The sequence below is a fragment of the Pelobates fuscus genome, chromosome 7 (assembly GCF_036172605.1).
Source record: "Pelobates fuscus isolate aPelFus1 chromosome 7, aPelFus1.pri, whole genome shotgun sequence".
NCBI classification, from domain to species: domain Eukaryota; kingdom Metazoa; phylum Chordata; class Amphibia; order Anura; family Pelobatidae; genus Pelobates; species Pelobates fuscus.
Window position 1 is genome coordinate 66,783,543 of NC_086323.1, and position 72,089 is coordinate 66,855,631.

At 40.4% G+C, this 72,089-nt stretch overlaps 1 protein-coding gene and 1 long non-coding RNA gene across 2 annotated transcripts in view; one reads left to right on the plus strand and one right to left on the minus strand.

The window, feature by feature from the left end:
- Positions 1-14,829: 14,829 nt before the first annotated feature.
- Positions 14,830-55,020, plus strand: LRRC8C (leucine rich repeat containing 8 VRAC subunit C). Its single transcript, XM_063428371.1, has 3 exons — positions 14,830-15,000; positions 48,317-48,458; positions 52,273-55,020. The coding sequence occupies exons 2-3, from the start codon at positions 48,321-48,323 to the stop codon at positions 54,538-54,540; spliced, it is 2,406 nt and encodes an 801-aa protein (XP_063284441.1). The 5' UTR covers positions 14,830-15,000; positions 48,317-48,320; the 3' UTR covers positions 54,541-55,020.
- Positions 55,021-60,110: 5,090 nt separating this feature from the next.
- The window catches only part of LOC134568662 (uncharacterized), a 19,871-nt gene continuing 7,892 nt past the window's right edge, over positions 60,111-72,089 (minus strand). Inside the window, exons 2-3 of the long non-coding RNA XR_010084051.1 lie at positions 61,988-62,094; positions 60,111-60,453 (exon numbers count right to left, since the gene is read on the minus strand). This is a non-coding gene — a long non-coding RNA (uncharacterized LOC134568662). The remainder of the gene's footprint in view (positions 60,454-61,987; positions 62,095-72,089) is intronic.

Here is a 72,089-nt window from a genome sequence, read left to right on the forward strand (position 1 = left end):
AGAAGAGTCAATATCATAGAATTCGATGATGACGAGATGGACAGGGTGTCCCATGTCTCATCGGAACTTGCTGCGGGAGCCCCATCTCATCGTTCTATCGATGATCCCTTCGGCCACAAGGGTCGGGGAGAACAGGCCCCTCCTAAATATGTAGCTTTTAACCCCACTCAAGCTAGTGCTCTGATGAAATCACTCTCGGACCCAGAAAAGCAACCTATGCCCTTCTACCGAGGGATAGTTCAAATTCAAAAGACTTATTCAGCCGCATTTATTGAGCATTTGTGCTATTAAAGCAGGGGATGCGTATTGGCCAAGTATGGCCCGACACCTCAGTACAGATCAGCTCAACAGTGATGTTGATTACCCCTCTGGAGTAACTTTTTGCACCCAATTAAAAGAATGGGCTAAGGACAAACTTGCAGATCAGGCTGCTGGCCTTACTGATGTTATTCAAGATAAAGGAGAATCAGTGGAAAGGTTTCATGCACGACTGTATCAAATGTTTACAGATTTGGGGTTTGATCTTACTGACAAGATTCATTCACAAATGCTGTCAGGTGCGTTTGTCCAAGGTGTTAAGGACTCTATACGCAAGGGAATCATTGCTGCACGCCCTGAATATAAGGTTGTTCCCCTGGACACCCTACTTTTAGTTGCAAGAGGTTTGGAATCCGCCCAGACCCCAAGAAGATCCACTTCAGCGCCTCTCATGGTATCCCGCTCCACCCCAGTCCCAAAAGGTACTAGACCGGAGGAGGGGGGACATTGTTTTAATTGTGGAGCCAAGGGGCACTTTAGAAGTGACTGCCCAGAACCTAAAAAGGAGCCAAGGGAGCCCAGAAAGCCCTCTAAACCTGCCCCAGCTCCCAAAGCCACCAAACAGGTTCCGATAATTGAGGAACCAGATGATTAGGAAATTGGCAAGCCTGTGTCTGCAACCCCTGTCATGGCAGTGTCTACAGGGGACAAGGGGGGGCCACTTGCCACAGTGACTTTGCCTATTGAAGGCCACCCTACCACATTTCTAGTTGACACAGGTGCAGCCCGTAGTGTTCTGCGAGAACAAGACCTGCCAGACCCATCCTTTCTGTCAAATATTGACGTCTCTTGTGTTGGAGTGGATGGCCAGCCAAGACATAGCCCTTTAACAACTCCATTACGAGTTGGCTCTAGCCTGCTTGCTCGCTTTGTGGTATCCTCCACATGCCCAATTAACCTATTAGGTGCTGATGTTCTCTCACGCCTGCAAGCATCCATCACCTTTACCCCGGATGGGCAGGTAGAAATGTCCACACCTCTATCTGAATCAGACACCTCAGCCTTGTGCTCCTTGCCTCTAATGCTGCATTTAGAAAAGCCCCGTGAGAAAGCAGCAGAATTAAGGTCCAATTTCCCAGAGGCATTAAAGATACAGGTGCCCGCCAAGTTATGGTCCTCAGGCCCAGAGGACATAGGTCACCTAAATGTTCCCCCTGTGGTGGTAAAGCTCATTCCAGGAGCTAAATTACCAAGAAAACCACAATATCCATTAAAACCAGCACAGGCCGCTGCCATTTCTACCCACATCAAGGCACTCTTGGAGAAGGGTGCCCTGGTGAAATGTAAATCTGAATGCAACACCCCATTATTCCCTGTGAAAAAGAAAACTCCCAAAGGTGAGCCGGAGAAGTACAGGATGGTTCAGGATCTCCGTGCTGTCAATGAAGCTACCGTCCTGGACACCCCTCTTGTACCAAACCCCCATACTCTGCTCTCTGGAGTCCCACCATCTGCAAAATTTTTCACAGTCATTGACCTAGCAAATGCTTTCTTCAGTGTCCCACTGGACCCATCCTGCCAATACCTGTTTGCTTTCACCCATGAGATGCAACAGTATACCTGGACTGTCATGCCCCAAGGGGCACAAAATTCACCAAGTCAATTTGCAAAGGCCATGGCCACCATCCTTGACCCATGGCAAGCCGAGCACCCAGAAGTTGTTCTGCTTCAGTATGTGGATGATTTGCTGCTCTGTGGAGATGATATGCCCACTACTGAAAAGTGCTCAATTAGCCTGCTTTGTTATTTGGCAGAACAAGGATGCAAGGCTTCGCTCATCAAGCTACAGTTCTGCCAACCCTCAGTCATTTTCCTTGGACATTGCCTATCTCAAGGTTCCAGACATCTTATCCGGGACCGGGTAAGAGCCGTACTGGATATTCCAACTCCAAGAACTTCAAAATCTCTCCATGCCTTCCTAGGCCTCATTTCCTACTGCAGAGCATGGATCCCAGAAGCCTCCCTGCTCATGCAACCCCTCTATGACGCACTTAAGTCTGACCCTTTCTGTTTAACTAATGAAGCACTGGACAATTTCAATGCTCTCAAACGTGCCATTGCTTCTGCTCCTGCCTTGGGCCTACCTGATTACTCCAAACCTTTCAAATTATTTGTCTCTGAAAGACAAGGCCACGCAACAGGAGTTCTCACCCAAACTAATGACTTAAGAGGCCGCCAGAGGCCTATTGGATATTTCTCATGTCAACTGGACATTGTGGCCAGAGGGACTCCTTCCTGTCTCAGGGCTGTCTTTGCTGCAAGAGAACTCATAGAAAGAACCTCAGACCTGGTCCTTGGCCACCCTCTGGTTGTTTTGGCCCCTCATGACATCTCTGCCATCATCAACCAAGTCCAGCTTAAGCACGTGTCTCCAGCCAGACACCTACGTCTCCAGTGCCATCTTCTTCTACCTGACAATATTTCCATCCAAAGATGTCAAGTTCTTAATCCATCCACTCTTCTTCCACTCCCTGAGGGGGGTATCTATTATGGATTTATCACAGATGAAACCTACATTTACCTGCTTTGTGGATGTATCAAGAAAGTCATGCATCCACGTTTGACATTTTATGAAGATGAGAAGCCTCTCTGTGAAGGCCCAGATTACGCCTTCTGTACCATGTGGTACAAACCAGACATTGCTCCCGAACCTTGCTATGAAGATGAGCTTTACCACTGGACTGATGTGAAGCTCACTGCTCAAGATTTCTATTGTGACTCTGAAGGCAATAGCATGGTCTTAATCCAACTACCTCAACAACTTAACTACCTCTACCGCCATTGGGATACTGCTATCCCACATATTCCTGTTACCAAATTGAAGACAAGGTCATGGAATGACCTTGGGCCCATGGCAAAGCTATGGGCCACCATGGATGAAGAACAGCTACAGGAAAATGGTATTGTCAAATACCCAACAACTGACCTTCTGGAAGCATGGCCACGCCACTTCCTAGAAAAGGAATTTCAAGATCTGGTCATAGTGAATGATTATGACCCTGAAACACCTCATGACTGTTTTGAACAGATGAAAATGGAGACAGTGCACCTACCAACTGTGCATGAGAATCCATTACAAGATCCAGATTTTACCCTGTTCGTGGACGGCTCAAGATATGCTGATGAAGAAGGAAGATATCATACAGGATATGCCGTAACCACAACAGACGAAGTTATCAAATCATCATCTTTACCGCCAGCAATGTCTGCGCAAGAAGCTGAATTACAGGCTCTGACTTCAGCATGCAAAATTTCCGAAGGAAAACGTGCCAACATCTATACAGATTCAAGATATGCTCTGGGTGTGGCACATGACTTCGGCCTAATTTGGAAGACAAGAGGATTTCTTACCACCGCCGGTACACCAGTCAAACATAGTACTGCAATTAAGGAGCTAATGGATGCCCTCCTACTCCCTGAAGAAGTGGCCGTTTTGAAGGTAAAGGCCCATGGGAAATTGGATACAGATGAAGCAAAGGGCAACCATTTGGCTGATCAGGCTGCTAAGCTAGCAGCCAGGGATCTGCAGGAAGTGGATGAAGAAGTGTCCGGACAAGAAGAAGAAGAAGAAGAAGTCCCTATTTTTGCTCTGCAAACTCTTCCTACTGATTTGCGAATTTTGCGAGAACAGCAAGCTGCAGTCACTCCTGAAGAAACCCAAAAATGGAAAAATAAAGGAGCTGTCCAAAAGGACGGAGTATATTACAACAACTTCAAATTTTGCCTTCCAAAAAATTTATATCCAGCAGTTGTCCAATGGGCACATGGGCCTGCACACCTGTCAAAAGAATTGATGGCCGCCCTCATACAGAAGTATTATGAAGCACCCGGAATCACAACATTGATCAGCAGCTTCTGTAAGGCCTGTGTTATTTGTGCAAAATGCAATCCAGGAAGACCAATCAAGGTGCCTGCAAAACACCTGGCAAAGCCCATGTACCCCTTCCAGCGAATTCAAATTGACCACATCCAAATGCCCAAGAGTGGGCCCCATGAATATGCACTAGTCATAGTGGACATGTTCTCAGGGTGGCCAGAGGCCTACCCAGTGGCCAATATCACTGCAAAGACAACTGCAAGACGCCTACTTACAGAGATAGTATGTAGATTTGGACTCCCAGAAGTCATTGAAAGTGATCAAGGCCCAGCCTTCACAGCAACAGTGACTAAAGAAATTTGGACTGCTCTAGGTGTGACCCTAGCCTTTCACACCCCTTACCACCCACAAAGTAGTGGTAAAGTAGAGCGCATGAATGGCACTCTAAAAGCCAGAATGTTAAAAATGTTGCAAGAAACAAAGATGCCCTGGCCAGAAAGCCTGTCAATAGCTTTATTTAGTGTTAGGCACACACCTAGAGGGAAGCATTCACTGTCCCCATATGAAATTCTATTCGGGACAGCACCCAGACTAGGTTGTTATTATCCGCAGCAGTTACAGCTCCAATCAGATGTTTTAGTAGATTATGTAACTGAACTTGCAAGTGCCTTGAACAAAATACATGCCCAAGTTTTCTCTTCAATTCCAGATCCCGATTTGGATACAGGTACCCATAACCTGCTTCCCGGAGATTGGGTTCTGGTCAAGAAGTTTGTGCGGAAAAATACCCTGGAACCAAGATTTGACGGTCCATTCCAAGTCCTCCTGATTACCGCAACCTCCGTCAAACTGGCCGGCAGGCCAAATTGGATCCACGCTTCCCACTGCAAGAAATCTCCAGCCCCTGAGGAAGCAGATACCGCACAAGCATGTACCTCTGGTACACCTTCTCCTTAATCAGCCTCATAAAGGCCCAACAAGTAGCCATCACCAAAGATATTAGTGGGTATACCTTCTGGTACAATTCATCATGCACCCATGTGGCTACTTACACCTTTGACTATTGTGACATTGTAGAATGCCCGTTCCCCACATCACAAATCCAGAGTATTTACAGAGATATCCCTCATTCAAAAGACCCATATGTTTGTGTAGTTGATAAACAATGGGGGCACAATTGTAATCATTGGGGGGCGGCGGGATGGAATGCCGGGCCTGCCTGGGGTTACAAACCAAAAAGTGCCTTATCTAAAGTAGATGAACAAGGTAGATCCCTTCTCCAGAGAATGACTTTGAGAAAGCCTGGGGGAGGTACACCAATGAAATTAATCCTTAACATTGAGCATCCAAGCCCAACGGATGCCGACCAGTATGTGATGGGAATGTATTGGAAAAAGGGTTCCTACCGTAAATTAGGGCATTTCTTCCTAAAAGATATGTGCAACTCTTCCGAGTGGCAAGGGGCCACCCATATGGTCCCTAACCCATTAAAACCTCATATCCAGACCTTTCAAGACATGATGGCCATTGCTAACCCCACCTTCGAAGATACCATGGCCGCTGAAACAGGTTTTAATGATGTAAATTTATGGTTAGAATGGATGAAATATAATGCTAATAAGCATAATAAGACTGCATGCTATGTGTGTGGTGGTGCCCGGCCTCACCTGGGTACCGTACCTCTAATCCTGCCAGTAGATATAGAGGAATGTGTTTTAAGCCTTTTTGCCTATCACTATGATTTTAACAGGTCCATATGTAGTGCATGGACAAAGGAGTATCCTCTCCTAACCAAGGATGTCAAACCCCCAGACGGTATTACCGTGTATAAAGGTAATTACACTTGCTATGCTAATTATGATGGAATTGGTAGATTCTTGGGTAACTTCTCTAAGGGGTATTGTGCTACCTACAGGAGTGTCTCTATGGACTTGTTGCAGTTTCACACCAGGTCATTAGGGGACATCTACTGGTTGTGTGGGGATTTACAGCTGAGATCCAGAATGGACAAGGAGTGGTGGGGGGAGTGTACTTTGGCTAAAGCTATTATGCCTATACATATTATCTCTGACACACACCTCGTCACCCATGAGTCCAGGCACACTAAGGTTAAGCGTGACGCCCCAGTGAAAGGAAGTTTTGATCCTCATGTTTATATTGATGCTATTGGGGTGCCTAGGGGGGTACCCAATGAATTTAAAGCAAGAGATGAAGTTGCTGCAGGATTTGAATCACTTTTTGCCATAGTTACCACAAACAAGAATTTAAATTGGATCAATTACATTTATTATAACCAACAGCGGTTTGTTAATTATACCAGAGACGCCTTCCAGGGGTTGGCCGAACAGTTGCAGGCCACATCCCAAATGGCTTTCCAGAATAGAATGGCCCTAGATATGATCTTAGCCGAAAAAGGAGGGGTTTGTAAAATTTTACCTGACACCTTGACCTGTTGTACCTATATCCCAGAAAACACAGGCCCTAATGGTAAAGTTACATTAGCCATAGAAAAATTAAATGACCTGTCTATAGAGTTAAAAAGGAATTCTGGGATACAAGATCCCTGGGAAAGATGGTTTGGTTGGATGACAGGATGGCAAAAGGCTTTAATGCATATTGGTATGGCTATACTAATTTTTCTTTTTATCTTTGCTCTTCTCTTTTGTTGTATCCTCCCATGTCTGAGAAAATCCCTCCTGAAGACTGTTGACCAAGCGGCACCCACTTTCACCCATCTCGAAGTTGATGACCAAGAGCTCCAAGACATCAACTCACCCTGTCTGCCGCTGCAAACAATCCCTTTTGTTGATAAAGTGCAGGAATTCTAGGAAGGGACTAACTTAGGGATAGCATCTGTCAGTGAATGGTAAAGACCCCGTGTTGGAGAAGTGGTGGATTAGCTGCCATGGGATACCCATGGGTGTGAAGTGTTCGAGAGCCATACTGACGGATGAGTTAGCCTATTAGGGTCAGAACTAGGGACAGCCTTGCACTTTGCATTAACACCTAGCTAGCGGCCACGGGGTTTCTGTGCCTTTGGGTTAACACGTCTTCCTGGTACTAACTTAATAAAGTTTTATCTCTTAGAATCTAACATTTCATAGGGGGGACTGATGTGGGATTATTTAAAAAACCTTATTGTACTTGTATTCAATTATTGCACTAACTCCATTTTAACTTTATACTGTGACAATCCTCCATTTTGTCCTCATAACCTAACTTGTTCATTTTAAAACTACTTTACATGACAGAATTTCCCAGCACATCTAATACAATAGAACAAAGACTGTATTTTCTATAAAGACATGATTAACACAGGAATTGCTGACTTTTCCTTAGATTTGCAACATAGTATAGTTTGAAGGCCATGAGAACACAGTAGTAATGAAATGTTCTATTCATAAGAGACCTTGCACCTGGCCACGAGGCCTGAGATCACCGACCGTGTAAAATGACGCTCAAGACCCTTCGTCCCCCACCCGTGTCCAGAACAATCCCACCTCTTGGTGGGTGGACACGGGACTAACCACTTAAGTTTTCGAACCAATTAATAATATTGATAGGAGGACACTAATCCCGACACTTAACAATTAATCCAATTAATGATGTTTATTTACTGATATTCTAATAATCAATGATGACGTAAAATGTCTCTTAAAAGGACCTGCGCGTCCGTTTTTTAATCACTTGCCAATAAATTTTCTCGAAGTTATTTTAACCTGAACCTTGTGTGTCAGACTTAATTACTTCAGCGTATATACGCAATTTATTTTATTAATTTGGACAGGAACAGATAGACATTTAAACATTTTGGTTTACTGCTAAAAAGTACCATAACAGGGTTAACTCCACCTCTAGTGGCTGTGGAGTTAGCCTTGGTGGAGTTAACCCTGCAATGTAATTATTGCAGTTTATAAAAAACTGCAATAATTACAGTTGCAGGGTTAAGAGTAGTGGGAGTTGGCACCCAGACCACTCCAACTAATTTAATAGTTATATCCTTCACTAATTATGATGTTTTAGTCAGGATATCTACTCTACTGGAATCGATTGAAAATCCTATTGAAAAAGGCAAAGTGGCACTAACTGCTTTCAAACTCTGACAAATGAAAAAGAAAAAGCTGTGCAACCTTTGCACAAACGATGCTGCAGATTAAGCCAAAAGAGCAGAGATGTCCTCAATCTTCAATTGGTTCCAATCTAGCTCCATGGTGGTTTGCAAAACAAGGAAAAGAGAGGAATATGACAATTCCAGTTTTGAGCTTTTAGAATCTTCATCATCAGAATCAGGCTCTACTGGTTCTTCTTAAAATTCCACTGTATTTTTTTGTTTAATTCTTTATTTTTGTTGTGCGAGCTTTACATCATGCTTGACTAGCCACGACAGCCATATCAAGCTCCATTGTAACAGTTGAAAACATCAGTATGGCATTTAGAGTTACTGCACATTTTTAAAATGGAAATAATAAAAACTTAGTGTATAACAACAGCTTATTATCTTAAGAGCAGATTAGTTTCTGTGTGGACAGTGGCTTTTGTCTAGGGGCAAGGTACAATGGTTAGTGCCATAGGCCAGTGGTAGTTGGCCTAGTGAGTGTCACTTGTGTGCTATAAGTTGCGGCTTTTGCCTGGCCTGCTTCCTTGGGTTAGGGCAGGTGTACCGAAGCTGTTAAGGTGTGGGGAAATAACTTGAGTAGGCCGACTGGTGTGGTCAGTTTCAGTGTATGTAGTGGGGGCGAGAGTATGGCCCAGATTTGTGTAGGCTTGCAAGAGAAAAAAATTAAATAAAATAAACAATTAAAAAAAAGGGAAACATAACGAAACCTAACGAACAAACAAAGCAAACCAGTTAAAATAGAGGGTTTCGATGTGGTGTCTGTATAGCTTGAAAGCCAGCTCCGTTTAGTGAGGCTGAAATATGCTGGGAGCAGATTGGAGCTGGGGGGGTTAGGTGGTATAGTGGAGCCAGTTGCCCGGGCTATAGTGGGTGCCCATGAGCCCTTCGAATATGTAATCGAAACATATTAAACGTGTTAGATAGGTAGGAAAGGTAAACAAAAACATATGAAACATATGAAGCAAGTTGCTGGTAGCCGGCGGTTCATGAGGCCTTTTTCCCCAATGCACCCTCGCTGGTCGGGACAAACGGGACGACATTGGCTGGGTCCCAAGCCGTTGTATTCGGGGGGGTTGCAAGTCCTAGCTTGGCCACCACAGTGTCCATCTCTGCTATGTCCTTGACTCGCTGTTCAGTGCCCTGGTGCTGTATTATAAGCACATGTGCCGGTCCCTAGCGGTATGTCACCCCGCTGGCCATTAGTAGTGTTGCCAGCGGTCGGAGGGTTTGCCGCCATCGCAGGGTAGTGCTTGACAGGTCTGAATAAAATGTTATGTCCATGCCCTCAAAGCTGAGTGGAGTCTTCCCCTTGATGGCACTCATGAGTGCTGTTTTATCTTGCCCGTTTTGGAGTTTGATCAAGAGATCGCCTGTTGTTGCGCCTGTTAGCTGTGGTGGTTTGGGTAGGCGGAACATGCCATCCAACTGGATCCCCTTCGCTTGTCTGGGGGGCAGCAGGGTTGAAAATAGCCTGTGGAGGAGATGGGGCTTTTCAGCTGGGGACACAGTGTCAGAAATGCAGCGGATTTTAATAGGTTTCCACCTGCGTTTATCCTCCATGGATGCTATTTGGTGGGACATTGCAGTGTGGGCCATGGTAAGGTCTCTCACCTGTGTCTGGAGGTCAAGCACCTGTGCTGTGTGCGTTTGAGTGAGTTGTTCTACAGTGGTGAGGCGGGCTGTGAACTCTCTGACGTCTCCCCTTACATGGGAGATCTCCGCGGACAGCGACTGGCGTAGGTCCGAGAGGAGAGCAGTGAGTATTTCTGTGGTAATCGGGTGATCCATTGGCGGCTGTGCTGGCTTTGCCAGCCCTCGATCTCCCAGATTCTCCGAGTAGTACTAGTGCAGCGCAGTATCTTCTGAGCTGTCGGAGTAGTCTTCGATGGCGGCCGCCATCTTAGGTCCCCCCGCGCCATGCGGCCTTCTCAGAAGATCGCCTATGTCGGCAGATTGCCTGGGCCGATCCGGTCTCAGTTTTTTTGTTTTCTTCCCCATTAGTGTTGGGGTGTCGTCGGGCTTCTTGCAGTGCCGTTGGCAGCTGTTCCGGGCAGAATTTGGGGCTTTAGGGTTCCTGATTGTCAGAGCGCTGTGAGTATGCGACCGTTCAGGTTAAGCACTGGCTCCGCCCTCCAAAATCCCACCATATTAATGGAAGATAATATCCATAAACTAAATTAGGAAGATTCTTCTGTAATGGAGGATCAGGATGAAGCTCAGAAAAGTAAAAAAGACCAAGTATGTCCGATTCCATCCAAACTTCAAGAAATCAATGCAAGGAGAATGGCATGGTCATTGTAAGAAACCTTTCATTGCCAAAAATGTTCTATTTCATAGTTTCTCTAAAAGAAGAAGACATTTACTACTAGATTTCCAAGATTTATATACCAATTGCCCAATTGGACAAGAGGATAACTCTGCCCATTGGAGATACCAGCAAAGTTCAGGATGCCATAGATATGAGGGCAGAAACATCCATGAGAAAAGTATTTGCAGTATTGGCTGCACAAAGCAAAGCCATAATTACTGGTGTCTCAGTTGCGATGATCCAAAGATGCTGGCTTGACACTCTAGAAACAATTCTACACAACGGGTCCTTTGAAGACTCAGCTTGAATCCTTAATAATCTAAGATTAGCAGCAGATTTTGCTGGCAGTTGATACTTCAGAATATTTAAAACTTTCAACCAGAACCATGGGCATTTTCACTGTGGCAAGATGCAAAGTGTAGATGAGTAATTGTACAGCTTATTCATCATTCAAATATTCATTGTGTGACCTTCCCTTTGAGAAAGGGTGACTATTTGGCTCACAGTTGTGTGAACTGTAAAAGCAAAAGGGTGAGTCCAGGTTCAAGGACAAAGACAGATAGACTCCTAAAAATAAGAAAAATAAAATTTGACAGTAAGCCAGTAGAGGGAAGGCTGTTGAATTCCTTCAAAACGTGGAAGAAGACCACAGAAGACGCCTGTGTTCTTTCGGTAGTTCAGTCCTGTTATCGTATAGAACTAGAGCCCCTTCTTCCCCGCTTATTTTTGTATTTGGAAGTGCATTCAGAAGATCTAGCTCTTCTGTTGTTTCAGGAAGTAGAGAAGTTTTTAACAAAAAGAATGGTGGATGAAGTGCTGATAGAAGGGAGAGATATAAGGGCACAAAATGTTTCTGGTACAGAAACAAACCAGACAAGCCCTACAGATCTAATCTGGATGTGAAAAAAGTGAATCAGCATGCGGCGAAGAAAATGTTCCAGATTGAGTCATTTCTTCAACCTGTAGACTGAATGATATACTTAGACTTAGTGGATGTTTATGTCCACATTCCTATTAATCCAGGAATCAGAAGTTGCTTCATTTTTGTCTTCTCTTCCAAGGCTGTTAACAACACTTCCAATTCCAAACACTACTGTTTGGCCTATCCTCGGTTCCCAGGGTTTCCACAAAACTATCGGTGGTCATAGAAACATAGATTAGAAACATAGAATGTGACGGCAGATAAGAACCATTCGGCCCATCTAGTCTGCCCAATATTTCAAAATACTTTTAATTAGTCCCTGGCCTTACCTTAAGTCTAGGATAGCCTGATGCCTAGCCCACGCATGCTTAAACTCCCTCACTGTGTTAACCTCTACCACTTCAGCTGGAAGGCTATTCCATGCATCCACTACCCTCTCAGTAATACTTCCTGATATTATTTTTAAACCATTGCCCCTCTAATTTAAGACTATGTCCTCTTGTTGTGGTAGTTTTTCTTATTTTAAATGTGTACAAAGGAGAGTTATCTTCATTAGCCCATGCATTGACAATTGGCTTGTGAAAGCATCTTCAAGGAGCCAACTCATACAAGATATTGACATAGCCACAGAATATCTGCAAGAACATGGGTGGATTATAAACTGGGAGAAGTCTCACCTTTCTCCTTCAGCACAGATCAACTTTCTGAGTCTTATTTTGTATTTGCATAGTCAGAGAAGTCATGAGAGCTTTAGAACTCCTAACCTGTTCTGTTCTAACAGTCAACTAGCTGCAAGCAAGGATGAATCCACTATAGACCAACATCCTGTCATAATAGAATCTCAGAGAGTTGTCTCTGAATCATCTGATACCTCTGTGGGAAGTCACACTTCTGAGCTTCACCTGGTGGATAAGTTAAGGTCAAACAGGAACAAAAAATGTTGGATAATTACAACAGATGATGCAGTTTCAGGCTGGGGTGTTAACATGAACCAACAGCCTATAAAATGTTTCTGGAACAGGGAAGAATATAGGAAATCTTCAAACTTCAGAGAATTAAAGTGTAGATTCATGGCTTTCAACCATTTCAGGAGGAGTATAAAAAGACAACATATACAGTTAAGATGTGTGGCAATTGTTGCATATCTAGACAAACAAGACAAAACTCAATTATCCATCCTCATATATTTCCCCACAGCTGTGCTTATTCCAAGGATAATTACATAGTTGTCTAGGTTGAAAAAAAATTAAGTCCATTAAGTTCCACAATGAAGACCATTCTTTTATACTGATGATCCAAAAGAAGGCAAAAAACACAATTGTAGCCATTTCCAAACACTCTTTCGGAAACAGTCAGTGCTCGACGCGATTCATCTAAATCGACTTTCTCAAGAGCATGAGAGAGAAAGTCGATTTAGACGAAACGCGTCGAGCACTGACTGTTCCCGAAAGAGTGTTTCAGCCCTCACCTCTACCAAGGAACATTGTATGGACCTTCCTACAGAGTAAACATTTGGATATCTAAGGAGGTGGGATTGCCTATCTACTGAGAGGTACTAATGGCTGCACCTGGGAACTTAGCCCTTTGAGTGGCTTAATGCTTTCTTGCACAATTTAGGAATACTTATAATTGTGCCATTTCTCTTGTGAGTGTGATTTTAACATTTTTAATGACCATTTTATTGTTAATAAATACTATACTATGACCTATTTTTTTTTTCTTTTTCTCCCAATTACATGCATTCATCTTTTGAGTGGTAAATATGGTTACATCCATGTGATTTTGGCGCCCTATCTTGTATATAGATCAATTCTGACTATATATATTCTGCACTTTGGTACAAGTATCTCCCATAAGTTTCTTACTCCTACTATCCTCCATAGGACCTGAGCTTTGTGCTATCCTCACTTTGTAAACCTCATTTGGGCAATTAACCTCATGCATTGTGAACATTTTCTTATGGAAATCTTTGTTCTTAGTGGCCTAACAGCCAAGAGACAGGAATAGTTACAAGCTCTTATGCATTCAGAACCATATCTTGTTTTATTAAAATTGGACAAAGTTATCCTAAGGACTCCATCCTTCATTTAGACCAAAGGTTTCGTCAACTGCTAACATTAAGATTAATAAATCATATTACTGACATTCTGCCAGAATGCTAGAATAATAAGCAACTTAAACTTCATTCACTGTATGTGGAGAGAGCTCTTATCTGGATAGAACCAAAAGGGGACATAAAATGGGGAGACGTCTTCAAGATCTACATTTGCCATATGGAGAAAAGAAGCAATTCCACACAGAACAAGTCTCCTCCTGCTGCAAGCTCATTCCACCAAGGTAGATTCCACCATATTGACCTCTACGGCTTGGGCATCTCTGGAATAGATCTGCAAGGCAGCCACATGGTCTTCTTTCCTCGTTTTTAACAAACACCACTGGTTGTATGTACTAGCCTCTGAAAATCATGTTTTGGGCTAAGGTGCTAGAGTCGGTGTTAAAATGAAGATATGACAAACCCTTTGTTTTTGCTTGTGTATATCCCTAATCTGTGTACTGCCTCTATCGGCAGTACACAGATTAGGGATAAACTTTCAGCTATTTGGTAAATAACTCCCTAGTCTGTTATCCAACATAAGGCCAATAAATTAGGGAGTTTTCCACAAACCTGCTGATCAAAGTTAAGAAAATGTTTCTCTTAATTATGATCTTTCAGCTGTTTAGTAGATAGTTCCTTAGTTTGGTACCCGTATACGTGGCGGCGATGCCACATAACAACAGAAAATTAGGAGACATCTATTATCATCTTCATTTTTTTTTAACCTTTTAGATCAAGGCAGCCCTTCATGCATTGGTGGGGGGGGAACTCAAGCAGAATGATAGGAAGTCTTCTAAACATGGAGTACCATGTATGACCTTCCTTGTACAATGCATCACTATTTAAGTACTATAAGTAAAGTCAGCACTGCACCACACACTCTCCTTCACTTCAAGGGTCAAAAGTTATGTAAACAAAATCCTATATATTCACATTAGGGTTCAACACAGCTATCACAGCACAAACTGTGGATGAATAGATATGGCATTGCTGTATAAATAGATCAGACTCGTCCCTTTTCCTCACATTGTTATCTATTTTTACCAGCTGTCCACACCCTGTCTATTCACCGCACACTGATGGAGAGGTTTCTCTGATGCTTACAGGGGGATCCTGTCCGGAATGAGGGACCCCACACACCCCTCTCCTGTTTGGAGTTAAGGGGGGCTGTTGGGGGGAAGGCAGTACTGGGAAGGAGGGAGGGAGCCCGTGCGTCACTGCTGGGCTCTGTGCGTTCTGAGCCACCGGCGTCCTGCGGGAGGAGAGGAAGGGAAAAAGTAGGAGTGAGGAAAGTCAGCATCAGAGAGTGCTGGCACTATCACCGCACCGTTACCGCATCGGCCCTGGCGAGGGGCGCCCAGTCTGACCATGAGGACTAGCTGATCACCCTACAAGTACCCGGTTAGGAGAACACACAGTGCGGGTAAGGGCTTTACGTTGTCTAATGTTCCATGTGCTGCTGGAGCTGCCTTAGGGGCTCCCATTGTAAGCTCAGAGCAGCATGTTGGAGGGACCACCCTCCCCCAGCCCTGAATGGATACTTACTGTAAGAGGCAGGCCCGAACTTTCTGTGTGGATATTATGGGGGGATTTCTATCCCGCTGGGTGAGGATACACTGTATGGGGGGGATTTCTACCCTGCTGGGCGAGGATACACTATATGGGGGGATTTCTATCCTGCTGGGCGAGGATACACTGTATTGGGGCTATTTCTACCCTGCTGGGCGAGGATACACTATATGGGGGGATTTCTATCCTGCTGGGCGAGGATACACTGTATGGGGGGATTTCTATCCTGCTGGGTGAGGATACACGGTATGGGGGGATTTCTACCCTGCTGGGCGAGGATACACTGTATGGGGGGATTTCCATCCTGCTGGGTGAGGATACACTGTATGGGGGGATTTCTATCCTGGGTGAGGATACACTGTATGGGGTGATTTCTACCCTGCTGGGTGAGGATACACTGTATGGGGGGATTTCTATCCTGCTGGGTGAGGATACACTGTATGGGGGGATTTCTACCCTGCTGGGTGAGGATACACTGTATGGGGGGATTTCTATCCCGCTGGGTGAGGATACACTGTATGGGGGGATTTCTATCCTGCTGGGTGAGGATACACTGTATGGGGGGATTTCTATCCTGCTGGGTGAGGATACACTATATGGGGGGATTTCTATCCTGCTGGGTGAGGATACACTGTATGGGGGGATTTCTATCCCGCTGGGTGAGGATACACTGTATGGGGGGATTTCCGTCCTGCTGGGTGAGGATACACTATATGGGGGGATTTCTACCCTGCTGGGTGAGGATACACTGTATGGGGGATTTCTATCCTGCTGGGTGAGGATACACTGTATGGGGGGATTTATATCCTGCTGGGTGAGGATACACTGTATGGGGGGATTTCTATCCTGGGTGAGGATATACTGTATGGGGGGATTTCTATCCTTCTGGGTGAGGATACACAGTAAAGGGGGGATTTCTTCCCTGCTGGGTGAGGATACACTGTATGGGGGCATTTCTATCCTGCTGGGTGAGGATACACTGTATGGGGGGATTTATATCCTGCTGGGTGAGGATACACTGTATGGGGGGATTTCTATCCTGGGTGAGGATATACTGTATGGGGGGATTTCTATCCTTCTGGGTGAGGATACACTGTATGGGGGGATTTCTATCCTGGGTGAGGATATACTGTATGGGGGGATTTCTATCCTTCTGGGTGAGGATACACTGTATGGGGGGGGGGAGAGGGGGGGGGGGAGTCCTGGGGGATTTCTATTCTGCTGGGTGAGGATATACTGTATGGGGGGATTTATATCCTGGGTGAGGATACACTATATGGGGGGATTTATATCCTGCTGGGTGAGGATACACTGTTTGGGGCAAGGGGGTACTGGGGGATTTCTATTCTGCTGGGTGAGGATACACTATATGGGTTATTTCTACACACTGCACAGTAAGAAGGGCGATGATATCATACAGCTCTGGCTCCAGATGATTGTGATGTTAGCATGACAGAGCATCATGGGAAATGTATTTCACCAACATCTGGAGTGCCAAGGTTATCTGTCCCCTGTTATAGTGAGTACAGGGTTGCTGCTTACAGCTGGATATTTTAAGCAAAGATTGAAACATTTGGAATCTTGAACAAAGTTCTATCACCATGGAAACAACGGAATGGACAGGGGCTGTTTGCTCCAAGTTTAAGATTCGTGGGTTGTTTTTATGAACAGCAAACTCTAGTGAAATGAAAGCCATATTACAAAATCTAGGGAAAAAAATATCCAAATCAGTTAGCAGGTGTTTGGTTTCTATCATGGTGAATATACCATGTTGTCTGCGCTGTCAGTATGTGAGGGCAGGGCTGCCTACAGCAGTATTATTTAAAGATTGAGCAATTCTTGAGGTAAGTTCGAAAACTGGAGCAATCACCATAGAAACCAATGCAAATGGCCCTGATGTTTTTTTTTTTTTTCTGGTTTCAACTTTAGTTTAGAACTGCCCTATAAAATTCATACCAATCCACTGAATTATTTTATCCGCACAACACATTAAAATACAGCAAGTGAAACTAGTATTTAGAACATGATTTTTATTTACTGCGTAGATTTATTTTACATTTCTTAATTAGTTACGTTTCTTATTTTACCGTATTGTGTAATTTGTGCTAAAATGTCTTAAAACATGTTTTTGTGTTTAGCACATAGAAAGAAAAAAAACTAACAATTGTGCAAATCTAGTCTGTTATCTCTAATAATTAAATCCTATATTGTCCAAGTAAAAGGGGTCCCTGATTACACAGGTCAGAACAATGACATTGACTAAGATGACAAAAGACAAAAACATTATCTCTTTCCTCCTTCCCAGAGACTTTCCTTGTTATTGTACTCCATTTCCTTTGCATGAGTTTTTAATTACATAATTCCAAACGTGAATATTAAAGGATCTGTGTAAGCACCATAACCACTGCAGTGTATTGGGATGGTTATGGTGCAAGGAGTCTTTGGGTGCAGTTTATATGGTTTCCTTCTGTTTTCAAACAGTTGACAACAAACACCTCTCAGGCTCTCTGAGGCTGCTCCCTCTGCTGCTGCTCGGATTATAAGGAGTTTCAATTCCTCATTGTCTGTTCAAGTTTGGAGGGCCTTGATACAGAGATCTGGGGTGTGTAAGCCAAGCAATAGCCTGGTATCATCAACATCCAAAAGTGTACAGATATTGAGGAAGTGAAATTCTTTATAATTTTGTCTGCAGAGGAGGCCTGCTTTGGGTGCCCTTTGGAGCTTGGTTTCAATAAACATCTTGGAAAACCGTTTGACAATAAGTGGAGGATCTGCAGATCTGCACCCAAAGATTCCTTGCACCTTTAACTATATTTGTTATGATAATTAAAGGGTTCCTTTAAATTTCTATCTGTTGTGACGTTTTCACATTGCGACATGATCGCTATGGAATGACTAAACCAGCTGTCAGAATCATTTCTTATTTCCTTCCTTCCATCCATTGTTAATCGTGATAAGTATTTGATTTTCTGATTGCTAAGAAACAATAAGAGTTACTCAGTAAATGCGGAAATTAAGGAGCCATGACATGAGCCTTGCAAATCATAGGCCCAAATAGCCTAATACGGATAATTCACCAACTCTATTTTACCTATTTAGAAAATGCTTTACCAGGAAAGATACATTGACTTTATCAATTTTTCATGTATGCCCTGGAGAGCACATACAATACATTGTTACATGTATCATAAAATACAGATACAGTTCAAACATCAATACATTGTTATACATTGACATATACAATTATAAATGATGTAATATACAGTTAAGAATGTCCTTTCCATGCCTACAGGGTGAAGAGAGGTATTAGCAGTAGAAATAGGGAAGTGCTCATGCCATTGTACAGAACACTGGTGAGATCTCACTTGGAGTATTATACGCAGTACTGGAGACCGTATCTCCAGAAGGATATTGATACTTTAGAGAGAGTTCAGAGAAGGGCTACTAAACTGGTTCATGGATAGCAGGGTAAAACTCACCAGTAAAGGTTAAAGGATCTTAACATGTATAGCTTGGAGGAAAGACGAGACAGGGGGGATATGATAGAATCATTTAAATACACAGGGAATCAACACAGTAAAGGAAGATACTATATTTAAAAGAAGAAAAACTACCACAACCAAAGGACATAGTTTAAAATTAGAGGGGCAAAGGTTTAAAAATAATATCAGGAAGTATTACTTTACTTAGAGGGTAGTGGATGCATGGAATGGTCTTCCAGCTGAAGTGGTAGAGGTTAACACAGTAAAGGAGTTTAAGCATGCGTGGGATAGGCATAAAGCTATCCTAGCTATAAGTTAAGGCTTAGGGACTAATGAAAGTATTTCGAAAATTGGGCAGACTAGATGGGCCGAATGGTTCTTATCTGCCGTCACATTCTATGTTTCTAAGACATGTATTAAAATGTCCCTTGTAGTGACAAGAGAATCTACAACATGATGTATTGTGGTGATGTATAATTTAAAACAGACGCCCTGTTGAATGTTAAGAAGCTTAACCCCTTAAGGACCAAACTTCTGGAATAAAAGGGAATCATGACGTGTCACACATGTCATGTGTCCTTAGCACATCCTTATTGTCAAATATTTTAATTTGTTACATGTACATTTCTATAAACCTTATAAATACACACAATAGACACACTATAAACAATTAAAATAATATAATAATCATATAAAAATAAATAATACAATAAAATAATGCTTACAATGATGAATATGCACATTGCAAAATTGATGATATCCTGATTAGGATGAGAGAAGTGAGCATATACAGTATAATACTGGTGTTTACTCAATAAACACCGAATAAGAATCGTGGAAATTGAATTGCTAAATTTATGTTAACGCAGTCAATCTTAATTTTTGCATCTGAACATCTATAAGGGACACTCCGAGCATGAATACAACTTTAATGCATTTGGCAGGTTTTGGCATCTTTAATATGCTGGGTTTTTTTTCTGTGCGCAAATCTTTATAGTTTTTGAACAACAAATAAGTATTTTGCAAAATGGAATACCATAAGCCTGTCTACTCCTCCCCTCCCCCACCCAGTCCAACACAACATCTGGCATTAAAAGGACAGGACACCCAGTGACATACAGTAAGGATATCACTACCTGTTTGTAGTTTCTCTGACTGTCTACAGCCAGGTTTTGAATTAAAAGCCGAACACACACTCACACATTGCTGTTGGGGCTGAGACTGTGCAAGGAAGTCTTTTAAATTTAAATTTAAACTGATTTATTGTTGCCTTTTTATTTTATACAATATTAAAGGATTAATACAAGCAACAAAGCAACTACAGCCCGCTGTCGTGTTATGATGGGGGGGAATACCCTGACCAAATTCCTTGGTAATGGGGCATACCGTTTTCCAATGGTTTGTTTTCTCACCTAATTCCCCACTGGGTACAGAGGCTCCTTTCAGGTGTGGTTACACCATCGCCATTGCTATCCGCCAATTGAAACATTTTCTGAATTGATGTTAGCCATGCCCCTATGACACTGCTGAAGGTGGAGTTACACCTCTGGCAGCAAAGGGGCTAAACTCAGTTTGTGCAGCATTTCATAGTAAAATGCTACGCAAACAGACTCCAGGCTCCATGACCACTTCAGATAACTGAAATCTTGAATGATAAATTAAGTTCAACTACAAGAATTTAGGATCAGAGATAAGTAGTAGGTATCTCTTTAAATCAAAATTGTGGGCATGGCCCTATTGTTATTAAAATTGCCATATTAATAATCATATTAATAATAATGAATAGTTTTAATAATACTTTGTAATATCTCACCCCACAATTATACCTATAAATGCCTATTGATGTTTGGAGTAACCCTTTAATTAATACTTTTAATCTCTCATGTTTCTGGATAAATATTATTTATTTTTCATCCTACATAAATTAACTATTCAGAATTTCTAAACACTTTATTGAATGTCACATGAAAACAAAAACTAGAAAATTATAAAAGCTTTACTCCCCCCTCCCCCCTCCCCTCTTCTATGTGCATGGACTTTTTTCTTTAATTTGTTTGTCTATTCACATATATTACGTCTATACTTTTCAGCCATGTTTTATTTTGTATTCATAAATCTATACTAGTGAAAGATTCGTTTCCTTGGTATTTCTGGACATCTTCTGAGAGTGGTTTTATTTTCTTCTTCTTATCTACACAAAGGGACGAGGACTGAGATTAGTGCCTGTGCATACTACAATTTTAATATAAACAAATCTTTCTTGTGTGTGGTGTATCATCTCCTTATGCGTTAAATGTATAATATATTATAGTGATAAATTAAAGGGACACTATAGTCACCAGAACAACTACAGCTTATTGCATTTGTTCTGGTGAGTAGAATTATTCACTTCAGACTTTTTGCTGTAAACACGGTCTTTTCAGAGAAAATGCAGTGTTTACATTACAGCCTATTGATAACTCCACTGGCCACTCCTTAGATGGCTGCTAAAGCTGCTTCCTATCTCAGTCTTGCCTAGTGTGCATCACAACATATCAGTATCTCCTCCCTCTGCATTCAATTCATCTCTATGAGGAGATGCTGATTGGCCAGGGCTGTGTTTGACGTGTGCTGGCTCTGCCCCTGATCTGCCTCCTTGACAGTCACAGCCAATCCTATGGGGACGCATTGTGATTGGCTCAGACCACCACTTCTGATGATGTCAGCAGACAGCTTGCATGTCTTATGAAACAGGGGCAGAGCCAGTAGATTCAGGCTTGAATACAAGTGAGATTTTACTATATTTAAGGAGGCAAGAGAGGGCCAGGAGGGCTAGATGGTGGTTTTAACACAATAGGGTCAGAAATATATGTTTGTGTTCCTGACCCTTTAGTGCTCCTTTAAATAATTCATTGCATGTTACGTCCCAGATCCTTCCCCCCTTCAAAATTGTTGTCCTTACTTGGCGTCACTTCCCGAATCGGGGCAATCCTCTCCATGATTCTGATGGTCTTAATTCAATGCAATCACTGCCTGTAGCTCTGTCCCTTTATCCTCCCCAATAAACGTGATAAATGGTGGCTGATAATACCTTCTGCTGCTGGGCAGGCTCTCCCATAGACAGATTTTGTGTGGTAATAGGAAGCAGGACAGCATGGAGTTCTAGATGCAGCAATTTGTTGCCAATACCTGCAGCTATAAAGAATTGCTTGAACAGAGACAAAAAGCCGATTGTACCACGATCAGTGCAAGGGTAAATAAAGATGGCTACAGTTTTCAGAGCATTCTTTTAAAATTATTTATTCTCATGACAGAAATACGCCAAACTTTAAAAAAAAAATAGTAACAAGGACCCTGGTGAGAAAATGTTACCATGCCAATGTTTTCCAATGTTTGATTTTGAATTACTCTTGCTGCGGCATTGCAAGCTTCACTGTACTCACAGACACAGCAAAAAATAAGGAATTTAAATAAATAATTAAAAAGGACAAATCTGAATGAACTTCGATATTTCACAATTCATTTTTTTTTTACTGAGAATTGCTGCATTTTGTCTCCTTAATTCAATCCCACCCATAGATCATCTTGACCGTATCATTCAGTCTTTGGATACACTGTCTATCGCATGTTCATGCTGTTTTTCCAGTTGCCATGGAAAATGTGAGAAAAAAAAACAAAAACCTGACATTTTGCTTGGAGGCATTTACCAAATGTAGGGAGGTTTATCCTTTCGAATTGTATTTGCTTGGATAGAGTGTTGCGATTGTCCTGTGATCCTTTGAGTGACATATCTCTAACTTTCTAAGGGAACTGATATATAACATATATATTAAATAAATAAATAAATATATATATATGCACTTTATAATATTTTGTGCACTTTACAATATTGTGATTTTTTTCACTATTGGTCTATATCACATATAGGAATTTGGGATATATATACCAATTTTAATATGATAGCGCCCCTTTTTTGTAGGTATAGTATAAACTAGTGTATATTGGGTTATTGCAGGAGGTGCTGCATATTGCTGAATATTGATTGTTTTTTTTAGCGCCATAATTTACTTGTTTTTTGTGTGTGTATATATATTGCGTTTATATATTTTTACTTTTATCGTTTGATAATTTCACACTTTATGAAGCAGTCAAAATGTGGAGGCGCTTTTTGTTAAAGAAAAATTAATTATTTTTAGATTTTTTTCTGTTTGGAATCAGGGGGTGTACTATTTGTACATTTTTCCTGTTTTCAGTAAGATTTTCGAGTTATTTTCTCTGTAAAGTTGTTTATGTTTTTTCTAATAAGACTAATGGTTTTATAATTTTGTTTGCAAGTGGCATTAGGCAGCTAGCTTGCTGTATATATCCGAGAGCCGGAAATATGTTTGAATCACTAACTCTTTTGTTGATTCATGTATGTTACATCATTTGAGTAATATAAATGTTTACTTGCTTCTACACAGACAGTGATTTATGTTTTAAGTAAATCTAACTGTTCACTCCATTAAATATTTGTAGTTGGATAGATTTTCCTTTTTTTTCTGCGATAGTTTGGTTTAAATAAAGAAAACTCAGTACTAAATAAAGGATCACAGTGCTTGGGTGACTGATCACGATAAGAGTTTTGTCCATAACAGCTGCAATGGCAAATCTCCCATTCCTTCCCCAAACATGCCACCATTCTATATTTTTTATTTATTTAACCCAGGCTAAATCTGATTCTTAAAACACACAAAAAAATATTTACTGAACAGCGACATGCAATATGTTCAGTCCCACTATCTGTCCATATTATTATTATTATTTTATTATTTATATAGCGCACAATGACAGATACACAGTCTTTGTCACACACACTGTTTAACCTACACATACTTTCAATGAAACATACACACTCACTGATAGACAGACAGACATGTACACTCACATTCACCGACAGACACACTCACTGACACAGGCATTCACTGACAATTACACATACACAGTCACTGACAAGGCACATACACACTCACTGACAGATGCACACTCACTCAGTGTCAGACACACACACTGTGACACACATATACTCACTACATAACACTTGGGACAGAGTGCAGTTCCACAATTCTACTACAACTACACATATGCTTACTGACAGACACACACTGACAAAGACACATACACACTCACTGACAGACACTCAATGTCAGACACACGTTCACTAACAGACATACAAATTGACTGACAGATACATACTCTCAGTGACAGACACGCATACACACACTGACGGACATACACATTCACTAACAGACATACACATTCTCACTGACACACACTCTTTGACAGACACACACACACTCACTAACAGACACACACACACACTCACTACCAGACACAGACACACTAGCACACATTTACTAGACACACACACACTCTCACTGACACACACACACTAACACTTACCAACAGACACACACTGACACTCACTAACAGACACACACACTCTCACTAACAGAGACACACACACTCTCACTATCAGACACACACTAACATTCACTATCAGACACACACTAACACTCACTAGCAGACACACACTAAGGGAGAGTGCTCCTTTGCTGAAACCACATCCGTGCATGACAGCCTGGGGGGACACAGAGTTGGCCAACCGGCCAGCTCCTGAGCCCCCCAGGACAAGAAGCTGACATGGCAACTGCTGGGGCTTTTGGGGGGCAGCTGTTTTTGCCGCCCCCCCCCCCCCGAAAGTGCTGCCCAAGGCAAATGCCTTGTCAGCCTTCCGGTAAATACACCGCTGAGTGGACGCATAGGAACAGAGGGGTTGAGGGCCCTGCTCAATGAGCTTACATGCTAGAAACACCTATATGACACCCAAGTTTGACTTAGTCCTCCTGATCATCTGACAGACCAACTCTGTCACCCAGTTTCACTGAGGTGAAGTGCAGCATGAGTTTGTGATTATCCGTGTCCCCTCTGCACTTTTAAGGAATTTCAGAGTATATAAACCCAAATTTGAGCACAAAAGCAGTGCTTGGTGCTTGAGTAGCTCTTTGTGGGCAGCATGTTGTAAGTGACACCTATTTAAAAGTATTTTCAATGAGCTAAAATGCAATCTGGGACTTTTCATAATGAGATGTTTTTTCAGAGACTGCAGGTTATGCTTTTGAAAGATAAAAATAATCCCTGATTAATATTTAGAGACATATAGGAAGAATTTTCTGTGTTCAGAATTGGTATATTCTAAGGCTGGTAGCAAAAAGATCCTTATATGGTAGTGGTTTAAACCTTTTTCCACATCTCCCAACATTTCAAATGGTCAAAGGGTGTTTATGACAAATTTTAGGTGACTTACTAATACCAATTTGTGCAACTAAAGCATAATGTAAAACAGGGGTTCTCAACCTTGCCCTCAAGGACCCCCTACCAGTCCAGGGTTTAGGGATTACCTGGGTGTGTCTAAGGTGTTTAGAAAAAAAAACAAAAAACACCTTAGAGTCTAGGGTGTTTTTTCCCCCTTTTTCTAAACACCTTAGACACACCCAGGTAGTCCCCAAATCCTGGACTGGTAGGGGGTCCTGAGGACTGGGTTGAGAACCCCTGATGTAGAACAAGAACAATGTATCTTCTTTACACAGACTGATTTCTAAATACATTTATTGTAGCTTAAAGACACATTACTGGGAGTATTATTACGTGTCTGTTATACACTCAGATACACCACAATATGGAGCTTCTAGAAAAGAGCGGCAGAGGGAATTGGGCTCCTTAAAGGGACACTATAGTCATCAGAATAACTACAGCTTTTTGTATTTGTTCTGGTGAGTAGAATCATTCCCTTCAGGTTTTTTGCTGTAAACACGGTCTTTTCAGAGAAAATGCAGTGTTTACATTACAGCCTTGTAATAACTCCACTGGCCCCTCCTTAGATGGCTGCTAAAGCTGCTTCCTTGGACAGTGCTGCAATGTAAGCAGCACTGCCAATCAGTGTCTCCATCCTCTGCATTCAGACACTGAACCTTCCTCATAGAGATGCATTGATTCAATATATCTCTATGAGGCGATGCTGATTGGCCAGGGCTGTGTTTGACTTATGCTGGCTCTGCACCTGATCTGCCTCTTTGACATTCTCAGCCAATCCTATGGGGAAGCATTGTGATTGGCTCAGACCACCACTTCTGATGAGGTCAGCAGACAGGGGAAGGTCAGAGGCAGACAGGGACAGAGTCAGCAGCTACAGACTTGAATTCAAGTAAGATTTTACTATATTTAGGAAGGCAAGGGGAGGCCAGGGGAGAGGGGGGAACTAGATGGTGGTTTTAACACAATAGGGTCAGAAATAAATGTTTGTGTTCCTTTAATATGTACACTTGACAAGTATGCTTTTTCAAACTACATTTGTTTTGTAAAGGGATGGTACTTGTAAGTCAGCTGTAGTGGATATGATTCCAGAAATCCTCTGACAGAAATCCTTTGACACTTATCTGGTCTTGCTTGGTGCCCATTCTTCTTCTTCTGGTCTCCTCAAGCTGGAAGTTCTCATCCCACTTTAGCCATGTCAGTTTTGCGCAAGTTTGGAATTAGTTGGCTGAGAGTGTCAGCCGCTATACCTGCAAGTTATGCATACTTCTAGTTAAATAAGGCACACCATTGTGTCACAGTACACTGGTTGAAAACCATAAGTCTAGAGTAGACTCGTCGGGCTGGGAGATCCCCAGATGTTGTTAAACAACAACTGTCATGCTTTTCCAAAACTTTAGAATGCTAAAGCATCATTGAAGCTGTAGTTCTACAACATCTGGGGATCTATCATTTGCCCACTCCTGGGCCTGAAAATACAAAGCCTTTTCTATACATTGTATAGCGCTACAGAATCTGATGACACTATATAAATAATAAAATAATAAAAATAATAATATAGCCCTGTCTCTATGGTGATCTTATGGACCATAAGTTGCTGAATGTGGCAAGCGTTACAAATTGTACCAAGTTGGAAAAAAGTTGAGAAGAACTACTTTCAGTTACTAAATGGACACACATGCATTGAAAGCATAGCTCCTACGTATTCAGGGGCAAGATTTGCTCCTTGTGTTTTGACAGCCGAATGGGGAGCCAATACTTCTTCATATGACGTCAGGGATGGGGGCGGGGTTGGTGTCGATATCTAAACACTGAGAATCATGCTGAAAATAAAGTAGATGGAAATAATTTAAATGATGAGTTAATGATTCCAATATGTAATATTACGTATGGTGCTGGCAGTGTCTCTTTAAGCCCTTGGTGTCATCTGTGTTTCATATTTTGTGTATTACGTTAACTTAAAAAAAAGAATGAAAGGGCGATTTGAGTGGTAATCCAATTACATGTTGATCATATTGCCAAGTATGAATCAGTGGCATCTCGTATTCATGACAACTCCTTGTCTAAAGAAGCCGGGCAAATGTAGCAGCTTTGTTTTTACATTCTTAAGTGGTCTATCCAGTAGTTTTTTTCATAATCGAGGATTTTTATCTGACCAGTCAACACATCCGTTTACAATACCCAAGTATTAATGTCTAACCATAACCTGACCATTTATTTCTAGTACATTTCAAATACTGTGATTATTGCTACTAAATGTATCCCAAATGGCAGGAAGTATCTTATTTTCCATATGATTTTCGGTGATCAATTATGTGAATTGGTTGGCAAAATGTCTGTTAAAGACCAAGGAAAAGAGGAGCAATATATGCCGTCAGGCTTGATGAGTGGAGGTCTATCATAGTTTTCTGATAGCAAAGTATATCTTAACAGGAAAGTGAGCAGACTGTATCTAATTAGAACATTCTGTAATACAAAGACTGCTCTGTTCGCTTCATCCAGCAATATTTTACACTTAATATTGTATTGTCCTGGTTGGTTATAAGACGTTAAAGGAGGCTTTAAGTTAGGAGTAGGGCAGAGGGACGCAGATGGAAACATTTGGTAGATAGTTTAAACCGGATAAGAATTCAGATGTAGTCCAGGAGGGTGAAGAAAAGGGAGTGGTAAGAAAGTTCTAAAGGAAAACTTTAGTGTTAAGGAATACAGTTAAGAACAATACAGATCTGGAATTCTCTAGCTAAAGAAGTTGTATTGTCATATTCTATGGTCATTTTTAGGAAATGTTTGGATATTCGTTTTTTGTGACAAAAAAAAGTTAGTTTATGTAGTTATATGCAAGTTATTTTGATATTTCTTGCCATTCTTTCATAAAAATGAAAGATAATGGTTAATGAAACCGGTGTTGGATGTAATACATTCAACTAGCTCGTTTAAACAGGACCCTCATCTTCCTAATGTTCCTGTGTAATTGTGCAATTGTCTCAAATCCCCCCCCCCCCCAACTTCATAATATTGTAAAGCGCTGCAGAATTAGTTGGCGCCAAAATATCAATAGTAATAATAATAGTAATAACTTTAAAACATTAAAAAATATGAACAGACCTGAAATGAGGCTGTGTTTTTGGATCACCATTTGATATTCTATATTCTCTATTTATAAGTATTTACAGTATATGTTTGGTATTGCAGTACGAATTAGGAGTCTACAGTAGTGGGACCTACACAGTGTGAAATTAAAACTGAGAATTTGTGAAAAATCACAAACAAATTGAAAAATACCCTTTTGTTTTGTCTGAGTTGGTGACAAAATGATTAAACTGCAATTTGATAAATACTTGCAAAAACATAACATACAGGGATATAATTTATAATTAATGGGGTAATAGCTGCTTGAGCCAAGGAGACATCTGACTGCCATTTTGGGGTCAAGAAGGATTTTTTTCCTAGTTTGTTGCAAAATTGGAAGCGCTTCAGACTGGGTTTTTTGCCTTCTTTTCGATCAACAGCAAAAACATATGTGAGGAAGGCTGAACTTGATGGACGCAAGTCTCTTTTCAGCTATGTAACTATATAAAAATGAAAACTGTCCCAATACTGATGGTTAAAGGGATTCTCCAGTGCCAGGAAAACATATTCGTTTTCCTGGCACTGCAGCACCCTGTAGTGCCCCTCTCCCTCCCACCCCCCATCCCAAGTTGCTGAAGGGGTTAAAACCGCTTCAGTGACTTACCGGAGCCCATTCAATTCAATGCTTTCCTATGGGGATTTCGGCGACACTAGAGGTCCTCACACAGCGTGAGGACATCCAGCGTCGTATAACACACTTTTCGTGTTCTTAGAACATGGAAGTCCTTCTGGAGGAGGACTTAACCCTGCAAGGTAATTATTGCAGTTTATGAAAACTGCAGTAATTACACTTGCAGGGTTAAGGGTAGTGGGAGTTGGCACCCAGACCACTGCAATGGGCAGAAGTGGTCTGCGTGCCTGGAGTATCCCTTTAAATTCACGAATGGATCTACTTTCAACTAATGTATATACTTTTGTATAGCGATTTTGGATTCTGTGATTGATATTATATTAACTGTGTCAGCATGCCTAATCTGACTAAGGTTTAGTTTTAAAACCACAATCACTGCTTGCTATATTTGTCCTAAAACTTCCAAAAATTCATTGAAATCCTAGACATATGAGACATTTCAACAATCAGGCCCAATAAGTGAGTCTATTTTAAGTTTGTTTCATATTAAAGTAGCACTAGTTGTGTAGACATATTCATCTATATAGAGCATCTAATGATAAAACCGAAAATTACCATGGAATAAACACAAAGCAAAAATGCAAAAAGGCATCATTCACAATATGACTGAACTGGAGAAAATAGTCACTCACAAAGGGGATAAGGGTATACTGTAAGCACTATAAAAACTACAAAGCACCTCACATTTATTCACATGGAGTGATAGAGAATGATTAAGCTGAGCTTGTCTCCTTCCTGATTATTAGGGGTTTAGTTGACATTTTTAGATTGTATACATTATATTATTAGGTTAGAATATGGTTTATGATGTCAAACACCTTATTTAAGTGTTGAGACTGTAGGATTTCCTTCACTATTGACTTCAGATAGTCAACGGAAAGGAAACTGTAGAATCTGGAAAAGTATATGCGTAATATTTACTTTGGTGTCATATTGAAGGCTCCCAGGTGTCTGTACGTTGACCTTTCATGGTTGATACTCCTTATGGTATAAAGCACCCACATTTTATTCCGTGGTCGCTCCAAAGTATTTGCTTCACATTTAAGCTCATTTAACTTCTAATACATGTGGCAGTTATGACTTTTGAGAAACTGCAGATACCGTACGGGTTTTGCTTCTGGGAAAAACATTCAGGAGATTATCCGTATAATATATCCTTGGAAACATAATTCTTGGTAGGAAAAGGGACATTTATGGAGATCTTTTTCTCATAGCACAGTTTTTTTTTCTATATGAATATTTCACTTGGTGTATACCATACTGATACTTGAATGGAACAGAATGTAGTTTAGGACTTCTATGTTTACTGCTTCCCACCCCACGACATGCATACATGGTATTCACTGCAAAATAAAATATGCTATATGCTCCATAAAAAAAACATGTTGCCTTCTCCTCTGCTGGTTTTTCAAAATTAGGAAATATATGAAAAACCCAAAGAAATCCATAAATGACACTTAAAGTTGTCACTTCTCTAGACATCACACTATTAAATAAAACAATGCAAATCACCTGTTTTCAAAGCTGTACCTCGCATCTTTCCCGCAAGTGAGAAACCAACGAATGTGAACATGGTGAAATTCAACTCAACGAATTTAACCGTGTTCAGAGGGAGCCATTTTGTACCTGTACTGTTTGTCAAGGCTCGTTTGTGGGTTTTCATTAGCGACAATGATGCGAGATACAGCTTTACAGTACAAAGCTGTACCTTACATCTTTTCCATGAATGATCTACTGAATTGGATCCACCTCCTTCTGCACAGAACCAGTGTTTTGCAGTCTAAGCTGTTGCGCCGCCATGCACACATGGGTAATGGCCATCTTTGGTAGGCAATGCTGGTACAGGCCTGTTGTCGCTCTCAGATTCTCAAAGAGAGTAATGGAACCTTCCCAGTGGGACCCTAAGCACACAGCCAAGACAACACAAAAGTTGCTTTGTGACAACTCTGTGAATGTTCTTGAGTGGCCCAGACTATAACCCAATAGAACAAAATCTCTGGAAAGACCTGAAAATGATTGTCCACTGACTGTTTCCAACCAACCTGACAGTGCGTGAGAATATCTATATGAATTGCAGAAACTATCCAAATCCAGGTGTGCAAAGCTTGTCATATCATACCAAAAAATACTTGTGGCTGTAATCGCTGCCAATGATTAAAGGGACACTATAGTTACCTGAACAACTACAGCTTAATGCAGTTGTTTCGGTGTCTAAAACAGGTCCCTGCAGGCATTTTCATGTAAACACTGCCTTTTCAGAGAAAATGCAGTGTGTACATTACTGCCTAGTAACACTTCTAATGGCAGTCACTCAGATGGCCACTATAGCTACTTCCTGGGTCAAGACTGCACAACTTGCAGCACTTCTGTTCAGAGTCTCCACTCTCTGCATGGAGGCGCTGAACTTTCCCCATAGAGATGCATTGATTCAATGCATCTCTATAAGGAGATGCTGGTTGGCCAGCGCAGCGGTTTGCCGCACATGCGCGATAGCCTCACAATGCTTTCCTACGGGAAAGCATTAGATTGACTGAGATCTTCAATTCTGCCAGGCAGGTGGAGCAGGGGCAGGGTCACCTTTCACATAGCTGACAGATGGGCCGGCCACCTAAACTAGGTTTTCAGTAACTATACTGACAGTAATAGGGTGTAAATACTTATGTTAATGTGATATTTCAGTTTTTTTTTATTTTAATATATTTGCAGAACAGTGGGGTGATGAAAGTAGGAAGGTCACAACAGACAAGACCCAGTGGAGCGCTAGTAAAATAAATTAACTCACCCTTATATTAAGGGATATGAAATATGAGAGAATCTAGAGGGAAAGAAATATAATAGAAACAATGGTGTAGTATATATATATATAGGAAAGGACTCTCTGGGTATTTAATCAGTGGGAAAACACAAGCAGGATACCGATTGAAAAAGCCTTTGCATAAGGCGAAACGCGTCTCGGAAGAGGACTCATTTCTGCACCATTATTTTATGGGAACTTTTTATTTGTATTTTATGTAAGTGTTTTACAATAAATTAGTTCTTTTATATTTGAGCCTACGACCTGCATCTACTTTCCTGCTAAAAAGAAGAGCAGTGCCCTCTTAAAGGCACACTATCTATTATACTGAGAGCCCAGTTTGGATTGGCTCTCTTAAAGGTGAGCAAGCATTTGTATTTGTTCTGGCACCATTTTGGGTTGAGGATAATACACTAGGACTCCGGTCCATTGTCCCTTTTTCTCCCTTTCTTTGAGGATTGCCATACAGTCACTGAAGAAGCTTAGCATTTGCTTTAAAATACCCCTGCGCTTATGATTTGAGCCTATCCCTTTCAGGCTCTGTACCATGTGAGTTTGTTACAACACAATCCTTCTCTCTAAGAATATCAAGTCCATATATACTACACCATTGTTTCTATTATATTTCTTTCCCTCTAGATTCTCTCATATTTCATATCCCTTAATATAAGGGTGAGTTAATTTATTTTACTAGCGCTCCACTGGGTCTTGTCTGTTGTGACCTTCCTACTTTCATCACCCCACTGTTCTGCATATTACTGTGTTAATGTTTGGAGGTACCTTCACGTGTGTTGAGCTGCTTAGTGGAACCAGGTTCTTCATTACACTATAATTTGAGCGCCTATATATCACGGTTTATTTGTCATTACTTTTTTAATATATTTGCAATGCTGAAAAAAAAATCAGGTTTTTATCATAATGGGGTGCTGAGCGCAGATTGATGTTAAAACTGGACACTGTTTTAAACACAGTTTTTAAAAAACCAAAGCAGAGGCACATGTTTTGAAAATACAGTCCTGGTTTCTGGTCACAAATAATTTTAAAATAAATAAATAAATAATAAATAAATCTTATTCCATGTCCTTTTTACCACCCTCATATCAGTACTTTGCTGGTTACATCCTTGTTACCAGATTTTTGGTTTGTAACACTGATTCTCATCCTGCACTGTACACAAATGTTATATCACTGTGTCCACGTTTTGGACTGCTTGTGGCAATATGATCTACTGCAGGCGTAGGCAACCTTCGACACTCCAGATGTTTTGGACTACACCTCCCATGATGCTTTGCCAGCATTATGGATGTAAGAGCATTATGGGGGATGTAGTCCACAACATCTGGAGTGCTGAAGGTTGCCTATCCCTGATCTACTGCAATGATTATGATGCGAAAAGAATCGCCAACAGCTCTCTCTAACATAGAGATGCTCTCTGTGTGACACTCGAACATTAAGTCCGTGGCTGAGCTCTGCTCATACATTTAACAAGAAAGTATTTTTCTAGAGTAAGGGAGCGTGACTAAGGAAGCAAGCTAATGTGTACTTGCAGCATTCTGTAAAGTATGCATTTTTTGTGTACACAAACTATAAAGATTTGAGCATGGAAAGTTACATATTACTAATAAGAATAAAATGTATCAAATGCGTTCAATTTGTATTGGTGCCCAGGGTGTCCCTTCAGGCTCAAAGAGGAACATTTCAGGATAAAGAGGCCTTCATAGTTGATCACTTGATATTTTTGTAGTATGTGACACATTTGCCCATTTCCCCAATAACAGAGAAAACAGACAAAATACCTAATTAAAAGGCTGATGTAAACTCATATCAGAATGAATACTAATATAAAACCTAGACTATGTCAGGAGATTGCACTGTTTGCCAGTAAGAGAGACATTCTGCCTGAAAAGCATGTATAAATACAATGAAAAGTATTATACATGTAAAGATGATTATATATGTAAATGTCCTCTTCTGTTCTGTGAACCAGAAGTGAACAAGGATTTGGTTTGCACAGTTTCTATTTTCTGCTTTGGCAAAACTGTTGATTTTTCTTTGTTTGCCAGTTTGTTTATCTTGGCACATGGGAAAGTTAATTCTAATTAAATATTTGAAGCTGTTCCCCTAGATTAATAAAACAAAGAGTCTCACTGTAGCACTTAAGTTCTCTTCCTTGTAGATTGTTTGACCTTTTTATTTAAATATATATGTATGGGACCGCCATGCTAGCTGACCGCATGTCAGAACAGCTCCTAAGGATTCTGGATTTTCTTAGACAAATACCCACGCTTCAGTGCTCACTATCTACCAGCTTCTTATCCTAACGTCTTCTGATGTAGCTGAGAAGCTCGATAACAGGTGATTTTGAGGGAAAATTGAGTACCCTGAGACTGCGACCTACTTGGGCAGTGAGTGAAGTGGACAGTCGCTGCTTTGCTCTCTGAGTTGACTGCTGCGCATTGACTCCCTGAACCAACATCTTCCTGGTCCTGTCCCTCCCTCCCACCCTTTGGACCTTGTTGGATATTCCAGTCCCACTGCAGAGGAAGCACTTCAGACTGGGTTTTTTGCCTTCTTTTGGATAAACAGCAAAAACATATGTGAGGAAGACTGAACTTGATGTATGCAAGTCTCTTTTCAGCTATGTAACTATGTACTGCCTAGTCTCCTAGATGACTTCTAGACCGTGTGGCGCTAGCACATGCCTGCAATCAGAAGATATTTTAGCCAAATACGATCAGCTGTTTGAGAGCTCCTTGGCCCAGATGGACCAGCAGTCAATGGACCAGCACAGAGAAACATGCTTTTCATTTTTTCAGGTCTGGGACAGTGGAGCATGAGTGATATCTCCGATACAGACCTGGGGCTGGCGTGGTGTGGTTCCGGTATTCAGTTGAAAATACAGTGATCAGCTGAGCATAACTTTGCCATTATCTAGACAGGGCATGGGCTGACCCACCATATATTGAGAGGCTGCCCTTTAATCAGGCCTTGTATCTGAGTAAGCTTAGCATATTCTTCCAAGGGACCTTAGACTTTTTATGTCAAGCATTCATATGTTTTATATTTGGGTCATGTGGTCTCCAAGTGGAATGTCCCTTAGTTACACACTTACCATGTCACTTAATAATGATGCCACCTATGGGCCCTTTCAGTGTATCACTAGACAGATGTTGTTACTGTTATTTTAGTTGCTTGCCATGCATGGTTTATCTCTTTAGTTTTACCGATGTAGTACACTCAGATACATTCTTGACAATTTAAAGCAGTTTAGGTGGTTATAGCTACGTTACTCTGTCCTTGGTGTGACAATCTACAAATCTGTGTCTCTGTTTGCAAGTAACCAAAGCGTAATGTGTCTAATCGTACTTACCTCTTGCACCAAAGCACCTGGGACTGTTTGATAGAAGGCTTAACTTCGAAAATGCGGTATTGTTTAGCAGCATGTGTTATATAATGTTTCGCTTACTGTAATGCCGCACATTTGATCTTCATGGCTTGTACAAATATATATGTCTAAATAAGAATTAATTTACAAAGAAAATACACGTGTATATATATCCTCATAAAAAATATAGTCAAATATCACAAAGTTCTATTTTTATACAAATGTTACATTTGCAGCTATTGAGGCTGGAAGAATCAAACTTTCGTGTTTAACAAACATTCTTCTAGAGCAGCGAGTATTTTTTGTGTTGATATTTTACTACATACTCAAATGAATCTTGCGTTCCCGCCGCATGGTGTCATGTCTACCGCCTTGTACCAAGTGTTAATAATTTTACTGTAAGATTTATGTATTTTTACATTTAGGCAATAAAACACCCTTCTGTAGCTGTGTTGCCCCTCCCTTTTCAGAATTTTGTAGATAAATAAAAAAAAGGAAATGTAAATTATATTTAAAATTAAATCCAATAGTATAATCAACGATGGATTTCTTTATGTATTACAAGGCATAATATCCTGTTGCAATGAGTTAGAGCCACAAACACAAACCTGTATTCCTAATGCTATAGTGTTAAAACCACCATTTAGGTGGCTTACCCACTTAGAAAGGGTTAAAACTTACCTTATTTCCAGCTCTCATTCCTACAAGATGGACACTTGAATGAATACCAGCTCTTACTGCAAAGCAACCCACAATGCATTGCATACAACACTTACGGGAAGAACTGCACACCGCTGCTACAGCAGCCAAAAAATTGCATTTTGGACCTTGTGGTACCTCTGCACTCGAATATATGATGCTAAGTATTTACTGTTAAATATAAAGATAGACTTGTAATCATAATAAAACTGACTTATGTTTGACAGAGCTCCTTTACACTTCAGCCATTGAATGTCTTCCTACCATCGTTTATCACTAACAGGGTTTACTAAAATCTGAATTCCCTCGGTCCAGATTAACAAAACTAATCTGGTAACATCTGGGTGCATTTAGGCTGCAATATTTCGCAATACCAGACTTCAGTCAAAACTCTGAATACTTGACTCCAGTTAATTATAGCTGTAGAGATTTGGAAATAAACTCTGCAGTAAAATGACTACTTACCTGCACTATGATGTGTCATATAATGCTACATCATTACATACCATACAAGATGTTTTGCGTGCGCACATGCTGTTTACATGCAAAATCATTCTGATGGGCTTCCTCCAAGCTTTTTGTCAAATGCCTGTAATTAGCATTGTTCATGAAGAACATTAGTGAAGAAATGTGGTTAGGTAATAGAATCTGGGCTCGCTTAGCAGTTTTATTTTTGCCTTTTTTTTTTAGTAAAATTAATTGTGCAGAATAAATGCTGCAGTTACTTTAACTTGCCAAGTAGTTTCATGTATGTATTTTCTTGAATTAAAAAAAAAAAAATAGTCAAGTTTGGAGAATCACATATCCCATAAACCTCTGCACAGCAGTCCCTTTGAAGACCATGATATTACTATGATCGGCTGATAAATCTTAGCCAATGCCTGGTCCATGTAGATGCTGCAGATTTATAGCAAGTGATGGACAAGAAGATGGGTCATTTGTCTTTTTTTTCGGATAAATGTTTGGTGTAATCAGCTTGTTTTTAATCTGTTTGAAAATACTCCGGCAGTGTAGCTTGTTGAAATGTCTGGCCAAAGAACTGAAGGATGTTTAGACTATAATGAATGTCTGTATAATGAGACATAGGAAATTAATAACAAACTGCAACTTCCATAAATTGGTAGCTTGTTTCTTGATTTAGATGAATGGGATTTAGTGAAAGAATCATCTGCAATAAATTACAATTAAAAACAATGCTATTTGTTACAAGAAATGTTACTATATTTCCTTTTAATCAATTTTGTCATGTTACTCTATACATTTTTGGACATGGAATGAGGTTTGGGAAGATTGGTTTGCAGGTTAATCTCAGAACTCTAGCTCGTTCCTGATTAAAGTGATACTATAGTCTCCATAACCACTACAGCTTAAAGGGGCCCTATAGGCACCCAGACCATTTCAGCTCATGGGGGGATGCTGAAATAGCTGCCCTCCACGACTGTAACTCACACTAATCTCAGGCAGCACTGGGACATATATGTATTTTTTTCTATGTTTGTTTATGAACAGTGAAGGCCTTTAGGGAACACCCTGAGCACCTCACCCACTACAGTACATTGTAGTGGTTGTGGTGCCAAAAGTGCCTTGACACCCTCCCAGTTTAAAAAAGCATTGCCAAGTTTTTTGTGGTCTGCCACGCACCCGCTGTGACCTAGAGCTGAAAACTCCTACTCCGAGTTATCCACAGTTCCTGTGAAGAGTGATAACATGTTTCTAAGTTTGTTTTTTAATGAATAGTTTGTGTATGAGGTAAACATGCAGCTGTAGCTATAAGACGAGACGCAGGAAGCTGTGATAAGTGGCTGACTACAGCCTAACTTCATATCCAAACCTAAGCTTACAAATAACCTGGTTATTTTATTATTCATCAATACATCCCATTCTTTATCTCTCTGGGATCGCATTTTAACATGTAAGGTCTTTCTTCCTCTGGGACAGGAATGTTTCCGGGTTTGGAAATCCTTTCCTGTATGACTCAATAATCCCTTCCGGCAACGGCGGTAAAATAGAAGAATTTATAAAATTAAAAGGGAATGGTCGCTATCCAGGATTTTTAATAATATGTTTACTTATCCCTCTAGTTGAGGAATATGTTTGTGAGTTGTTGAATATAAAGTTAACCCCTTAAGACCGCAGGGCGTACATTTACGTCCTTTTTAAAGCGGCTCTAAACGCCGCAGGACGTAAATGTACGCCAACCGTTTTTTTGTTACTTACCCGGTCGCCGGCGATCCCACGCCGGCGATCGCGGTTGGGGGGACTCCCAGGGAGCCCCCCCGCGGCACCTCCGTCCTCTTCAGCCCCCCTGGGCCATGTGAGAGTGAGGTCCTTGCGAGGACCTCACAATCACATGGCCAGGATAGCTGGCTGCAGCAATGCCAGCAGGGTGACTAACTGTAATGACAGTTAGTCCCCCTGCTGGCTGGAAATCAAATAAAAACAAGTTAAAATAAGTGTAAAAAAAAAAAAATTATATATATATGATCTAAGTATATATATACACATATACACACATACACATACACTGTCTAGGTGTATTTTAATATTAATATATATATAATTATATATATATATATATATATTAATATCAAATTACACGTAGACTGATACTGATTAAATATATATATAATTATTGTTATATATATATATATATAATATAAAAAAATATGTAAATACATAAAAAAATAAAATAAAAAAAATAATTAAAAATAAAATATAAAAAAATATATAGATGTGTTTTATTTCGTTCTAACTGTATTGTGATATTAATATATATATATTTATATCAAAATACACGTAGAACGAAATAATATATATATATATCTATATACATAAATATATACGTATATATCACTATATATATACCTATATATAAATAAAAATATTTAAAAAAAAATATATATATATACACGTATATATACACATATGTATATATATACATATATTAATTCTACACATATATTTATGTAATAAGTTTACATAATTAGGTGTCCTAATTAATTACAATTAGCGGGACCTGCCTGACAACCCATGCCGAAAGTAAAGGGAATTTAATTTGCTAGCACTATATTTAACCCTATAACTTTCCAAGACACCATAAAACCTGTACATGGGGGGTACTGTTTTACTCGGGAGACTTCGCTGAACACAAATATTAGTGTTTCAAAACAGTAAAATGTATTACAACGATGATATCGCCAGTAAAAGTAACGTTTTTTGCATTTTTCACGCACAAACAGCACTTACACGGTCGATATTATTGCTGCAATACTTTTTACTGTTTTGAAACACAAATATTTGTGTTAAGCGACGTCTCCCGAGTACAACAGTACCCCTCAGATGTTAACTTGCTTTAGAAGGTTTTATCTTCTGCTCTGTGAACTCAACTTTTTTTTTTGTCAATCTGATTTTTATTAAGGCATATAGTATGGGGTACAGAAGAGAAGACGGAGGAAACGTTTAAGCGAGTTACGTTATAGGGTTGGTACAACAATACACAAAGTTAAAGTACATTTCCAGATTTTCAATGCCTAATTTTTTTTTTTTTATGTAACGTAGTTAAGCTCCAATTTGAAAATACAAGCTAAGGATCGTAGGATCCGGATTAGTATCTCGCTAGGTTATGCTAGTCAGGCGACAGGTTACACATAAATAAAAAGAAAAAAAACATTAGTTACTTATGCTAGGTACATGCTAACTTCAATATGCAAGCAGGTCTGGCTAGTTCAGCGTTAGTGGTACTGGTCAGGTAAGTTTAGCAAGGAACAACGAGTTTGTTACCGTCTAGGCATGCATATGATATTTCTAGGTTCTTCTAGGTTTAGAAATATATTTTGTGGATTATCGTTTAATCGTCAAGCTAGGACAACAACATTACTATCGTGTTATTAAAATTAGGTAGTCGCTGTGAAACAAAGTTAAAGTAGAAGTGGTCAATAACATAGATACGTTCTTACATGAGTGTCCGCTTCATGTTATATTATAAACGACTTTGTGTTGTCAGGTTGAAAATGCCTATATAAAAGGTAGTGTAGAGTGTCAGTCGGTCTTAGTGACTGGCTAAGTAGGTAAAATTAGGGAGCGTGGCTCGTTTGCCTTTGTCATGCTGTTGGGCCGTAACATGGGTCAATATAGTCGTGACAGTACTGTAAAGCTAGCACTGCGTTCATCGATAATATGTTCAGTGCAGCCGGGGGTACCTTGTCATGTGTATTAAGGTTATCTAGTGCCATACAGTGGCAGTAGTCAGTGGGTAAACTGATCTAGTACTGTAGTTAACCTTCCCCGGTACCCTCTATATTCTATGTAAGTTCTGTGTTTGTCTTTTGCTCCTTCCCAAGTGCCATTGTGACAATGATAAAACGTTCATATACAAAGTTAGCATTAAAGTCGTTTGATATTCGCGTGTACATATTGTAGTTTGTGAAGTTCTCGGATGTTTTTACACCTGTCGTGTGACTGTTCGTGTGTTGCGGTGTTGTGAGGCGGTGTCAGTGTGCCTTCTCGGTGTCATATACTCTACCCGGTCGGTTGTATGCTGCGCCTTATCATTATAGAAAGTGTGGGCGACTGTTGTTTTTGGAGTGGTCGTTGGTCTGCGGTGCTCGGTATAGGGTGTCTCCAGTTGGCAGAGACTTGTGTGTGTGTGTGTGTGTGGGGGGTGTCGCTATAGTGATCCCATCTCTTGTCGGGGTTCCGTAAGGGTGGGTGTGAGGCCTTCTCGGAGTTGTTGCAACCTCCCGTGTAGTGTAGTGCATGAGTGTGTTGGTATGCGTCTGACCTGTGTGCATTGAGTGACCTATGTCCCCGTAATCTTTGTGGGTGTGCATTATGCCGCATCAGTGTACAAGTGGGGCATTGTAGAAGCAAGCAAAGTTAAATAAACTTAACGTTAACTGATAATTTGTGAACGGAGTGTTTTTAGCTAGAGTTCAAATTTTGCCGGGTACTACTGTTCCCTGTTAGTGAGCACAGTTTTTTCAGGTTGGGGCTGCTGGTCGTTCGTTGTCTCTCGGGGTGAAGGGCGCCGATCTCTCCGGGTCCCAGGCATGTGAGCCCGAGGTAGTCGCTCTTTCCTCAGCTGGTGCAGGGAGACCCGTAGCTTGCAAGTACGTGGTTGCTTCTTGTAGGTTGGACAGTCTCTTCGTGTTTCCGTCTTTGGTGACTAGGAGGGTACGTGGTAGTGCCCACCGGTATTCCACACCAGCGTTGCGGAGTTGGCTGGTCACTGGGCCCATCGATTTGCGCCATAGCATTGTGGAGCGGGTTATGTCTTGGTAGAACGTTAACTGCGCGTTTTCAAAATTAAGCGGTGTTTTGCCCCGGATTGCTGTCATCATTTGGATTTTATCGGTGGTCGAGTGGCATCGGACTATCACGTCCTGTGGTGCTCCAGCTGGTGCTTGGCGTGGCGTCGGGATTCGGAAGAGGCTCTCAAAAGTAAGTTTCTTTGCCTGCGTGTGTGGCATTATCGAGGTGGTGAGCCTCCTGATGTAGTGGGGCAATTCCGTTAAGGTAACAGAGTCAGGGATGCCCCTTATCTTAACATTAAGGCGCCTGTGGCGGTCCTCGGCTTGGTCTGTTCTAGTTAGGAGCGCGGTTTGGGATGCTTGCAGTTGATTCAAGGTTTCTTTTATGTCCTGAACCTCCTGTCTGAGCTCCAGGATGCCATCCTCGGAGGCCTGAGTACGGACTATAACCGCTGTGATTTCCTTCTTGAGTAAGTCCAGATCAGCAGCATGTAACTGCCGCATTTCGTGTAGTAAGTCCGCTATGTCTTGTTTCGTGGCCGGAGTTTGGTTGGGTACCAATGTCTGCTCCACTATGTTCAGTTCGGACTGTGTGGTGTGAGTGGGCCTTTCTGCTGGTCCCTCTTGTGCTTTCGGGCCCTCAGATTGCCCCTGAGCCGCCATCGTGGTAGCTGGGCGCTGTAACATTGCGCCTATGTCCTGGGTGTCTCTGGTTGTTGTCAGGGGGGCTTTGTGGTTCTTTTTGCCCATGACTTCGGTAGGCTTTGAGGCGTGCAGGGTCTGGTGTGGAGGGGAGTATAAGAAGGTCTCCGGCCACTCCGGTATTTCCCACGAGGCCCGAGCGCTGCGCGGCCCGGAGTAGGCCCCAGGCCTCCGGCGTGTCTTTCTGTTGGGTTGCGGGAACAGGAAAGGCATCGAATTGTAGCTCCCGATCGGGTGTATCAAGATAGGTGGCTTTCACTTTCCGTGGCGTATCGGGTGCGGTGAATTTCCCCGTCTTTTGTTCTCCGTTGTCGGAGCTCTAGGTAGTTGCGACCATTCCGTTTGAGCGCTTGGCTCCGCCCCCTATGAACTCAACTTTAATCACATGCAGGAGGCTCCTCGAGGCTCTAGCAGGTTATAGAAACATAGAATGTGACAGCAGATAAGAACCATTCTGCCCATCTAGTCCGCCCAATTTTCTAAATACTTTCATTAGTCCCTGGCCTTATCTTATAGCTAAGATAGCCTTATGCCTATCCCATGCATGCTTAATCTCTTTTACTGTTTTAACCTCTACCACTTCAGCTGCATCCACTACCCTCTCAGTAAAGTAATACGTCCTGATATTATTTTTTAAACCTTTGCCCCTCTAATTTAAGACTATGTCCTCTTGTTGTGGTAGTTTTGCTTCTTTTAAATATAGTCTCCTCCTTTACTGTGTTGATTCCACCCATTGTAAAGCGCTATGGAATTTGCTGGTACTTTATAAATAATAAAATAATAATAATAATAATTCCCTTTATGAATTTAAATGTTTCTATCATATCCCCCCTGTCTCATCTTTCCTCCAAGCTATACATGTTAAGTTCCCTTAACCCTTCCTTGTAAGTTTTATCCTGCAATCCATGAACCAGTTTAGTAGCCCTTCTCTGAACTCTCTCTAAAGTATCAATATCTTTCTGGAGATACGGTCTCCAGTACTGCGTACAATACTTCAAGTGAGGTCTCACCAGTGTTCTGTACAACGGCATGAGCACTTCCCTCTTTCTACTGCCAATAGCTCTCCCTGTGCAACCAAGTATTCTGCTAGCATTTCCTGCTGCTCTATTACATTGTCTGCCTAGCTTTAAGTCATCTGAAATAATTATCCCTTAATCCCTTTCCTCAGATGTTGAGGTGAGTAGGGTATCAAATATTCTATACTCTGCCCTTGGGTTTTTACGTCCAATGTGCATTATCTTGCACTTATCCACATTAAATGTCAGTTGCCACAGCTCTGACCATTTTTGTAGTTTACCTAAATCATTTGCCATTTGGCTTATCCCTCCTGGAACATCAACCCTGTTACATATCTTAGTATCATCAGCAAAAAGACATACCTTACCATCAAGACATTCTGAAATATCACTAATAAAAATATTAAAGAGAATGGGTCCAAGCACAGATGCCTGAGGTACCCCGCTGGTAACAAGACCATGCTTTGAATATACTCCGTTGACTACAACCCCATTTTGCCTGTCACTCAGCCGCTGCTCTACCCATTCAACAATGTTGGAATCCAGCAGAGCAGGAGATGATACATTCTTTATTAAACAGAATGTACAATAAAGGAAGTCTAAACATTAGATGTATTGTACAGGAAGTGTTTAGGAAGAATCTGCAAGACACATGCAGGGAGGTGTGGCTAGGGTTATATAAGAACAGTGATTTAACTGCTAAATGGCAATAAATTGGGAAGTGAGACTACAGGGGCATAATCTATACCAGGGATAGGTAACCTTTTAGAAGTACTGTGGCAAAGCAAAACCTTAAATTGCTTTGGCGTGCGGGTCCTATTTTTGTTTTTTAATTGAGGTGTGTATGTTGCTGTATTTTGCTTGTGTTAATTATGGGTGCTGTAGTTGCTTTTATGTGTATAAGAGCTGCTATATTGTATATGTTCGTGAGTAGTTTATTGTATTGTGTATGATACCTATGAATGTGGACTGTTTTTAATGGTTTCTTGTGAAATTGTATATGTGGATGATATGTTACAAAGTTTGTTTGTTTACAGGTGTGTGTGAGGGGTTACTTGTGGTATTGCATGTGAGAGCCTGTTTGTGGGGTTGTGTTTGTACATGGATTTTCAGTGGTGTTGTGTTTGTGGGGAATGTGTGTTTGTGTGTGATCTGTTTGTATTATTTGTATGAGGAAGAGGCTTTTTCTGCAGCGCTGTGTATATGTAGCAGTGTGGGTGGCTACTTTGGGGTCCAGTGGGGACCGGGATGGCCAGACAAGGTTAAGAGCAGGAGCTGTGGGCTACTCTAGTGCGGTTTTCCGTTCACAAGTGCTGGGAGGAAGTGATCTGATATAACTTCCTCTATGTGCTGCAGTGCTTAAATTGAGAATTTTCCCTCACCACCTGTAATCACCGCTCGGGTTGCACTAGCAGGTATCTGAAGTTCCACTGGGACTCCTGATAGACCAGAGTGGCATGCAAATGCACCACGAATGCCATAGGTTGATGACCTTTTATCTATACACCAAAACTGCTTCATTAAAGGAACACTATAGTCACCTAAATTACTTTAGCTAAATAAAGCAGTTTTAGTGTATAGATCATTCCCCTGCAATTTCACTGCTCAATTCACTGTCATTTAGGAGTTAAATCACTTTGTTTCTGTTTATGCAGCCCTAGCCACACCTCCCCTGGCTATGATTGAGCCTGCATGAAAAAAAAAAACTGGTTTCACTTTCAAACAAATGTAATTTACCTTAAATAATTGTATCTCAATCTCTAAATTGAACTTTAATCACATACAGGATGCTCTTGCAGGGTCTAGCAAGCTATTAACATAGCAGGGAATAAGAAAATCTTAATTAACCCCTTAAGGACACATGACGTGTGTGACATGTCATGATTCCCTTTTATTCCAGAAGTTTGGTCCTTAAGGGGTTAAACAGAACTTGCAATACAGAAAGCCTAAATAGGGCTCTCTTTACAGGAAGTGTTTATGGAAGGCTGTGCAAGTCACATGCAGGGAGGTGTGACTAGGGTTCATAAACAAAGGGATTTAATTCCTAAATGGCAGAGGATTGAGCAGTGAGGCTGCAGGGGCATGTTCTATACACTAAAACTGCTTCATTAAGCTAAAGTTGTTCAGGTGACTATAGTGTCCCTTTAAGCTAAAGTTATTTGGTGCCTAAAGAGTCCCTTTACGATATAGGGGGATAATAAAAGAAAAACGAAAAGAAAAAGAATATGACAAGGCTGCTTTAAGTAGTAATTGGGGTGGCAGTGTTTCTTTTGAATTCCCTCCAACATTTCTGAACAAGAGTGTGAATTGATGCTTTGATTATGGTAAGAAAATATGAAAATCCACCTCTTTTTTATGTGTCAGATGAGAATGACCTGTTTACATTTACAGTAAAGGAACACTATAGGCACTCAGACCACTTCAGCTCATTGAAATGGTCTGGGTGCAGTTTCTCTATTGCACTTAATGCTACAATGTTTACATTGCAGCACTAAGAGAGCCTCTAGTGGCTGTCTATCAGACAACCAATAGAGGTGCTTCCGGAATGTTACTGAACTTTTGGTCTGCTTACTAAAGCTGAACGTCATCACGCTCTGCATGAGGACATCCAGTGTCAGCTATTTCCCCATCTGAAAATGTGCTCATCAGCGCCCCTTAATCGCGTTACATCAGAGGATTAGGTAAGTAAATAACCCTTTATCTAGCGCGGTGGGGTAAATAGGGAGTTATAGGGCCAGGATTACAGCTTTGTATTTCTGCCACTATAGTGTCCCTTTAAGGCAACACTCAAAGCTTCTAAAGCCCTTCAACTTGTAGTGAATTGATATCCAAATGCAAAATTAAGGCTAAAATAGCCTATCTATGACTATACTTGAGTTCAGCTTTATTTGCCTAACTTGTTCAATTTGGAATTCAATTTGCTACAATTCTGAGTTTAGTGAATTATTCTGTTAATATGTATGTTACTGGATACATTGTTTTTGTAACTTATTGATTTGTTTGTCTTTGCACAATTTTCTTGTAATACAGTTGATTGAAATAAACCCTGTAGTACATTATAAAACATTAAACAAACAAAAACAAAACTGTTTAAAAAAAAAATCTTTATTTTTGATGTGCAAAGATAAATATACAAGTTGGTACAGACATAGAACCAAAAGTTAAATTTACCCGGTTTACCCAGCTACGTCATGCAAAAGTAACGTACTATTTCTGTTTCATAAAACACGCAGACTTAAAAAGATAGGCAACTTCTGCCATCGGACATGTTGTCTTTCTTGTTAACAAAACAGATTTCTGCTTCTGGAGAAGTCGGTTTTGCCATTTTTAACCTGTCAAAGTACATGTAGTCTGCTTTGCTCATCTTCTCTTTGTTTATTATTCTTGGCATGACATGAGCTAAACATGTTGTTCTCTCCAGATGGGAGCTGCCTATATTTTTGGCAGGTCCCTTGTCTTTGACTTGGCCTTTGTAAAGCAAGTGATTTACTGCTTAAGAATTTGTCATTAAAAAATATTACATTACACCAGTTGAAAATGTACCCACATAAACAATGACAGTTTACATTTAATGTCTTTGTTAGTGCACTGCAGGGCCATAGGGAGCTCAGAAGATTGACCCAGGCCTCCCAACTGTTCCACTTTTGGTCAAACAGTCCCTATTTTAGGGTCCTGTCCTGCCATCTCAATTTAATTCACTTGTGTCCTACATTTGGGAAACCCAAGGAACTATCCTCAGGCAGTACTATATTCAAAAAGGGTTCAAAATCCTTGCCTGGTAATTATAGACCTATGAGCTTAACATCTGCGGCTGGTAAAGTGTTTGAAGGGCTATTAAGGGATAATATTCAGGAGTTTATTGTGAAGAACATTGTTATTAGCAATAATCAGCCTGGTTTTATAAAACATAGGTCATGTCAAACTAACCTGATTTCATTTTAATAAGAAGTAAGTATAAGTATAGATCAGGGTGTTGCAGTGGATGTGATCTACTTGGATTTTGCCAAGGCGTTTGATACAGTTCCACACAATAAGTTAGTGTTCAAAATAAAAGAAACTGGTCTAGATTAGTGGTTCCCAACACAGTATTCAAGTACCCCCTAACAATCCTGGATTTAGTGATTACCCAGTTATGTCTAATGTGTTTTTAGAAGAAAAAAAACCACTTTGGACACAACAGTGTAATCCCTTAATCCTGGACTGGTAGTGGGTACTTGAGGTCTGTGTTGGGAACCTCTGGTCTAGATGAATAGTCTTGTTCTTGGCTTAAAGATATAGTAGGGAGAGTTGTCATTAATGGTACATTTTCAAGCTGGACAAAAGTGGTAAGTGGTGTCCCTCAGGGTTCTGTTCTGGGACCGCTTCTTCTTTCTTTTTTTTTCAATTTGACAATTTTTATTGTTTTTCATGTTTCGGCCCTTGATGTAAGAGTGGAAAATAAGGTATGAACTGGGTACAGAAAAGAAACAGGATAGGGGAAAAACATATTTGTACTTTGTCAATTACATTGGTGAGACAGTTTATTCACAATTTCATTGAAAGCCATTCACATGTGTTTCCAATTCGCTCTCCTCCCCCTCACGGTACAGGCGGTACTGCCTATAGCCCCTTTTAGGCCAACTGTACTCTCCTATCTTTCCTCCACGGGGCATCCCCATTCCCTCCCTCTAGCTGCTATGGTCGTCCATTTGGGCTGGCGATGGAGGTAGACCTTCTGTCTCTATTGTGCTGTCTATTGTTTTAGGTGGGGGGGATTGGGGGCAGCGGGTGGTTCGGGGGACCGCTTCTTTTTAACATATTTATAGATGATCTTGAAATAGGCATTGAAAGCCATGTTTCAGTATTTGCAGATTACTCAAAACTCAATAAAGTAATACAATGTGAGCAGGATATTACTTTGCTGTAGAGGAATTTAGATTGATTGGAGGACTGAGCACTCAAATGGCAGATTAAATTTAATGTAGAAAATGCTAAGTTATGTGCTTTGTCGTAAAGCACAAGCAACTTACACTCTAAATTGTAGTGAATTAGGGTATCTGACTGCCATTCTGGGGTCAAGAAGGAATTGTTTCCTAGTTTGGTGCAAAATTGTAAGTGCTTCAGACTGGGCTTTTTGCCTTCTTTTGGATCAACAGCAAAAACATATGTGAGAAAGGCTGAACTTGATGGGTGCATGTCTCTTGTGAGTTATGTAACTATATAACCATGTAAGACAGTGTGAGCGCATTGCTACACATGCTTGAGCTAGCTGTCCAGCAAGCTATAACCATGCAGGGAGCACTAAGCCACTGTATGCGGGCCGGCCTGGACGCTGTCTGTCAGCCTGGCATGTTTTGTGCCCGGCTGGCATGCCCCACCAATGAACAGGCCCATCCATTATGGGCATTGCCAGTGGTGCAAGTTGCGTCAAGGGCATAAACCCCTGAAGGAATGTTAGCCAGTCCCAAATGCATACTTGGGAGATTTGTTATTCCAATATAAGAAATGCTGTCAGAGATCAGGTGATCTCGGCCTCGATAGTGGACAGACCATTCTCAGTGCTCTGTCTAGACTGATCCTTTTAATAATGTATATTGCTGTATCATTTGTGCATATATAATTGATCTAATTCTTGGAATCACTGCTTATATTTGGTGTTTTTCTAATTCAGACATCTACCTGTTGAATTAAATAAATGTACGCTCATTGTGTAATGATGTATCCTGTTATATCATTAAGAGATAGCTGTATAACCTGTTTTTCTTTATTTGCAGGAAAATGATTCCCGTTACTGAATTCCGACAGTTTTCGGAGCAACAGCCAGCCTTTCGAGTGCTGAAACCATGGTGGGATGTTTTCACGGATTATCTAGCCGTTGTAATGCTTATGGTTGGAGTATTTGGATGCACACTGCAGGTATGTTGTTTATTATACAAACAATGTCATGTGTGCTAAAGCAGCTCTTTGAAAACCCCTGTTTACCACATTGTAATTTGAAAGGGTTTGTCTTTTCATAAAACACTGGTTTGGTTAGAGTAAGCCTTGCTGTGCTGGTCTGACCTAACCAAATAAAGAAAAAGAAAAAAAAAGAAACCTAGCGCCAAGTCCAAGTTCTCCTTACAGCTCCATCCTCCGTGTCTGATATCACATGCTCTCATCAATGGGAGGGAGCTCGGAGAGGGAATTCATGGATTGTGGGCTGGAGAGGTGAGAGGAAGACATTAGTAAAGGATTCACCTTAGCCATCCCAGAAGTCGGTAACGGCATAGTGAAGTCCCAAAACGGTAACGGCATAGTGAAGTTAGCACAATTAGTAGACAATTCTGTCCGTAAATGTGTAGATGTGAAAACAGCACAATTTTTTTAAATAAAAACAACAGAGATATGCAAAGTGAGTTGCTGAGCAATTAGCTCCTTAGTAATTATTAGAAGGAACGCTAGAGAACATATCTAAGCATGTAAGACATTTTAGGCTGAAAACATAGATTTACTCAGCATGGCATAATTCTGCCCCAGGGGCCCCAGCACTTATGCTTGAGGGAAGCCTGACATCAACAATAAAAAGGTAGACTATATTAAAACAAGAACTGATGAATTACAGAAACATCATATGAAAAATAAAAACGGTGAGGGCATAAAAACCAGCAGCATCAAGAGTCTCATTTCAACCAACCCCTTCCATAGGTAATGGACAATCCTGTCGTGGGCTGGCTGCCTGTGTGTACCTTAACACCCGTGCCGGCAAGACGTGTAACCAGGCTGTGGGACAATTTTTATTATTATTTTTATTATTTTATTATTTATATAGCCCCATCAGATTCCGTAGCGTTGTACAATGGGTGGACTAACAGACATGTAATTGCAACAAGACAACTGGACGTACAGGAACAGAGGGGTGGAGGGCCCTGCTCAATGAGCTTACATGCTAGAGAGAGTGGGGTATAGTGACACAAAAGGTAAAGGTAGTGGTATGAAGTAGGTTGTTAGAAAAGTATTAATTGAGGGCTTAGTAGGTCATTTTTGACAGTTGCAGGAGGGGAGTCATGGAGGGTGGGAGATTAACCAGGCTAGCGGTATTCCCGAGCGTGACTCTGGGTTAATTTTCGCTGCCAGAAGCGGTAACCCCGAGTCACGCTCGGGGTAGATAACAGAGCTGGCAGCGGAGTCTCCTTACCTTCTCCTTGCGATCCAGCGATGTCCCCGCGCTGTGATTGCCGGTGAGAGCCCCGGCGGATGCCTCCATCTGACTTCCTGGTTCCGTCTCTGTGAGCCGCAGAGGCTCATGGGGGCGGAACTGGGCGGGTAATTCAAATGTTTCAAGCATAAAAGTGACACACACACATAAAGTTAGGTGATACAGTGAAATCCTGTCAGATTACATTGTATCACCTCAGATTTGACACAGTCTCACCTCAGATTTGAAATTTGATCATCCTACACTGCCCTGCCTGCCCTTTTTGCTGTAATTTCTGCCCATAAAATAAATTTTTTACCATGGCATCAAAGAGTCCCTTTAGCATCTCCAAAGCGGGTTTGGATCAGATGAGTGACAGCGGCAGCGACACAGAGCCCCTCGCAGAATTGAGCGACTGCGATAGCGATTCGTGGCAAGATTCGTCATCCGACTCTGACAATGACCAGAGAAGTGGCGACAGCGACGATTCTGCACCCGAGCTCAGTGATGTGCGCACTTGGTGCCTTATTGATTGCGGTATGGATGAGGTACCGCCGCCAAAATTTCCGTTTACTGGATCACCTGGGATGAAGGTAGACGTTGAGCACAATGATCCTTTGGCATACCTAAAATTATTTCTCACAGATGACGTCATTGAAAAGATTGTCACGGAGACAAATCGCTACAACGAGCAGCAATCAGCTACTCTGCATAGCAAGTTTTCCAGGAACAGAAAATGCGAACCGGTATATTATTTATTAGATTATAATTCATGATTTTATGTTTCGAACTTTATCACATCTGAGAGTACTTTTGGTCAGGTTTAAGAAAGTAATTACTCGCCTACAATACATAACACCAAATTTCCATGCAAAAAAATGGTACCGCTTTTGGTACAAAATTCCTGACATAATCATACCGCCAGGGAGGTTAAAACCTGCTAACAGTTTAATTGATATGCTTTCTTGAAGAAGTGAGTTTTCAATGATTTTTTGAATGAGTGGAGACTGGGTGAAATTCTTACAGAGAAGGGAAGGGAGTTCCACAGAAGAGGTGCAGCCCTTGAAAAGTCTTGGAGGCGAGCGTTAGAGGTGGGAGTATGACGATTGATTGGACATGAGGGGTGAAGGAGAGGTCGGAGTAAAAAAGAACACCCAGGCAGCAAGCCTGCGAGGTAGAGTTGATGGTAGCGCCGGTGACTTGGAGGGAGATAGACACGGGAGTAGTAACACTTGAGGGAGGAAAGACCAGAAGTTCTGTTTTGGACAGGTTAAGGAAGTGAGCAGCCATCCATTTGGAAATCGAAGAGAGGCAGTCAGAGACACAAGTCAAGATGGGCGGAGAGAGATCAGGAGAGGACAGGTAGATTTGCGTGTCATCCACATAGAAATGATAACGGAAGCCAAAGGAACTGATGAGTTTACCAAGGGAGGCAGTATAGATGGAGAACAGTAGGGGACCAAGGACAGAACCTTGGGGGACGCCGACAGAGAGTGGTTGAAGAAACATTTAAATACATAAAGTGAATCAACACAGTAAAGGAGGAGACTATATTTAAAAGAAGAAAAACTACCACAACAAGAGGACATAGTCTTAAATTAGAGGGACAAAGGTTTAAAAATAATACCAGGAAGTATTACTTTACTGAGAGGGTAGTGGATGCATGGAATAGCCCTCCAGCTGAAGTGGTAGAGGTTAACACAGTAAAGGAGTTTAAGCATGCGTGGGATAGTCATAAGCCTATCCTAACTATAAGATAAGGCCAGGGACTAATGAAAGTATTTAGAAAATTGGGCAGACTAGATGGGCCGAATGGTTCTTATCTGCCGTCACATTCTATGTTTCTATGTTTCTATGTTGGGGGGAAGAGGCAGAGTCAGAGAAAGAAACACTGAAAGAGCGCTGGGAGAGGTAAGAGGATCACCAGGAGAGAGCAGTATCCCGTAGACCAAAATTACGGAGAAAGCAAAGAAGATGTTGATGATCAACAGTGTCAAAGGCAGCAGAAAGATCAAGGAAAATGCCAGCGTATTGATGGCAGGCGTCTTTCCCTCTTCATGTGATTCTTCTGGGCTATTACCCGAGCAGGGTACTGTGTTACATTACTGCCCGCTGCCGCCATTCATCACAGGCCCCTTCATTTGTAGTAGTTGGTGCTTCCCTTGCTCTCTCTATTAAATGGCAATAATGTAATATAGCAATAAAAAAATAACTTTTGATGACTGTGGGACAAAGCAGAACACAAGCATAAATTAAAGGAATATAGGTGTATGTGACTAGTATATAACCATACCCATGCCTCCAAAACATTTTTCATAATGGTACTTTGGTCAGGTATTTTATGGGTAATCAGCTTGAGATTTCTAGACGTTTTATCATGCTAAATGTTTCTAATGTTGTTCATTAGGGATATATATAAATTGTGTTTACCAGTATAATATATTCTTTTGTCTTTGCAGGAATGCTATTAATTTTAAATTTTTATGTACCAGTCTTTTTCTCTATTTTTAATTGTATTTATGAACATCCTAACCTATGCATATTCTTTTCATGTAGGTCATGCAGGACAAGATAATCTGCCTACCCAAAGGAGTAGAGTCTGGTGGCACCCCTTTGCTACCTAACAATTCTAGCATGGTACCAACAAAGTTGCCACTCTCCTCAACCAGTCCAACAATTCCTTCTGGAACAGTGGAAATGAAGGGTCTGAAGACCAATTTAGATATTCAGCAGTATAGCTACATCAACCAAGTGTGTTATGAGCGTGCTCTTCACTGGTATGCAAAGTATTTTCCCTACTTAGTTCTTATACATACTTTAATTTTCATGCTGTGTAGCAACTTTTGGTTTAAGTTTCCTGGATCAAGCTCAAAAATTGAACACTTCATTTCAATCCTGGGAAAATGCTTTGATTCCCCTTGGACTACAAGAGCATTGTGCAAAGTATCTGGGGAAGAGCCAGAAGAAAAGGATAATGTTAAATCTAACATAAACAAAGGTGGTGGAAGTCCATGTGCAGCGGAGAACACTCTAGTAAAGACGCAGTCTCTAAAATCAATTGCTGAGAAGATTGTCATCGATAAAACTGCAGCTGGGGCGCTGGATAAAAAGGAGGGAGAGCAAGCAAAGGCATTGTTTGAAAAAGTAAAAAAATTCCGACTTCACGTAGAAGAAGGGGATATACTGTACCTTATGTATGTTCGGCAAACGTTCATAAAAGTTGTAAAAGTCATAATCATTCTTGGATACAACAGTGTTCTCGTTTCAAAAGTAAGATATACTGTGCAATGTGATGTTAACATACAGGACCTGACAGGGTATAAGAACTTTTCCTGTAATCATACAACGGCCCATCTCTTTTCTAAGCTTTCATTTTGTTACTTGTGCTTTGTTGGGGTCTATGGCCTAACGTGCATATATACAATTTACTGGCTGTTCTACCGATCCTTAAAGGAATATTCTTTTGAGTATGTGCGTCAAGAGACTGGCATAGATGATATCCCAGATGTCAAAAATGATTTTGCCTTTATGTTCCACATGATAGACCAATATGATCCATTGTATTCTAAGAGGTTTGCGGTTTTTCTCTCTGAAGTAAGTGAAAATAAATTAAAGCAACTCAACTTAAACAATGAATGGACAGCGGATAAGCTGAGACAGAGACTACAAACAAATGCCAACAACAGGCTAGAAATGCAATTATTCATGCTTTCTGGCATTCCAGACACTGTTTTTGAGGTCACTGAACTTCAGTCTTTAAAGTTGGAAATTATAAATAATATCACAATACCAGCTACTATTGCCCAACTTGATAACCTTGAAGAATTGTCTTTGTGCCAGTGCTCTGTAAAAATTCACGCTACGGCCTTGACTTTTCTGAAGGACAGACTACAGGTTTTGAGAGTAAAGTTTGATGATGTTAGAGAACTTCCTATGTGGATGTATAGTTTGAGAAACTTGAAGGAACTTTACTTAATTGGCTCATTAAGCCAAGATGTAGCAAAAAACATTACACTGGAGTCTTTTCGGGAGCTGAAGAACCTTAAAACCTTTTATGTCAAGAGCAATTTAGTCAAAATCCCTCAAGGTGCAGTTGATGTTGCCAGTCATCTTCAGAAACTTTGTATCCACAATGACGGCACCAAGTTGGTAATGATGAACAATTTGAAGAAGATGGTCAACTTGGCAGAGTTAGAACTTGTACATTGTGATTTAGAACGTATACCTCATGCTATTTTCAGTCTTTTAACACTTCAAGAACTTGATCTCAAAGAAAATAACATCAAATCCATAGAAGAACTACTTAGTTTTCAACATCTGCGCAAACTTATTGTCTTAAAGCTGTGGTACAACAGTATTTCATATATTCCAGAACACATTAAAAAACTAAGTAGTCTGGAACGCCTTTATTTTTCTCACAATAAGATAGAGGTTCTTCCTTCTCACTTATTTTTATGCCACAAACTCAGATACTTAGACCTGTCTTATAATGATATTCGATTCATACCACCAGAAATTGGGGTTCTCCAAAGTTTACATTATTTCTCAATTGCCAATAACAAAGTTGAAAGTATACCGGATGAGCTATACTTCTGCAAGAAACTAAAGACTTTGAAACTTGGGAGAAATAATCTATGTTCTCTCTCGCCAAAAATTGGCAACTTGCTTTTTCTCTCTTATTTGGACATCAAGGGCAATCACTTCGAAATATTACCACCAGAACTTGGTGAATGCAAGGCCTTGAAAAAAAATGGACTCATTGTTGAGGAGACCTTGTTTGAAACACTGCCATCTGAAGTCAGAGAACAAATAAAATCAGAATGACGATTCTAGAGATATCTTCATATTATCGGGCATTATCTAATATTACTTACATAATGTACTACTATACTATGTTGTTGGTAGTTATGTCTTCAGCAATTTGTAATGCGGAGTCAAATGAGAACTGATCATACAACAGCAAGGCATTTCTAGAAGTGTATTGCAGGGCAATGTGGGGTTTCAGAACCTCAGAAGACTTTAATTTGGAGTTTTTATCTGCTCAGGTACTGTTTTCATTTTTGAGATAAGTTCGTGTTTTGCGAAATGTCACAGAATACATTATCTTTGCTTGCAAGTTTCATTGTTTGTGCCTTAATTTCAATAGATCAAAGAACATAAGTGATAAATGACAGCTAAAAATAAATGTATTCTTTTCAACCAAAGTTTCAAGTCCAAAGACAAGACATAGTTGGAGATGTTATTTTTTTTGCCTTTTTGTACTTTCAATGTGTCATATATACAATTAATGATCAAACTTGTGCTATTGGCTTATTTAATAAACTTTTTTTTCTATTTTTCATGTGTGAAGACTGTACTGTGAATTGTTCATTGGAGGGCATCTAATAAAACAAAATTCATATGTCACTTTAACACAAAAATGTCACTTATCACACTTAGCAACAATAAATTATGTTTTATTTCCTACATACTTTAACAAATACTTTATTTGAAATATGAATAAAATTGTAAATATTTAAATAACAAATAATTAAAACATACGCCTTCATGTATAATAATAGGATGTTAGGAAATATGACATTATAGGTTTTTTTTGGTTTATTAACACTTCACTCACTATGGAAGCACTAGGTGTCTAACACCCTTTATTTATTTTTTCTATCTAAACTTGGAGTTTTATTTTTATGGGTTACTTCTCTAGCAAGGGACAATCTGATGGACCTGAACTTCTAGCTTATAGGGGCAGCTTAGAACACCCATGAAGGCGTTTATTAGGAATTATAGGGGTTTATTAGTTTAGTGCCTCTCCTCCTATTTTCTGCTTAATCTATTCCCAAGTCTTTTTCATTAGGTACTATACTTACATCAATAGTTGAAGATGATGAGAGTTGCCTAATAATAGAAGCCTCTACCTACCAATTGTGGTTGATCCTGGTTGACTGATGAATTGCTGCCCTATTAAGTTTTTGAAAGATTTCTATACTTCCTAATTGAATTGTCAATTTATGGAGGTGTTCTATAGTCCTTTAGTATTTTCAGACTATAATATACCCCTTGCTATTCAGTAACTATTCCTACTGCACATTGCCTGTTTGTTCAATTTATCAATAAAGCTTTAATGGTTTGATTCTCTATTGGCATGCTTTAGGATTAGATACAATTGCTATTTGTAGCACTTTTCTATGAATTTACTCCAAGTTTATTTTCCAGAACCAGTTACATTTATTTTCTTTTTTTTTTTTAAGTGTCCACTGCAGACTTTGTATAAAACCAGATTAGGAGCCTCATTGTATTGGGGACCCCTTTAGTTCTTTATTTCTTTTTTTGCAATATGACATTATAAATGAACATTTATTGTAATCATATAATAGCCTGTCTCTCCATGTTTCAATGTTTTCTTTCTTAGAAATGTATTGTGTCTACTGCTTAATGTGTATATATCATTTACATATTTATCTGTCAAATCCATAAATTAATACTACTTTTGAGTATGTTCGGCAATAGACTGACATAGTAATTATTTTTACTGTAAAAAAATATTTTGGCTTTAGTGATAAACCAATATGTAGGGAAAGGCTGGTCGCATCCATTTTACAACCAAGTGGTTGTTTTGGGCTGGAACCAACTCATTGTCCCAATAGGATACAATTATAGGTTGATTTTTTTAGAATAAAAATGGATTCTTAGTTTCAATTAATGAACATATAACAAATACAAGGCTTAAAGAGATACTCTATGCACCAAAACAACAGTAGCTTAAAAGAGCAACTTTAGTATGTAGATCTTGCCCATGCAGTTTCAGTGCTGTTTATGAGTTAAATCACCTTTGTTTCTGTTAATGCAGCCCTTCCCTGGCTGTGACTCACACATCCTCCATGAATTTTTTTTTTTAATTTTCAATCTTATCTTACAGTTCAGTGTGTTTACTTTAGAAGTACTTAACTCTTACTGTGTTCATTGAATTTTAAATCACAAGCATAACACTCCAGTATGCTCTAGCAGACTACAGAGCAGGAGATAAGATTTTTTAACACTATAGTCACCTAAATTACTTAAGCTAAATAAAGCAGTTTTAGTGTATAGATCATTCCCCTGCAATTTCACTGCTCAATTCACTGTCATTTAGGAGTTAAAGCACTTTGTTTCTGTTTATGCAGCCCTAGCCACACCTCCCCTGGCTATGATTGACAGAGCCTGCATGAAAAAAAAGCTGGTTTCACTTTCAAACAGATGCAATTTACCTTAAATAATTGGATCTCAATCTCTAAATTGAACTTTAATCACATACAGGAGGCTCTTGCAGGATCTAGCAAGCTATTAACATAGCAGGGGATAAGAAAACCGTAATTAAACAGAACTTGCAATAAAGAAAGCCTAAATAGGGCTCTTTTTACAGGAAGTGTTTATGAAAGGCTGTGCAAGTCACATGCAGGGAGGTGTGACTAGGGTTAATAAACAAAGGGATTTAACTCCTAAATGGCAGAGGATTGAGCAGTGAGGCTGCAGGGGCATGTTCTATACACCAAAACTGCTTCATTAAGCTACAGTTGTTCAGGTGACTATAGTGTCCCTTTAAATTAAACACACTGTGCAAAAAAGGATGTTTTAAATATTAGATCTCTATTTACAGGAAGTGTTCAGGAAGGCTGTATGAGTCAAATGCAGGGGAGGTCTGGCTAAGGCTACATAATTGCATGGGCATTATGTACACAAAAAATACTTCACTAAGCTACAGGATTTTTGTGCTTAGATTGTCGCTTTAAGTGACTTTAGATATGTAGCAAGAACTAAAGCAGAAAAACATTTGAAACAAGAAAAAAGTATGTTTTCCTTCTAAATATAGTAGGTTCCCTTTTATTCTTTACATTTTAATACACAAAGTATTCATGTATTATATTCAAAATGTTGTGGTTTGCACCAAGTCGGGTGTAAATCATGTTAAGAGCTCCCTTGCAGTTCCGACAGTCAATGACTCAGAGCGTTGGCTGTGGGGGACTGCAAGGGAGCTCTTAAAGTGATCTACACCTGATAGTGGTGCAGAATACAATGTTCCCTTCAGCAGGAAACAGGGCCCAGAGCTGAGCAGAGAGATTGTATGATTTCCCTGCTTGCTCACAGAGGGCCCTCTCACAGCCTGAGCTCTAAGCCCATACAAGGCTATCTGAGCACGGGCCAAAGTGCACAATTAAACTTTCTTATGGGTAGTTCAGCTCTGCTATAAACCACTCTCAAACATAAGAATGGGCTCAGTGTGCTGTATGCATCTTGCACTTTTTAGTAATGTTTATGCTGCCATTTTAAAGGTGAGCTTCTCAAATGTATTTTCGTAATAAGACATACTGGGTGAATATTGTGTATATCTATGCTCCTTGTGTATTTGAGATGTTAGACAGGAAATCATTATCTAAGCTGGCTTTGTTGGTCCAAATGGTGTTTCCTGAGTGAAGACCTATTTGGCCAGAATATGATGCTAAAACAAATGTTTTCCGAACATTTTATTCACTAAAATCAGCATTACTTATCTCATAAAAATCTAATCTCCCTTCTGTTCCTTTAAATGTTTTATCTAAAAAAAAATTAAAAAAATTCTGCAGAACTGAATAAGCGTTTATCTACCTGATCATTAGAAGATCCATGTTTTTGCCCAAAGTAGGAAAAACTGAGAAGTTCTAATAAGAGGAGCTTTCAGACAAAAAAGGTCCATCCTAATAATTTTTGCTTATAAGGTTTTCAATTTCCAAAATGGTGAAAACCATAACCTGAAAAATCCAGCCCTATAGTTTGCATCATGTATACCCTAGTACTGAAAGCAATTGAAAAGACACTTCAACTACCTCACTTCCCTTGTTTAGGTCAAACTTTTTTACTGACCAGCAACACAATATGATTTAACCTGCTAACGCAGTCAGTCATTGTGTAATGGAATTGACTAAAAAATATTGCTTTCAGCTTCATGCAATATAAAATGTAGCCTTTATTTAAGTGTCCATGTATAAATAAAAATGTGACCAATTGAAATAATAACAGCAAAAAAACAAACAAAACAAAAAATAGCATTTCACATACCTTCACTGACATAGTACAATACAAGAATACAATGCAATACAAGAAAAAAAAAGGATCTTTAAATACTGATTTATCAACATAGGTCTGGCTAAATCCAAGATAAATCTTATTGTGTTTGCTGTTCATTTATATATGGGTAGACGTGTCCCTGTATTCCTGTCTCCACTCTCTGTGGCTGGCAAGTTTTATTTTTTTAAATTTTTACTACTATGGAAACTGTTATATCTAAATATGTACTTCTGTGTGTGGTGTCCATAGAAGCAGGCTGATTACACAGGTTGTGTTTTGTCAAACTTTGTTCACACCTTCTTGAGATTAAACATTGTCTGACAACCTATACTATGTATACTTGCCGACTTTGGCAAGTATGAATCTGGACAATTGGGGCAGACATGGACAAGACACAATTCATTGACATACCACCTCCTGGCAAAGCCCTCTTCTGTCCCCACTGTTAAATATATCATACAGAAATGAACCCATCTGTTCATTCTGAAATTGGCAATATTTAGTAATAGTTATAATTGCTAATTGAATAACTGAATTGTGTGTCCAGGTAAAATCAGGATCAGGGGTCTGGACATCATCCTGGTCTAATCAAGGCCCCCAGGTTCAATCAAATTATCATTAAAATCCACCCCCCTCCCATCAGCTAATGGGTGAAGGTATAGAGTCAAATCACCAGTCCCCTACCAGAGCGTGGAGGGTAAGATTGGGGTCAGTCACAAGGCCCCTACCTGGGATAACTTATCCTCTACCCCCACACATAGGGGAGAGATTTTAGAGGCATTCTGGTTAATCATGAGATCTTTAAGTTTTTTTTTTAAAAAGAGGTAGAGTTGAGAGAGTTGCTAGTTCTAAATTTCGTATAGGTGTATATTTGTTTATTTTACCCTTCCAATCTCACAGAAGCAAGCGACACATTGTGATGTTCTCTACTATTGCACCTAAAGGCTAATTTGGCTTCTGGTGCAGACGCCCAGTCAAACAATGTTAGCTAAAAATGTCTGGCTGCACGTGGGGAGCTGCTATCTATGGTCCCACTGAATGGAGGATTTTTTCTATAAAATGGGCTTAGGTTAAAGTCTACATTTTCTGGAATACAAAGCTACACCACTTCGTAAAAATAAAATGTTGGTGTAATCAATCTGAATTAATTACCTACATTTCTGAGTTTGAGTTATGTTCTTTATTAAATTGTTTACGCTACATATAGCTAATTAGCTGAGCACATTGCCATCGTGTTTGCTATTATATGACATTCTGAAAATTAGTAGCTGGAAAATTGCAAAACAATGGATGGTGTCACAGAATTTCCTTGTGTTGACTTTGGCTCTTGCAAACTGAATGGTTATTGTGTTTCTGTATCAATTTCATTTTATTTAAACTCAGCTCTGTATTATATCCTTCAGACGGTAACTATTCACTCATGGCTGAAGCAATGGAAAAATCCCAGTGTTGAGAGCAAACAGTCTGAAATCTGGAGAATATGTCTGTTGGTTTATTATATTCATTACGTCAAAAGGAAGCCAGATCCCTTATCAAATGCAAAACTAAATGCACTTAGCTGCCACCAACGACCATCAGTATGTGTCCCTCCATCTGGTTTCGTTATTGTATAAGTGCTCAACCACTGCTTGGAGTCCTTCCTTAGTCACACTTCCTCAGGACCTGTAAGAATGGAACTCTGTAATAGATGGCAGTACCTGTGGCCTCACCCTAATTTCTACTCTAAATCCCATAGCTCCTATTCTTATCATGCACTCTGTTCATACTGTAATCCCTAATATAGGCAAATGCCTCCACTAAACCAGAGCGATACTGGCACAAAGTCTACCTGTATCTACATTCCTTCACCACCACCCCCCCAATACGATAATCACTGATGCCTACTGTCAGTTCATACTCCCACAGTATTAGAAGTGTTTTTTTTAGACACTGCTTATTGAGGTAGAAAGTACTCAGTCTCCCTTATTATCACATTTTCCGCTCTTTGTACACTCACAATTCCCACCTCATAATATCTTTCCAAGCCAATTGTTATTAGTACCCTCCACGGTCTGAAATTGTAGTACCTCCCCCATGTACTTTCTTAGCACCCCCCCATTCTGCAATAGTAGCACCTCCTCCCATGTACTCCCCAGTCTCCATACTTAGCACTCTCTCAAGTCCTGTCTCTTAATACCCTCCACACTATACTATATATTAGTATTCTCCACAGTCTAATGTCTTTCCACAATCCTTTGGTACCCTATAAAATGTATTCTCTATAAATACGGTCTCTACTCCCCCCATTACAGCCTTCCTAATCCCTTTATGTTCAACATATTATACCTATGATTATTGTAGACTTTCTCGAGGAGTATACTACAGCTCACAGAGGTAGAGATTATAGGAACAGACTGCTGGTCTAGCATCTTGCAGTTTATAATGACTCCCTTGTTACCTTCATCTGCAGAGTAGCTGGGGTAGTGTCAGAGTGAGATGTACGGTAACCCTTGAATGCATGCATTACAACTCATTTGTGCTTTTACTGAGCTCTTAAATTCAAGACTAATATAATGCAAGTCAGTCTTATGTTTCTGGTTTTATTTATTGAATATATTGCAGTATTTCACCACGTGATGCACTCTTTTTTTCTGTTAACTGTTTTTCTGTTTACTATTGGCAATCGGAATACTGTTACAAGTTGTATCCACTAGCATGAAAATACATTTGCCCAATCAGCTTGGTGACTGTATAATATCTACGGTATTTATTTATTTTATTCAAACTATTTACGTGCTGACATGTGAATATATTTACGAAGGACATTTTATAAGGAGAAACTTTTTTTTATTTTTATTTTTATTCACCTGCTATTTTGTGTCGAAATATTATGTTTTATTTTATTTTTAGCGGTATTTATTGTTATTCAAACTTTTTATATACGCTTTCTATAACCGACTTGGAAAATGTTTCAAAATGAGCTATTTGCACTTTAATATTTTTTCTATTGACGTGGGTTTGTATGTTGCTTTGTGTACTTCTTCTTTTTCTTATGGTTATTTTGTTTTGATTCTAGTGACCTGACTGTCCTTTTATTGTTTATAATCGTACTTTGAATTACTGTGCTTTCTCTGAGAAGTTGTTAACTGCACAATAAAAAGAAGATATAAATAGTAGGAAAAAACAACAACATATTATGTACCAGTACTCTCCTTACTTTTTTCTCTAACAGGCAGATCATGATCCCTCTCTGTGGTTCGTTTTTTTATTCCTTAGTGAACTGGAGATAATGTGAAGGCCACATTGACAAAGAAGAATAATTTCCTGTGGGAGTAACTGAGATGGTAACTTTTGCATCCTCTGTGTTAAGATACAAAACATGACTAAAACTGCTTCAGTTTAGTTAAAGGAACACTGTAGGGTCAGGAACACAAACATGTATTCCTCACCCTACAATGATTAACCCACCATTTAGATGGCTTGCCCCCCCATAGATCCCCTATAAAAGTTTAAAACTCACCTTATTTCAAGCACAGCGTGGATCTGCCGGCGCTGGCCCCACCCCCTTGGTGACATCATCAAAATGGCCGATTTTCTAAATCAAATCAAAATCGGCATGGGGCAGGGCCAAATGCCGTTTTGGCCAATCAGGACCTCCTCATAGAGATGCATTGAATAAATGCATCTCAATTAGGAAAATTCAGCGTCTCCATGATGGTAATGTGGTTGGATGTTTTTTCCAGAATGGTCAAATCCCGACAAAACCCTAGAAACAGTAGTAAGGTTCTGCTCTATCAGCTCTGCACTTCAAACAACTAGCTGAGTCCCTCGTGTAGGGAGAAAATAGTTTTTAAAGAAAATAGTAGGCATGATGTGCTATTTTTAAATGCATTTCTTGATAGGAAGATAATGGGAGTATTTTAAAGTAGATTGATGATGGTGGGTGTTATAAGCAAATGGGAAAATGAACAATCCATGAACGAAAATCCTTCTGCCTGGCAAAGTGGTTCAAGTGTGGTTAGATTATAGAGTAGAGTGAACTAATAGAATAGGAAGGAGTGTCAGGTTGGATAAGTATGTAAATATACAAAGTGTTCTGTGTTATAAGGCGCTTAAAATAGTGAAATTTAAAGTGCTCTCAGTTATAGCAGCTTTCACACAAAAATAGGAACTCTCTATTCCTATTACATTGAATACAAAAAAAACCACTATTTAACAGATAAGTGCCAAATTAGTGAAGGTGCGTAGCGCTGAAAAGTGGATTACTTACTCCCAGCTTATTGGGGATATAGTAGTTGTGAATGGCTGTATAAGAACAAAAGGGAAAAGTATATAGTGCAACACTGTTAAATTAAAAAATGGAAATATATATTCCAAATTGGAAGCACTCACGTGGTTTAGAGCCTATTATGGATTGGCTCTAATCACTTGCGCCGTTGTGCACTTAAGGTGGCACACACCTTCTAGGTCCACGTGTAAGATGTTCCTCAGAAGCATGTAAAACAAAGGGGTAGGGGGGAGACAGGGAGAATTGCCCTGGTGCAGAAATCCTTAATCAGGTAGGGTATAGTATAAACACATACAGATGGCTTCTCACCTTAAAGAGAGCCTATCACTTGGCTCTGAGTGTATAAGCAGATGAGTCCAGTTCTAGGGTGACTCTACCCTTCTTTAAGCAGGATAAAATGGTCCACCAAAGTGCAGATTCAATAAAATTTATATTTATTCCATTAGTATAAAACTTTAAAAAATAAATTGCAATACATACACAGTGGTGTTAAGTCCAAAGTCCAAAACGCGTTTCGCCGATTCTGTTCGGCTTTTTCAATTGGTGATTTACTTCCTGCTTTCTAATACATATATATCCCTGTCTGAACATTTAATTGGTTGCAGGAGATCGTGATACAGCCAATCACGAGTGCTCCTGTTGAAGATGGGTGTGTAGCTCCAATATGCCAGTAATCTATCCCTTATACGTGACGTCATCACGCACGCACACGCGTGCGCGTGTCGTCACTTCCGGGAACCTGAAAGTTGTGTATATACTTCTATAGTCCTTTTTAATCCGATCCCATTGAATCCAGAACAAAGATCTTTGTTCTGGATTCAATGGGATCGGATTAAAAAGGACTATAGAAGTATATACACAACTTTCAGGTTCCCGGAAGTGACGACACGCGCACGCGTGTGCGTGCGTGATGACGTCACGTATAAGGGATAGATTACTGGCATATTGGAGCTACACACCCATCTTCAACAGGAGCACTCGTGATTGGCTGTATCACGATCTCCTGCAACCAATTAAATGTTCAGACAGGGATATATATGTATTAGAAAGCAGGAAGTAAATCACCAATTGAAAAAGCCGAACAGAATCGGCGAAACGCGTTTTGGACTTTGGACTTAACACCACTGTGTATGTATTGCAATTTATTTTTTAAAGTTTTATACTAATGGAATAAATATAAATTTTATTGAATCTGCACTTTGGTGGACCATTTTATCCTGCTTAAAGAAGGGTAGAGTCACCCTAGAACTGGACTCATCTGCTTATACACTCAGAGCCAAGTGATAGGCTCTCTTTAAGGTGAGAAGCCATCTGTATGTGTTTATACTATACCCTACCTGATTAAGGATTTCTGCACCAGGGCAATTCTCCCTGTCTCCCCCCTACCCCTTTGTTTTACATGCTTCTGAGGAACATCTTACACGTGGACCTAGAAGGTGTGTGCCACCTTAAGTGCACAACGGCGCAAGTGATTAGAGCCAATCCATAATAGGCTCTAAACCACGTGAGTGCTTCCAATTTGGAATATATATTTCCATTTTTTAATTTAACAGTGTTGCACTATATACTTTTCCCTTTTGTTCTTATACAGCCATTCACAACTACTATATCCCCAATAAGCTGGGAGTAAGTAATCCACTTTTCAGCGCTACGCACCTTCACTAATTTGGCACTTATCTGTTAAATAGTGGTTTTTTTTGGATAAGTATGTAGTCTATGGAATGTGGTAAGATTATAGAGTCGAGGGAACTAATAGAATAGGAAGGAGGGTCACGTTGGATAAGTATGTAGTCTATGGAATGGTCTCAATCTGTAGAACGAAAATGTGGAAGAATAGTGCTAACCAGGTTATGTGTTTGTATGTATGCAAAGAAAGGAACCTTCATGTCATGAAATTTGTTTAATTTGTTAAAACTAAAGGATTCATTTCCTATAGTCATCTAAGAAATCATGTATGTTGGCAGGTCTTCCAAGAACAGTATGGGTTTTGAGCTGCCCCATCTTGAAAGTGATGTTTACATGAAAAAGGGATAAAGTTATTGCCATTGAAGCCATTGCCATTATGTTTCACTAACTTTCCCTCTTTGAAAGTGTATGCACATCAATGATTTTCTCGAACCTCCGCTGGGATGGAGGCATAGGGAGTATGTAGCAATTGAGAAAGTGGTACTCCATGGCAAATTTTTTTTTTTTTTTTAATTCTTTATTTTGAGGCTTATCGTGCACCAACAGCAAACAATAAGCTAGTTAAATACAAAGCCTCTTTTTTGTCAGATATTATGATATAACTTGCACAATTTTTAAAGGTATAGTGGTCAGGCTAAGCATACACATCTGGATAGACAGTGAAATATAAGTATAGGCTTAAATGTAACTAAAACTTTCCAGACTCGAGTAATAAATTTTGCAGAACATGCTGACTGCTGAGTCCATGTGCACCAATCAAACAAGCATGAAAGAATAAGGTAAACGAAAAACAGAACTAGAAATGATAACAGTAATAGCTGCGGAAAGAAGGTTCTGGCGGGTATGTCAGCTCACAGGAAAAGGTGGTCACCCAATTCGTCAAATAGGTAAGGAGTGTAAGTAATGTCCCAGACCGCCGGAGTGGAGCCAGGATGGTGCACCCCTCCAGCCCTAGACTCTTTCAAGAGCCAGTGCCACTGATCCACGGACTCGGTGACTTTCTGGTACAAAAACCTTCTCTGGTAGGGGACTGCATAGGGGCCTATTTTTTCGCCTTCATGGATTTAGAATGGTTCTCAGCAGGCATGGGTGGCATACAGGGGTTGATCCCCGAGTGGCTCTTAGCTCGAGTGGGCAAACAGTAGTGAAGGGTGTAGCTTAGACATTTGCTGTACCCGTTGGGGGCCTCTCAGGCTTGTCCTCTTCATGCCTCCAATTTTCCTCCACAGACTGAGAGGTGGATGACGCATGCTGCATGCGTTCTTCCAGCTTTGCCCAGAATTGATCGAAGAGTGTCTCCAGTCTCGACGAGAGAGGTAAGCTCGTTATACAGATTGGTTTTGGCGCCAAGCACTGCAAAGCCGGTGTATGCATGTCGGGCCATCTTGCTGTGTTTTTGTTTCAGCCCTGCATCTGTATTTCTGTATCATGTTTATCCTTGCCTTGTCTCCAGCACTGGGGGCTGGATTTTAACCGGGGCTGCTCCTATCAATCTCAGTCCATCTGAAGCTGATGCCCAATTAGCCAGGTATAAGATACTGCCTCTCCCTGAGGGTAGTGTCAGTTCATTGACTCTGGTTCCTGTGTTTGTGTTCATGATCAAGTGTTCTCCTGTTGGCTCCTGACCTTGACCTATTCTTATCATGTGTCCTGACCTCTGGCATCCTCTGACTTTGGCTCACCCTTGTTTATCCTGACTTCTGGCACCCTCTGACTTTTGGCTTATCCTCAACGATTCTCCTGCTTGTGTCCTTACCTATACTGCGACTTGGAACAATATCCTGCACAGCCCCCGTGCACAGACTCACAGGCCAGGTGGTTCCTTATCAGGTCACCTTGGTCTGTGTTTATTTGCAAGGGTAAGCGTATATCTCTGCATACCGGACTCCCAACTAAGGTAAGCCCTGACAGGAATGCCACAAGTCGCTTCAAGATGTAGATCAGTACCAAACTGGCTGAGCGGAGACCAGGATGACCCCCCTGGTCCAAAGGGAGGGAAGCGGTGCCCAGAAGATATCCAGTGAGCCTTCAAAGCGAGAGATCAAGCACGTCTCTCACCCCAGATCAAGAGCAAGAAATATCAAATATAAGCTTAATTCCCAGACCAAGCTGAGGAGCTTCCTCAACCTTCATCCTGCTTGTATGGTAGCCAGGCCCCACCCCGCAAAAGTTGTGTTTCTATAGCTACCACTGTGAATTGTCCATATCCTCTTATCTAGTTTAGGGCATGTTGCAGTTGTGCAGCTAAATTACAGAGCTTTAGGTTTGAAAAATTGAGACCTAGATAAAACTGGGTTAGATACCCTAACAAGCAAGCCTAAAGTAAAGGATCACATACCAGTCCTGTCGGAGACAGATGAATGAAATGTCTGCATGTAGACATAGAATAAACAAGATAATGCAAATGAGACAAGGTGGGCACACTCAATTAAACGACAAGGAAAAGGCTAAATAAGTAAATGCTGGGTGCTCACCCACATAAGGCTCTATCCCCTAAAGAACCCAAAATACATAACAATGTGAATAGAGTAAGGAGCACAACCATAAATCTTTATATATATGAAAAATCTTTATTAAATGGGTATATACTATAGGAATGTCTCTTTAAATTTTATCAACAGAGATACAAAGTCATACTATTGTAACCCATTTACCAGAAAACAATTCTGGACATATATAAACGCGCAGTGCGTGATATATAAATTAAAGAAGTATCATGCAAACAGACCACTGTAATGCTAGTATAATCAAAAAACCAAACATATAAAAAAATGCAAAGAGTCAATCAAAAAAAAAAACCAACGTTTCGGCAAGAAGCCATGCTCCCTTGATAAAGGCTTCTTGCCGAAACGTTGTTTTTTTTTTGATTGACTCTGTCCCTGCTTCTCACTGAACTTGGTATTTTTTTTGCATTTTTTTTATATGTTTGGGTTTTTGATTATACTAGCATTACAGTGGTCTGTTTGCATGATACTTCTTTCATTTATATATCACGCACTGCACGTTTATATATGTCCAGAATTTTTTTCTGGTAAATGGTTTACAATAGTATGACTTTGTATCTCTGTTGATAAAATTTAAAGAGACAATGCTATAGTATATACCCATTTAATAAAGATTTTTCACATATATAAAGATTTATGGTTGTGCTCCTTACTCTATTCACATAGAATAAACAAGAGACAGGACAAGGTCTAGGACAAGCATGTCAAACCCGCGGCCCCAGGGTCGCATGCGGCCCACAATGAATATATTTGCAGCCTGGCGAGCTGTGAGTTTGCCATGTTTACTAAGGCAGAGTAGGCACCTGCTCTCCTTACAGTGCAGGTGCCTACTCTGCTCAAATTTACCCGGTACCGGCAGGAGGAGAGGTCCCTGGCAACAGCAAGGGAGCTCAGTCTTCCTGCTCCTCATGAATGGGGGCGGCAGAATGATGTGGGCCAACGGGAGTCGACCCAAGACAATCAGAACGTTTGGCGCGTGTAGCTTGCCAGGAGCAAGGCGTGTTCGAGCCGCATGCAGCTCGAGTGGAGGACCCCGGCTGGCATGAAGACTGGGTAAGTGCCGCTACAATATGATCCCCAAATTAGTATAAGGGAAATTAAATCCTCCCTCCTGCATGTCTGCTGAACTGCTTGCTTTTATAAAGAAAGACAAGCGACCAACAAGCAATTCGTTCTTCATTTCATTCGTTGTCATTTCTATTCGTTCAATTATCTTTCAGTTGAAGGAATTGCTGAAAACCCAGACAAAAACGAATGCCCAAGTCTAATAAATATACATGGCTAGAATAAATTATTTTTTCATGCAGTCTCCTCAGCACAAGTGGCAATATTTAAGTAGGTGCTGCCATCTAGTGGTGAATTCTACAATTTGCGTATTTAGTAATAGCAATAAACTGTTATAAAGGCAAGTATTTTCTATAACTTTTGAACATGAAAAATTAAACTCGGAGTCTTATCAAAACTAACAAAGGATAATAGAACCATAAATGTGGACAAGCTCTGCACCCATTACAATAGGTTTTTTTAGAGTGGCTTAATACCAGATGTTATATTTGAAAATACTAGTTGTAAAGGTTGGATTTGGTTTTCATAAATATATTACACTACTAGAGGGAAGACAAGCTTATTTTTCAGGGTTGGACTGTATACCTCATTTGTGAACTTTTGCCAACTGGAACAACTCTTGAACTCTTTATTTGATATTGCCTTTTGATTATTGTTTCATTACTGTTTACTTGGACGTTGGACCTGTGCTTGAACTTTATTCCTCAGTAAGCACTAAGCAATGTCCCTCAGCTGTGGACTTCCTCATTAATGCCATTACTGCATGCTGTTGTAATCAAAATTATTTAACCCCCATTGAAAATCAGATTTATGTCAACATTTACCAACCTATCAGCTATTTGCAATGAACAAATCGAACAAAAGCAACTAAAATGGATCGACACAACTAATGCTTTAAGTGGTTTCCCCAAGTACAACTGAAGATGCAACTTATAATGATTTGTCCAGTCTCAAAACTATTCAACCCCCTGAACTTGTTATGGACAGGCAGACAGAATTTGATTGCTGAGTTTTTACTACTAAGTTTACAAGTTAGAATAATGATATTTTATATATAACATATATATCATACCTTTTTGATTTTACTAGGTAAAACAAATACAGTTTAAAGTAATTCATACTGTAGAAATTCTATAATAAATCTGTTAAGTTAAATTAATTCTATTGGAAACACAACAGAAGAGAGATAATCCCTAACTGCAAGATGAGAACAAACCAAAAAACAAGGGTTTCTTACCCCCTGAATTAAATCCTGCACAACAGCACAAATATGCAAAACAGGTGTTCCAGATGCCACTAATCAAGGGCTTCATTAGTTGCACCAGTTGTTCTTGAGCTGGAACACTTAAAGGGACACAATAGTCACCAGAACAACTACAGCTTATTGAATTTGTTCTGGTGCGTAGAATCATTACCTTCAGGCTTTTTGCTGTAAACACTGTCTTTTCAGAGAAAATGCAGTGTTTACATTACAGCCTAGTGATAATTTCACTGGCCACTCCTTAGATGGCTGTAAGAGATCCTTCCTGGGTCATGGCTGCCTAAAATACATCCAAACATTCAGTGTCTCCTCCCTCTGCATGCAAACACTGAACTTTCCTCATAGAGATTCATTGATTCAATTCATCTCTATGAGGAGATGTTGATTGGCCAGAGCTGTGTTTGAATCATGCCGGCTCTGCCCCTGATCTGCCTCCTTGTCAGTCTCAGCCAATCCTATGGGGAAGCATTGTGATTGGATCAGGCCACCACTTCTGATGATGTCAGCAGACTGCTTTTTTTTTTTTAGGCAAACAGCATGCAGATCCACAGCTTCTGGCTTGAATACAGTACGATTTTGCTATATTTATGGGGGCATGAGGGGCCCAGGGGGCTAGGTGGTGGTTTTAACACTATAGGGTCAGGAATACATGTTTGTGTTCCTGACCCTACAGTGATTGTAGCGGATGGTACTAGGGCTGTCCTAAAAGAATGTGGTAAAAATGCAATTTGTGTGTTGTTTTCTTCTATCTGGTTAAACTGTATGTAGGATTTGTTTGATTGTTCGGTAGTTTCTATCCGTATTCCATACGAATGAAAACTACCGAACCAATAGACCACCCCAGAGAGAAGTGTGTACCTTATTAGACTTCACACTTCTATAACCGCAGGTTAATTGGTACTTTGTGCATGTATCTGGGTGGCCGCCGTTCGGTATACGAACACGTGGCGGCGGCCATCTTACGCACGGAAATCTCAGCGGTGTTTGGTCATCGAGTGTCTGGAACTCAAATCGGACACTCAATTACCCGAACATCGCTGAGACCTCCAGGGCTACGTAACTCCCGAACGGGAAGGCTAATCAGCCCCCCGTTCGGTAAGTTTAAAGTACCAAACAAGGGGATTCATACAAATGTAATGTTAATCGTGGATGGCAGTATTTTATGTATGTTTTACCTCCTGAACGGTCAAATTACACCCTCCACCTAACTCCCGAACCCCTGGTCCGATCTGGGTGAGTTTTGGATATGTTAGTCACCCAGATCAGGGCTACCAGGGAGTACCCAAAGTATTATTATCACGGCTTGTTTTAGGGTACATCCAGAACTCGGGGAAAACTACAGCATGTGTAATGGGATTAAGTGTCACACTGAGGGGAGGAGATGTGTGGGAGGTAACTGTTACACTATTGGATACTGTACTGATTAATGTGAATCCCTCTCTTGCATGGGAGAATGCTTTATAAGGAGGCTGTGTGAATTAAAAGTCAGTTCTGCTCCTGATGCTGTGTGTCGTCCAGTCATTGGGATCTGTATGGGGATATTCGTGGATTACTTTGCTTGCTGGAATTATTAATTTATGGTATTTTTACTACTTGTTCCTGAGCCTCACTGGGATCTTTAGTGGAGTTAACCTGTGGAATACCAGGCCTAGGCTACATTGGTTGGCAGCGTTGGGATCCAGACTCACAAAGGAACAAGGACTAATGGAATATGGATGGAGAGTGATTATGCTAAGCTAACAAGATCCACACTAAAAGACCTACTAGAAGCAAGAGGTATTGCAGCAAGCAACAAAAGAAAAGCAACTCTCATTGCAGAGGTTATGGCAGAATACCAAACCGAGGGCAGGGCAATGCCTGAACAGCAAAATTCAGCAGATGGATCTGCTGGCCTTCTATGGAGAAAATCCAATGGCTGACATTATCTCCAGGACTATGACCGAAGTGCAGGAATTTATACTACGCCAAAGACCACCACAGACCACAGAGAGAAACACAGCAACCACTACCAAGACAGAGGGTAAGACAAAAATACCTTACCAAGCTTTTAAAAATGATGTGGAGGCAGAGGAAGACATAGATGCATTCCTCCAGGATTTTGAAAGACTGTGTGCCTTGCTTAAGATCAGTGCAGAAGATTGGGTTCCCATTTTGGCTGGGCGTTTAAGTGGGAGAGCAGCAGAAGCTTATCGTACTGTACCAGACGAGGAAATCCGGGACTACAGTAGAGTAAAAGAAATTATACTGGCCCGGTATGCCATCACACCAGAGGCATACTGAAGGCGGTTCAGGGAACTGAAGAAGGCGGAAAAATACTCCCATGCAGAATGGGCTTGTAGATTACAGCGGACGGCTCTCGGATGGGTACATGCTAGCAAAGCACGGTCCATGGAGGACATATTACAAATGTTGCTGTTGGAACAATTTTTTGATGGGGTACCAACAGAGGTCCAGGAATGGGTAAGGGACCGCAACCCCACATCCCTTACAGAGGCAGCTAGGAAAGTGGATGACT

Bases quoted from the DNA above. Each gene is read 5' to 3' on its own strand.
- LRRC8C (XM_063428371.1), top strand. From the start codon at position 48,321: ATGATTCCCGTTACTGAATTCCGACAGTTTTCGGAGCAACAGCCAGCC. The intron at 48,459-52,272 runs GTATGTTGTTTA...CTTTTCATGTAG, and splicing joins TATTTGGATGCACACTGCAG to GTCATGCAGGACAAGATAAT.